Source organism: Sesamum indicum, linkage group LG3 (assembly GCF_026168435.1).
Source record: "Sesamum indicum cultivar Baizhima isolate 11 linkage group LG3, ASM2616843v1, whole genome shotgun sequence".
NCBI lineage: Eukaryota > Viridiplantae > Streptophyta > Magnoliopsida > Lamiales > Pedaliaceae > Sesamum > Sesamum indicum.
Genome location: NC_142659.1, coordinates 3,073,419 through 3,134,366, shown reverse-complemented (window position 1 = coordinate 3,134,366; position 60,948 = coordinate 3,073,419). Strand labels below are relative to the sequence as shown.

At 31.9% G+C, this 60,948-nt stretch overlaps 5 protein-coding genes, 1 long non-coding RNA gene and 5 other non-coding genes across 17 annotated transcripts in view; 3 read left to right on the top strand and 8 right to left on the bottom strand.

Annotated features, from left to right (window-relative positions):
• Window positions 1–655: 655 nt before the first annotated feature.
• On the top strand, window positions 656–5,523 carry LOC105157118 (uncharacterized). Of its 2 annotated transcripts, none has more exons than XM_011073419.3 (2): window positions 656–1,456; window positions 4,654–5,523. In XM_011073419.3, the coding sequence occupies exons 1-2, from the start codon at window positions 867–869 to the stop codon at window positions 5,093–5,095; spliced, it is 1,032 nt and encodes a 343-aa protein (XP_011071721.1). In that variant the 5' UTR covers window positions 656–866; the 3' UTR covers window positions 5,096–5,523. The 2 variants fall into 2 exon arrangements, with proteins under 2 accessions (XP_011071721.1, XP_011071720.1); XM_011073418.3 differs by having other exon boundaries at window positions 660–1,456; window positions 4,651–5,523.
• A 5,739-nt stretch (window positions 5,524–11,262) lies between these two features.
• On the top strand, window positions 11,263–12,822 carry LOC105157117 (thioredoxin-like 1-2, chloroplastic). 2 transcript variants are annotated; one of them, XM_011073417.3, is made up of 4 exons: window positions 11,272–11,803; window positions 11,898–12,080; window positions 12,156–12,320; window positions 12,419–12,822. In XM_011073417.3, exons 1-4 carry the CDS (start codon window positions 11,594–11,596, stop codon window positions 12,602–12,604), a joined length of 744 nt encoding a protein of 247 aa, XP_011071719.1. In that variant the 5' UTR covers window positions 11,272–11,593; the 3' UTR covers window positions 12,605–12,822. The 2 variants fall into 2 exon arrangements, with proteins under 2 accessions (XP_088734411.1, XP_011071719.1); XM_088878285.1 differs by having other exon boundaries at window positions 11,263–11,803; window positions 12,156–12,822.
• Window positions 12,823–18,058: 5,236 nt separating this feature from the next.
• On the bottom strand, window positions 18,059–21,007 carry LOC110011676 (uncharacterized). 3 transcript variants are annotated; one of them, XR_016064446.1, is made up of 2 exons: window positions 18,555–21,007; window positions 18,059–18,442 (listed from the first exon to the last, which is right to left on the bottom strand). It is a non-coding gene; the product is annotated as an uncharacterized LOC110011676 (long non-coding RNA). The 3 variants fall into 3 exon arrangements; XR_016064445.1 differs by having other exon boundaries at window positions 18,963–21,007; XR_002286691.2 differs by having other exon boundaries at window positions 20,725–21,007.
• LOC148788588 (small nucleolar RNA snoR122) lies at window positions 18,971–19,048 on the bottom strand. Its single transcript, XR_016065046.1, has one exon. It is a non-coding gene; the product is annotated as a small nucleolar RNA snoR122 (small nucleolar RNA).
• Window positions 19,786–19,869, bottom strand: LOC148788587 (small nucleolar RNA R44/J54/Z268 family). The gene has a single exon (XR_016065043.1). It is a non-coding gene; the product is annotated as a small nucleolar RNA R44/J54/Z268 family (small nucleolar RNA).
• On the bottom strand, window positions 19,999–20,069 carry LOC148788586 (small nucleolar RNA Z267). Its single transcript, XR_016065030.1, has one exon. It is a non-coding gene; the product is annotated as a small nucleolar RNA Z267 (small nucleolar RNA).
• LOC148788585 (small nucleolar RNA R44/J54/Z268 family) lies at window positions 20,180–20,267 on the bottom strand. The gene has a single exon (XR_016065042.1). It is a non-coding gene; the product is annotated as a small nucleolar RNA R44/J54/Z268 family (small nucleolar RNA).
• LOC148788584 (small nucleolar RNA Z267) lies at window positions 20,362–20,441 on the bottom strand. The gene has a single exon (XR_016065033.1). It is a non-coding gene; the product is annotated as a small nucleolar RNA Z267 (small nucleolar RNA).
• Window positions 21,008–23,520: 2,513 nt separating the features above from the next.
• RIN1 (P-loop containing nucleoside triphosphate hydrolases superfamily protein) lies at window positions 23,521–28,974 on the bottom strand. Of its 3 annotated transcripts, none has more exons than XM_088879202.1 (13): window positions 28,792–28,974; window positions 28,172–28,402; window positions 27,471–27,659; window positions 26,607–26,738; window positions 26,320–26,469; window positions 25,897–26,052; window positions 25,230–25,364; window positions 25,049–25,114; window positions 24,862–24,968; window positions 24,462–24,561; window positions 24,265–24,356; window positions 24,100–24,169; window positions 23,521–24,012 (listed from the first exon to the last, which is right to left on the bottom strand). In XM_088879202.1, the coding sequence occupies exons 2-13, from the start codon at window positions 28,250–28,252 to the stop codon at window positions 23,923–23,925; spliced, it is 1,368 nt and encodes a 455-aa protein (XP_088735328.1). In that variant the 5' UTR covers window positions 28,253–28,402; window positions 28,792–28,974; the 3' UTR covers window positions 23,521–23,922. The 3 variants fall into 3 exon arrangements, with proteins under 3 accessions (XP_088735328.1, XP_088735329.1, XP_088735330.1); XM_088879203.1 differs by having other exon boundaries at window positions 28,172–28,351; XM_088879204.1 differs by having other exon boundaries at window positions 28,172–28,348.
• A 17,755-nt stretch (window positions 28,975–46,729) lies between these two features.
• Window positions 46,730–53,444, top strand: LOC105157115 (plasma membrane ATPase 3). Its single transcript, XM_011073415.3, has 21 exons — window positions 46,730–47,142; window positions 47,263–47,382; window positions 47,743–47,841; window positions 47,929–48,066; window positions 48,179–48,313; window positions 48,392–48,571; window positions 48,668–48,874; window positions 48,957–49,076; window positions 49,167–49,286; window positions 49,377–49,499; window positions 49,578–49,682; window positions 49,772–49,916; window positions 50,018–50,182; window positions 50,314–50,552; window positions 50,698–50,730; window positions 50,834–50,915; window positions 51,268–51,428; window positions 51,881–52,066; window positions 52,148–52,330; window positions 52,431–52,609; window positions 52,984–53,444. Exons 1-21 carry the CDS (start codon window positions 47,089–47,091, stop codon window positions 53,078–53,080), a joined length of 2,871 nt encoding a protein of 956 aa, XP_011071717.2. The 5' UTR covers window positions 46,730–47,088; the 3' UTR covers window positions 53,081–53,444.
• Window positions 53,445–56,995: 3,551 nt separating this feature from the next.
• The window catches only part of LOC105157114 (protein NRT1/ PTR FAMILY 2.11), a 7,155-nt gene continuing 3,202 nt past the window's right edge, over window positions 56,996–60,948 (bottom strand). Inside the window, exon 4 of the mRNA XM_020692332.2 lies at window positions 56,996–58,419. Within this exon, the coding sequence (XP_020547991.2) occupies window positions 57,552–58,419 (868 nt within the window). The 3' untranslated portion in view covers window positions 56,996–57,551. The remainder of the gene's footprint in view (window positions 58,420–60,948) is intronic.

The window sequence follows — 60,948 nt, the reverse complement described above, 5'->3', positions numbered from 1 at the left end:
TTAATATATAGTATATATATAGCTGAATTTATATTTTTAATCATTTTGATAGCTTATAGAATTTTTCTATCAAGAGTATGCTAACATTTAAAATCAATAAAAAATTATTTAAGAAAATATCAATTATGATCCGTTATTTATTTTATTTTTTATATAATTAGTCGCGGTCGTATGCACGTCATTTATGTATATGTATAATAAATAAACTTTTACGTTTTTAAATACATTAAAAACTAATTTAAAAGTATTATCGACGCAACAAAAAAATTAGTATAGTATGTCAAGATTCAGTATTTGTGAGTAAAAGATACATTTTCTTTTTATATTAATTAGTTATCATGACACACTGTCACTGTGCGTATATAATAAATAAGTTTTTATGCTTTAAATGAAAGAATAAAAGAAAATATCATCACGACAACAAAATTGGTATAGTAGAATTATAAATTGTCGTCTGTGAGTGAATAGTGCATTTTATTTTTATATTAATATAGATATAAAGTGAATGAAAATAATAAAATTGTTAAATTTTTTTCAAAAAAATATATGTGGAATAATATACATTTTGTTTCTTCTTTATAGTGTGAAATGACAAGAATGTCCCTACTGAAATCCCAAGGGTTATGGCCCCCACTAAATCCTCCACATTACCCCACTCCCACTCTCCCTGTTCTCACTTCGTCACCTTCCTTTTTTCTCTTCATCGTCGCAAGAGTTGAAACGAAATTCTCTCAAAATTCAACAACATTCAGCAGTACAAGATTCTCCCTTCGTGTCTTCTTCAGCCCATTGCTCGCAGACACATCAAGAATCATACTGTAGAAGGAGAAGAAAAAGGGAGGAAGAAGAAAAGTTAGAGCCCAGATATGGGGGTGGATTACTACAACATCCTGAAAGTGAACCGCAATGCGAGCGATGAAGACTTGAAGAAAGCGTACCGCCGCTTGGCGATGATTTGGCATCCTGACAAGAATGTGAACAAGCAAGAAGCGGAGGCCAAATTCAAGCAGATTTCAGAGGCCTACGATGTTTTGAGCGACCCGCAGAAGCGCCAGATCTACGATCTTTATGGCGAGGAGGGCCTCAAATCGGGTCAAGTCCCCCCTCCTCCACGTAGCTCTCGGACCCATCACCAGGGTTTTTACAATAACAGTCAGCAGCATCCGAACCCTAATTTCCGGTTTAATCCGAGGAATGCGGATGATATTTACGCCGAGATTTTTGGGGAGAATAGCAATGGGAATGCTAGTGGGAGCAGTAATAGCGGTGGGGCTAGGAGAGATGGGTTTTTCAGGAGCACGACGATGAATGGCGGTGGAGGTAGGGAGTATGCGGGTGGTGGAGGATCGAGGAAGGCCGCGCCGGTGGAGAATGTGCTGATGTGTAGCTTGGAGGAATTGTTCACTGGTTCAACCCGGAAGATGAAGATCTCTAGGACTGTGCTTGATTCTCATGGGTATGTGCTTTTCTAATTTTGCTTCTTTTTCTTTTCTTTCTTTTTTTGTGCCATATATGGGATGCTTATTTGCTTTTGCTTACTATTTCTATCTTGTGTTCCTTGGTTTCTGATTTTTGTAAATGTTATTCAGTGTATTATCTGGTTGTTTGTGTCTTTGAATGTTTGGCATGGATTAAGAAGGAAGGCTTTTGGTAGTTTATATATTCACCCGGTTGTTTGCCGTTATTGATTTCACCATGTAAACTGTTGTGCCATTGTGAATTAACTGTTTCTTGAGTGTTTTTGGCTTACTTTTTTGAGCTTTGCATGGTTGTCAAATAATGTGGTCTTATGTTCTTCTTTTCCCTGTTGGACTGAGATTTATTTTGTTAATCAATATGGATGCTGGCACTGAGAACTATGTGAAACAATGCATTCTCATCTCAAAGTTACAGCTTGATAGCGATTCCTCTCTTCCTTTACCTTTGTTGGCTATTTGGGCCATCAAGATATCTTCTCTAGGAACTTTTGCATGACCTAAGTATAACTTCTGTACCTATTGCAAGAACACATGACATCATATTACTCAAAGGATGGCCTCCCATGAATATCCAGCCTGCGCCTGAAAAAGTTTGCCTTTTTGTTACCGGTGAGTGGCAGTTGATTTGCACAGGCACTTAGTTGTCAGGATGAGTTATTAAACTTGCACCAAAGATTTTTCCTTCTTATAAATAAAATAAGTTCAAGCTAAGGCGTACGGTGAAGAGTAATTTGATTCATGATTTACCTAGTTTGACTATTCATATTCTTTCTGATTCTTGCTTAAAGTTGCATATTGTTTTTGGACATCTACTTATGTAGGGCTGGTGAGATTTATTAACTTTTTATTATTATATGATGTAAATGTTGATTATATCTTGTAGTGCGGCTAATGGAAACTTGAGTTTTCACAATAAATGGAACTTGGCTAAGCTTAGGGTTCCTGTAACGGGGAATAGCTCAAATCTCCAGTTCTTGTGTTACATGCATAAGGCCCCCAAGGGCTTGGTTGTCCATCGACATGTCTAGTTGTTTAGTAGTAGCCTTAATTCATTTTCAGGCCTGCTCTTTCATGAGATTGATCATCCGACAATAGTTTGTCCAAGTCTGATTTGTCTGCCTCTATGGATTTGCATAATCTCCTAGGATCCGTCTCATTAGGCTATTACTTGGACTTGTATACCGACTCAATGAGGTTCCTTTAATTCAAATGATTACTGGATCTGTGTCTGCCCTAAAGCTTGAGGAACAAATAGCTTTATGATGTAACATAGTGAAAGTTTCTTCAGGGTCAAAATCAATTTTTTTTTTCAATTAATAAATAAGAGATGTGTGATATTTGGTACGATATTGTTTATTTATTATCCTATAAAATATTTTGTCCTTATAACAAAGAACTAACAGTTCAAACCTGTGGATTTTCTTTTGCTAATATACATAAGTTGTGTATCTTTCTGTGGAACTGGCTGATTTTAACAGGAACTTTTAGTGCCAGTTAATTGGTTGCTTGCTTGAGTCTCATCTTACATGAAATCTGGTGTTTGGTTCAGTACTGATTTTTAACATTATGCTGATGTCTTTTGGGAATGTAGTAGTTGAATTGTATTACACATGCACAAATTCAAAGACACACTTGCATGTAAAAGGGTTACATAGAAGAGCCATTCACACTTGTTGGCCAAAAACCTTTTTATGATTCTGAACTGATGAATTAAATTGCATCATACACGTCCAAGATGATATGGTGTTTGGAAAGAGTTGGGTTCTATTCATGGGCATGACCTTGACCTGGAGTAGAAAAATGTCTCCATGGTATGTGATTTCTGTACATTTATATGGTTTTGAATCTTTTGATTCTCAAACTACAAGAGGATGCGTGCTTGTGTTAGAGAAAATGCCCTAATAAAAGATACCTAAAAGCGTTACGTGATCCTTTACAGCAACACATGTGAGTATTTGACTGCAATGTGTACTAGAGATATGAGAGGGATGCTTAAATTCTGCAGGTTTGATTATGCCTTGGTTGAGTTGAGACAATTCTGATACTCATTATCAATTAGGAAAACTCTAATTGGCAATGTCGATGTCATATTGGATACTTTTTGCAGAGTGTCCGAGTAAAATATACTTAGCACTAAACATTTAGACGCATGCTAGGAGATACAATATCAGAACCTATAGATGCATTTGTAATATTTACGTCTTGTCAAGGGTGTTTTTGTGTGAAGAATTCAATTATAGGATTACTTTGGCCAACCTATGCAACCTTTACAATGTATATGTCTGGTGTAAATGCATAAAAGTTGATTACAGGTTCGAAAATTTGCATTGATAATTTTTTGTCTTTTCACTTTCAATAAATACTTGCTGGAAGTTACTTGGTCTATTTGGGCCTTCTGGTTAAAAGCTGCACTGGGACTTCAACTTTACATGTTTCTTGCTTAAGTAGAATTTTGTTGCCCAGAATACTTTCATACAAGTTGGCAAAAAGTACAAGTCAGAGATTTGCATTTTGATTTTTTGGTTAAGTAATGGAGCTTCAGGTCCTGTTGGATAGTGGCAATGGCTCTAGGCAAGAGTGCGATACTTCAAATAGCATTCAACCTTTTCATGAATTGTGTTTCTTGCATATATAATTTTATCAATCTGCCTTAGTGAGTGTTTATCCCTTTCGGATATTAGTATATTTCAATTTACCATGGTAAATTCTCTCTCAAGAAACAGTTCATATACCAACCATAGCCGTGGCCTCCAGTGTCGATGGCAGTGTGACTGTAGTTTATGTTGTACAAACATATAGTGACTTCCTAACTTGTTTTTGATACTTGTGAAGCTGTGCGTTTGCAGAAGTAACTGAGTAGCTATTTGTATGAAATGTATCCGATAGAAGGAGGGACTTGGACTATATGGTTCTTTCTGTGTCTCAAAGTCTCTTATTTCTGTTATAAATGCTGGAAGAAATGCTGTTTTTATACAGTACATTTTAAAGATAAATGTGTTTCTGATCAAGTTCATTACTCAATATCTAATTACACTTGTGCTTATTGTTTTTCTGCAATATTCATGTATTTGTTAGTATTTTAATATGTTTGATTGGATTCTAATTTTGTTTCCAAAAACTTGAATGTCGATCTAGTTTTAGTTTGTACTGATGTGTACTCTCCATCTTGCAGCAGGTCTCGGGTGTTGGACGAGATCTTAACTATTGACATAAAACCTGGTTGGAAGAAGGGCACAAAAATAACTTTCCCGGAGAAGGGCAATGAAGAACCTGGTGTGATTCCGGCAGATCTCATTTTTGTGGTGGATGAAAGACCTCACTCAGTTTATACGAGGGATGGTAATGATTTGGTACTGAAGCAGGAGATAACACTTCTTGAATCCCTCACTGGAAAGACTTTGGAGCTGACTACATTAGATGGCAGGAATATAACGGTCCCTTTAACAGAGATTATCAAACCTGGACAAGAGGTTAGTGTCCCTAATGAAGGAATGCCAATTTCAAAGGATCCTCGCAGAAAAGGAAACCTGAGGATCCAAATTGATGTCAGGTACCCAAAAAGGCTCACTGAAGCACAAAAATATGAATTAAGGAGGGTTTTAGGCGGAAATTCATGATAATGTCTCGTCAATATTAGAAGAGATAATATTAGTACAGGTAGATAATGCAGCATTCGAGTGTAAATATGAAACAAGCATGCTATTGAAGTGTGTGAATATTAGAAAGAATGTTCTTTGAGAGGATCTCAAGTTTTTGATTCCTTTAGCTCCGCCCCTAGGGATTGGATGGCAAATGCATCTTCACGGAGGAAGTGGATCCTCAAAATTTAGGGAGTACATGTTTTGTGGGATAAGATACATTAGACATTTATGTGGCTTACTCGTTGGGTCCTAGAGGTTTTTGTTTTAGTGGTCAGCATTCGATATACTTGTAGATTAGCTGTGTTCAGCAGCTGTTGATGAGTGTAGATTTGTTGCTGAACAAATTTAAGTTTCTTGGACAGGGAAACATCCAATTAATAAATTCTTGATCCACCTTATTCTTACTCGTGTATTCTTTTAACGGGTTTTCGCTTTATATCTTGTAATTGCACCAGAATGAAATATGTTAAGGATGTCAAAGTTTTTCCTGATTGCTGTGTCGATGAACATGAAAACTGCAGTTATGTCTTTATAGTTGCGTGGTCTGTGTGAAATTTGAGTCAAACTGTGGCGTGCGATTGTTAAAGAGTTGTGCTGTGTTAATCTTGTTTGGAAATGCATGTTTTGGTGTTAGCACTTGGTATGGAGATAAAGACTGTAGTGTTGGCATATTCTCCTTTTTGGTGTTAGAACCGGAGAATTTTCCCTGCATAGAGTCTGCTGTCTCAGTGTCAATGGAGAATCTCACTTTTCTTGTTGGTAGAGCTGTCATGTTGACCTTTAGACGAAGCAACAGATAGCTCAGCAACCCCCAACACATGCCTTCAACATGGGGTTGATCTGTACACGTAGTAACAGATGGTTCAATACACCCCTCAACACACCCCCATATTGAAGGGTCCGAGGGGCGTGCTGATTTCCACATGAAGTAAAAAATTGCTCTACACACATCATATTGAGGGGCATGTCGACGTCTATACATAGCAACAAATTATGCAAAGCACCCTCTATTCGGTTCCACGTTGATTTCTGCCCTCATTATGAGCAAAGAATTCAGACAGAAAAACATCGAAATGCAGGGGAAAGTGAAGTCTGGTAAGCATAGACTTTACATCAAACTATCTCTTCTTTCCATATAGCTCTTAGGTTTTGGTGGGCTAGTTATGGTACTCTGTTGTCTGAAGAGGTAATTGTGTGTGCAACCCCAATATCTGCATGAAGCTTTGCCAAATTGAGGTCAAACTAACTCCTGTGAGTAGCTAAGATTGTTGGTGAACTATGTTTTGTAACTTGTATACTGGTAATATTCAAGTTTTTGGAATTGAGTTGGGTACAGGACAGGAGTAGGTGTTTTATTATAGAGGACATGGTTCCTTGTTTGAACATTTTGATGTTGGAATATGATGGATGATTTGGTGTAATGTAGTTGGTGTTGAAACCTCCAGACATTAGTACCCAAATAATTACATAATTTCTTTTTAGATTTTGAACATATCTATTTTTTATTAAACAAATAATTCATTCTTGAAAAGTTATATCATTTCTTTGCAGTGATATTTTGCATTACAAATTAATGTAAAACATAACTTAGAATGTAATGATTTAAAATTAAGAATTTTTTAAAATAATATAATTATACATATAAGAAGTGTCAGCCTAATAATATATTTATACTATATAAAAAAAATTATTTTCACTCACAAATAGCTGTTATTTACACCACATTACCAATTTTTTGAATTACCAAAAATATCTTTTTATATTTCAATCACCCCTATTCAAATTATTCTTTTAATCTACTATATGATTTATACTATCTATAATATGAAAATTTCACTTACACCATTTTTTTTGTGTCGATAATATTCTTAAATTAATTTTATTTTATTTATTAATTTAATTTTTTAAATATGATGTATTAATTTATATATTTTATTTTTATTTATAATATATTTTAAGATATAAATAATTTTGTATCATATATACAAAATGGTGTGTCAATGACTAATATTTTTTAAAAAATAGTGGATAACATGATATTGAATGGTCATGAAAAAACCTCTAAAGAGATGCATTTTCTGTTTTTTTTTTTTTCATTTACAAAAAGTTAAGTTATTTCATTAATAATAAAAATGGAAAAATCTTATTAATTAAAGCCTTATTTGTTTTTATTTTAAAAAAGTCAATTAATTGAAAAATAATAAAACCGCTGGCCTCGATGTGAGCAGTAGGATTGGAAGATAAAGGCGTGTTTGGGTCCCATAAATCACACTATTTAATCCAAACGCTTCCAACTCTCATGATTGGTACCCCAACTTTTCTCTTTTTATCCACACTTTATCTCCTCCTCCTTTTCCCTTCTCTTTATTTTCTGACGTATTTCCGAATTAAAAATTTTAAATTTATATTAATAAAATTATTGTAATTATTTGATTAATTTATCTTATAATAGGGCAAAATCATTCCGTCCTCCTCGAAGATGGGAGTTCATAATTACTAAATTTGTATCCGAGGTAAACCTTTACATAGTTACCCTATTAAGCCGAAAATTCCCCTTGACAAACAAGTCTGACATAAAAGAAAAGTCCTGAAGCAAATATCCACACGGATCTTCTTAATGATTTGCCCTACTACAAGAGAAGCCCCTCCACGATGCCCTATTAATATTCCAAAGAAGCATGGACGAAGTACCACAACACAAGCCAAAAAAAAAACAGAGAGCATCAAGAAAATCGTTACTCATAACCATCGTCCTCGAATTAATTCATACATAATCAATTGCTTATTTTCAACATTTACAAACACTCTCTTACCCACGCAAAATTTTCATTTCAATAGAATTTAAGGGTGGGGGGACTTAATTTGAATTAAACTTAATCAAACAAAAATCAATTATATATATATATGTGTGTGTGTGAAAAATCGCACGTCGAGGATGTCGTGTGCACCATTTGAATTCTGACCAAATCATACAAATCTTCTTGTGTGGTTCCCTTTTTTTTTTTGGCATTAAAAAATTAGTGGGATCCACAATAATGCACATATTATTTAATATTTATTTGCCAGAATTTCCAGTGAGCAACATCCATATGTATAATATTCATCCATCACATGCCATGCTTCCTCAGCTACCTCTTTATATATATATAGCCCACAGAAATCGGGTTCCAATTTTTACACTTATTGTTGGAATTAATTAATTGTTGAAGCTTCCTCATTGTCATGATGATCAAAGCGTTATATATAAATTACAACAATTTTTCCTGAAATTTGGCATAATTACATATACTCCTTCGTTGTTTGAAAAATTATCAATACCCTTCTTGATTTTAACGGTCGTCTAACAATTAGCACATTCCGTTAGTCCCCGTTAGGTTTTCATTCATTTTAAATGATGAACTGATCAAAATGCCCTTGTGGACTAAAACTTACAAATTTATTTATTTTTTAATTTTTTTATTGACTAAGTGGATAAGTGTTGTATAATTTTTAAAATTTTTCATTCATCCCACTCGATTTTTTTTACAAATTTTTATTTTTTTAGAGAAAAAGAAAAAAAATTCAATAAAGGCATAGTTGAAAATTCCATACATCCATCCAATAATTACATAATTTTATCAAATATTATGGGATATTTATAATTTTTTAAATAATAAAGAGTATTCGTAATTATATCAAATTTAAAAAAAAAGTCGTTGTAATTTACCCTAAAATCTATTTATTTAAGAAAAAATGAGTTGCATGGTGGATCTCCCTTGTTCCTTTTGATTTGGTCCCCTATGAAAAGGAGAATAAGTTCAAATATTTTTTCTTTTTTCTTGGTCCAGCAAAAAAGAGCTACAAAAAGAATTATTGCATCCACCAGTTTATGTTCGACACACGACCACGAAAATCAGACACGAGGTGGCATAATCATCCTAACAACTTATAAGATGTTAGAGAATCGAAAAAGACATCAAACTATCGAAATTTAATTAATTATATAAATACATAATTTTGCTTAGGGGAAAACGTCAAATATATAAAAAATAATAGTGATATACTAACACAAATATAAATGTATTTTTGTTTATTAAATGTTAAGATTAAAGAACTTACGAGATATGTTAAAATTTTATGATGATATTAACTTTTTTCTTTTAAGAGCTTATAAAATCTAAATCTTATTTAAAATTTTTTATAAGCTCTTCTATATATATATATATATATATATTTGAGGATGTGGAGATCATGCCTAATCGGTTCCAACGAATAAGAGGTTAGCTAGGACTAAGGTGTGAGTCGAGTCGAGTTGAGTTGAGTTAGGTTGCGATCGAGCTCAAAGTTTTTGAGTTTGAGTTGAGCTCAATTATTTTTTGTCTGGGAGCTCGCAAGCCAGCTCATGATTTTTGTTTCTTTTTTTTCGACATTTACATATAAACTATTTTATTAAAGTGTTTATATATAAGATTAATTATATTTTGTCATTCGAATTATGATCGTTTTTATATTTTGCCATTGAAACTTTTTTTTTTTTTGTAACAACTTACCATTTCAACTTTGTGAAATTTTCAATTTGCTATATATGACCATCTTTTTTTCGATTTTTTTGCTGGAAGAATATCATATGCTCTGTATATGTGAAAAATATCACATCACATAATCCTTAAATATCACATATGTATTGTATGTTATGTTTTTTCGATAAAAAATTGATTGAAAAATAGTTATAAATGACAAAGTGCAAAGTTGAGATAGTAAGTTAACACACAAAAAAAGAAGGGTATAGATGACAAAGTGTGAAAGAGTCATAGTTCGGATAACAAAATATATAATTTACACTATTTATTATTACATCAACTTTATATTCAAAATTCACCATATATTAGAATTATGAATTGATATATCATATTTTAATTTTATATAATAATAAAATATAGTATTTTTTTTACTTATATTTCCTAATATTTATCTAAAAATACGCTTAATCAATAATTTAATAAGTTTTGATAATTTTTGTGTGTTGTTTATAAACTTATGTGGAAATTTGGTTATTCTCATTAATTAATCAAAGATGATAATAATATTAATAATAATGATAGTGATGATGGTTGAATAATTTTAATTATTATTTTATTATATATAATCAATCGTTGTTTGATTTAAAAAAATTATTTTTATATTTGTAAAATTGAAAAGATATAAAAGTCAAATAATAATATAGATGTTGTGAAATCATATATTCATAACATTAGATTAAAATATTATACCATATATTTCTTAACACATTTTATAATTAATACAATAAAATTTAATATTATAAATTTATAATAATATATCTTTTATTTAAACAAAAAAGTAAAAAACTTCTCTAGCTTGGGTTAGAGCTCGACTCGGATAGAAAATGAGCTCATAAGTTTGACTTGCTCAAGTTCTTTATCTTTATCATAAACTTGTTTATCGAACTCAACTTGTTTACACCTTTAGTGTAAGCTGTTATTTACACATTTTAGCACAATTTTTGGCACTCTACTCATTTTCTCTATATTCTTTTCGCTCGTCTACTAGTTTTAGGTTGCTCATTTGCGATATTACAAAAGGATTGCTTGTATTTTTTTCGTTTATTTAATCTAGTTTTAGTTGATTTCTGATTAAAAAAATTACTAATTTAAGTATCGAAATACTAACGTCTATTTTGCAGAGTTAGTCTTCTAATAAATTTACAACCTGGAGATATTTTACGGTATTATTGAACCCAATAAATCAATTAATAAATCCAAAAGAAGTCGTGATTGATGCACCCGAATGAATAGGATTGTGATGTTCATAAAACCTTGACCAAATGTAATCTTCTCTTACCCGATTCTTGTTCTTGAATAAAGGTGGACAGGGTCAGGCAGGCGGTGGGTGGTTCGTGGAGAGAGCTGAAATACATAATATAAGGATCTTCCTCATCATCCCAAATAAAATCCGGAAATCAAGAACATAATCCGGGTAAAGACAACCCACCAAACACTCACAACCGCTTGTGTTTATGCCCATGTTTGTTAATCGCCGGTTTTTATCCACATGAAATCTTTAAATAAACATGGCAAAGAAAAAGGTAAAAACATTTGGATAAGGGCAGATCTTTGACCCCACCTTCTCTCTTGCTTTTTCTCTTTTTATTCGCCTCATTCTTGCTCCCTTTCCACCTCTCTCTCTCTCTCTCTCTCTCTCAAATCTTCAAGAAGACAAAACCAAAAACCCACTGTTTCAAAACCACCTAATATTTCCAGTCAAGAAAGAACAGCTCTTGTTCTTGTTTATTAGCCCTTTTTCTTGATTATATGTAGCTTTTGTGGGTCTTGCTTGGATATCAGTTTCCTGTGTTTTTTCTCCCTTGTTTTGTTGATTAAGGACAAGAGAAAAAAAGGGTTCTTGAGAGGACATACATACATACATATACATATATTTGTAGGTTGTTGATGCTGTTTGGTTGAAATCTTGAAAGAAATGTCTTGTTCTTTGAAGGCTGTTTATGGGTCCAGTGTTTTGACTGTGGAGAACAGAGCCAAAGGGTCTTTTAGGGTTTGTTCTTCAATTGAGGCTCTTCAATTCAAAGAAGCAATTCCAAAGGAGTTTTTGGCCAAAACCCTTGATGCATCAGATCAGAAACCTGTTGACAGTTTCAGCTTAAAAGCTCCAAAATTGGACCCTTTCAATGTAAACATATATTTTCTATACACCATTTATCTCCACTCACACATTCTTTCCATTTTTGGTCTAATTCTCTTTGCATTTTGTTGCTTGATTTCAGGCCCAACCATCATTGTGCAGGGGCAAATCTCTGAGATGGTGGGAAAAGTCCCTTCACCCCAACATGATAGAGATCCAATCAGCCCAAGAACTTGTTATTTCCTTGTTGAATGCTGGTGATAGATTGGTTGTGCTTGACTTCTATTCCCCTGGCTGTGGAGGTTGCAAAACTCTGCATCCAAAGGTATATTTTTGCACTATTTCAACATCACTCGCCATTTTCTTCTTACTGACAAAATCTCAACCAATGTTTCAACAGATCTGCCAACTTGCTGAAATGAACTCCAATGCCATTTTCCTCAAGGTGAACTATGAACAGCACAAGCCCATGTGCTATGCTCTCCATGTCCATGTCTTGCCCTTCTTCCGATTCTACAAGGGTCAAGACGGCAGGCTCTGCAGCTTCAGCTGTACAAACGCAACGGTGAGTGCTACCATCCCCTTCTTCATTCTCAATCAAGAATTTACTGATTTTGGTGTTGCCCAACACATGATGATTCCTTGTATGCATGGCGCGCGCAGATCAAGAAATTTAAGGATGCATTGGCGAAACACGGCAACCATCGTAGCAGCATGGGGCCAACGAAGGGCCTCCATGAGTCGGAGCTGCTGGCCTTGGCCTCAAATGGTTTGATATCAAGAGATTTAGTGATGAACTCAACTCTGAATCATAATGTAGATGAAGAATTGGTGTTGGCTTTGAGTTAGAGATTCATCCCTCCAATTTTTGTTCTTTGAATATGTATATAGTTCATTTCATCTATGATTTTTATTTTTATTTTTTTGTTTTCTTGTTTTTCCCATAAGCAGAGCAGGGCTGTTGGTTTTTTTTAGATATATGCCTTGTATGTTTGGAGGATCTGATATTCAAAATTTGACATGATGAGATCATATAAAATATGTCAGATTGAATTTTCTGTTTCAAATTCTACTTTATTTTAATTAATATGCATACGCTATGTGCAAAAAGATTATGTTATTTTTTTTAATTTTGATGTAATAACACGTAAACTTTTATTGTTTTCGTTTAATAAATATATTTTTTATTTATAAAAAATTATTAAATTTATTAATATTAATAAAAAAAGTGAATAGAAATTTATATTTATACTTATAAATAAATTTTTTGTGACTAAATTATTTTTACAGCACTGAAAAATACTTCTTCATATGTATTAATGTGTAAGGACGTATAAGGATAATTTAGTTATCAAAGGACTTATTTAATCTGTAATAAATTAGTAATAAGTTAATCGAATGTAAATATGTTTTATCCCCCGTTTTTTTGTTAATATAATCAAATTCGATGAATTTCGATTAATGGAGGGATTTATTTGTTCAATAGAAATAAAAATTATGGTACTAGATGTAATTTTTTAAACTACATGAGTTTCTGTGTAATTACACCAAACTTCATAGGAAGAGAGTGTTGTTATCTATTTTATATTTAGATTGATGGATCTGAATTTGAAAAAAAAAATTCAAATGACTCTACATTTAAAAAGAATTTAAACCAATTTAAAGCATAGTTAAAAATTAAAATTGAAAGATTTAGAATCCTTTTAAATTTAAAAGTATTCAAACAAATTTAATAGAGTACTAAAGACTTAAAATCTACAGTTTCAAATCATGTACAAAGCTTTATTACACTTTGGTAGTAGAGTAAGTTTTAGTTCGGACTCGATTCGGTTAAATTTTAATTAATTATATGAACATACATTTGCTGTACAATTGATGTACAATTTTAAAAAATTGAGCAATTACATGACAAATGTGATACATTTACTCCGTAATTGATTTGATTCTATTATTCGTACAAGATTTTTTGTCATTCATTTAGTAAAAGATAATTCTACCGTTCATTTAATGCAATCTTCGACGTAAATGAGGTTTTATTATGTGACAGATGCATCATTAAAAAAAAGTGATCAATTACATAATAAATATAATAGACTCGATAAATAATTGATTTAATTCAGTTTGTATAAAAAATTTACTCAAATTGAGAAATAAAAAAATTAAAAAAAAAATAGATAGGACAATTTGGAGGGGGGGGGCCCACAATTACAGGGTAATAGCGTGGAGCTGACGAGGATGTCCCATTTATACGCAATAAGTGGGCCCCACGACAGTTAATGTGGATTAAGATTCTATGCTGTCTTTAGCAATATCTTTGACTGCCACTCCACGTTTTCGCATAACACAAAACCAACGGCGCATCCACTTTCGAGGTAAATTAAAATAAGGGATAATTATATTTTTCACCCCTGAAATTTAATATTTTTTTGTGATTTAAAAAATTATATTTAAGATTTGTTCCTGTCTAATAAATAAGTTCATTCTTTAGCCAAGATTTATTAAATTTATTGATATTAATAAAATTAGAAAAAAAAATCTATATTTTTGCGCTCGATTGACTTAAAACTAACTTATTGCAAGTCAAATAATTTTTTTATGACAAAATTATCCTCAAATGTCTTCATGTCTTAATGCATGTAAGGAGGTATACCTTCTTCGTTGTAAGGGTAGTTCGATCATGGAAAAAATATTTGACTGTAATAAGTTAATCGAGGTAAATATCAAATTTTATTTACTTTTTTTTTGTTAATATCAACAAATTCAATTATTTTTTTACTAATAAGGGGAGTTATTTTTCAGACCGAGGCAAAACCTCAAGGGTGCTAGATTAGATTTATCAAACTACATGAGTTCTACGTATAATTACCCAAAACCTCAGGGGCGAAGAATGTAATTATCCCTAAGATAAATTGGAACGAGATTTTTTTAATTTAATATACTTATAAATATTTTTGTCATTTAAAAAGTTATAAATGCTCTCCTCATATTTGATCAAATTATATCATTATCAAATGAAGATTTGGAATTATCAACTTTATTATTGCTATAAAATTTTTTCTTTCTTAAAAAAATTAAAAAAAAAAAAATGTGGATGAATTTTTTTCTTAAATTATAAAAATAATCATTCACTCAGTCCCCCCAAAAAATAAGTGAAAATTTAAAAATATAAATAAAATTATAATCCTTAATCCATAAGGGTATTTTAGTTAATTCACTACATAAAATAGATGAAAATCTAATAGAGACTAACGGATTTGACTGATTGGTATTAATAATTTTCAAATAATAAAAAAATATATAATTACGTTATATATCAGGAGAGCTCATTGTGATATACCCTTCGTTGATTCTACTTTTGTATTTATAAAATGTGGTTGATAAAGATGGATGAGATAAAATAAATGTAAAAGTTCTATCCAAAAAAGTGTTTGTAAATATACAAATATTTCATAATATATTTATATATTATGAAAATATATATGCACAAACAGCCCAATATATATGCATTATATTTTTTTCGGACAAAATCACATTTTGCTATTTAAACTATACCCGTGTTTACACTTTGACATCTAAATTTTTTTTTAATATCAACATACCATCTCAACTTTGCAAAATTTGCACTTTACCATATATGACATTTGTTGCTGATTTTTTGGCCGAAAAAAGATCACATGTTTGCATATGTGAAAAAACATATGACCTTTTTTGCTGATTTTTTGGCCGAAAAAAGATCACATGTTTGCATATATAACAAAACGTCATATCACATAACACTTAAATATCTAATGTGCATTGCATGTGATCTTTTTTTAGACAAAAAAACTTGGTGGAGAAATAGTTATAAATAACAAAGTGCAAAATTTTGTAAAATTTGGACGGTAAATTGACAAAAATAAATAAATAAATAAAATAAACAACAAAATATAAAACGATCATAATTATAACAAAATATAATTAACCCTCCTTTTTTGGTAGATATACACTTAATAGTACACATAAATTTTGAGTGTATGCATTATATATTTTAAATTTTTGTAAGGTGTAATTTACAACCGGTATGCATTTACAATTTTTATATAGGGTGGGAAAATGTAGGAAAATAATGTTGAATTTTAAATTAATAATTAGTAAAATATAATTTGTAATTTCATGTCTCAAATAGGGTACAAAATTACAAAAGTATTAAAGATGCCCAAAAATTATTTCTTTATACTTTTGAGAAAACCTAAAATAAAAAAAGATATTCTTTTCTTCAAATTACACCACAAAAATAAATTTAAAAGTTATTGTAAAATGTAAACTTAAATTTATGAGATATATTGTTATCTTTTGACATTTCTATAAGAATATAAACCCATTAAAAAAAATTAATCTAATTTTGTATCAATTGTTATCATTATTTTAATGAGTCGTATTTATTAATGTTAATTTATATTATCAAAAAGAAATTTTTTTTCTATATTTTTTAAAAAATGTATTAAAATAAAAATCTCTTTATCCAATTTACATTAGAAAATAAATTAAGATAATAATACAAATTATGTCAATATGAATTTCAAGTGAGATATAAATTTTCTTCTAAATTTAAAAATTATTCACTAAAAAGCAGACTTCAAAAATAATTTCGAATACATTAATTCTAAATATATGATTTAATAAGAATTATATTTTCCAATAAATAAATAAGCCAAACTATCTTTGAAGATAAATAAACTGAAAAAAGACATATACATATATATTTATATATATGTAGCACAAATATAACATAAATTATTGTCAATTATATTAAATTATAAATACCAACTTAATCATATGTATATGATTATCACTTCACTCACGAAAATTATTAATTTAAATGATTTCACCATCTAATGGAGTCAATAACATTGGAATAGATAAATGTAATTTTATAATTTAAAGAATTTATAAAATTATTAATTTAAGAATAATATTTTACTTATTATTGATATCAAACACTATATTTTTGCTATAGCACCTCTTAAACAAAATGATAATAAGTATGCAAAACATATGAAAAGAAAATAAAACATAATAAAATAGTCAGAAATCTAATAAAATAAAAAAAAGGATAAAATAATAACTCAAAAGGATATAAAAAAAATAGTTATATTTTTTATTAAAAAAAACTTCTCAAGAAGATATATAAATATTTGACAGGATATTTATTAATTGATATCAGGACAAAAGTTAATTTTAAAATTCATGACATATTTTTATTAAAATTACTTAAAAAATTAAAAAAACTAATTGATGTAAAATTTGAACAAAAATTGTAAAAATTTAAAAATAAAAAGAAACCTATAACAAAAAATAATTAAGAACTTAATATAAATGGATGGACAAGAAAAAGCGAGAAATTAAAGATGAGAAAGAATAAATAATGAAAGTTAATGTAATTAACTATTTATATTTATAAAAATAAGTGTACGTGACAAATTAGATCAAAACTAATTTTATTTTAAATAATATAACATGATTGAAAAAATAAATATATAATTAAAATATAGTAATTATGACTGTTCAAGAATTATAATGTGCTTTCTGAATTTTTCTATTAGACATTATGCCTTGTATAGATAATATTATTAGTGCAACTTATAGATTAAAGTGATTAAGATTGTCTTAAAATATTGAGTTATGAGAACTTATAAGATATAGTAAATTTTTCTCAGAAAACTAAAAATAAAATGTTTAAACCCTTATAATACATTTTATTTATTTCACATAATTTCTTGCTGATTTGTGCGTCGAAATGCTGACGCTTTTGGGGGTTAGGCAAAGGATATTATTCACAATACTACATTTTTGGTAGGCATAAATAGTTTTGATATCTTATAAGGGGCAGTTCACTTCTATACTTGAAATAAATAGTTGATAGAGTCCTGTTTGATAAAATAATTAAATAGAATGAAATAATAATTTTGAGACTAATTTTAGAATGCAAAAAATGCATAATTGGAGTTGGTATTTACATTGTATTATAAATATTGGGTTAAAAGTATAAAATTCTCAAACTTCCATTTTCGTAATATTTTTAAATTTAAGGTGTTTAAATTGTCAGCAAATGATGATATTTGTGCATCTAAATCTCCTCTCATATTTATTATTTGTTGTACTCTTTTATTTGAATCACAAATTCGATAAATTATACCCTTTTTGTCAAATTTAATGTTCTTTATGTTTAAAAGATTTAATAACTTTCTTCCTTTCATACTATATTCTATTTTTTAAAAAAAATAAAAAAATTAAATTAAATATAAGTCTAAATTAAAACTTAAATAATGAAAATACATTCAATTATTTATTATAATTGGATAAATCAAAAATTCAATTCCACCATTTTTCCCAAGAGTAGCCCCACTAGCCAGCACCTTGGCCTTGCACCATAAAACGAATTGTGGTGGTGAAGAGTGGAGAAGTTACTCACAGGATGAAAGGGACACCCAATACTTGGTGGAATATTAAAAGTGACACCTAATTAGAAAGGAATGAACAATTTCTGGAAAATCCCATTGGATTCTTTCTCCCAAGTCCCATCTCCCAGTATTTGTGCTTTTGTGTGCTACCCAATATTTTCAAAATCCGGCGGGGGATTGAATAGGTCAAGCTACTGGGTCACTAATCCAACCGATCGAAATAGTCCCTGCTCATCTATATTGTGTCCTGCACCACTCAAATTAAAAATTACATCATCGAACCATCCAACATGAACATAAGCACAACGGAACTTGGAGGGGGGGAACGATGGGACTTGTAAAAGAAAAATAAAACATACAATTAAAGAAAAAAAAATGGCTGCCTTCATTTACACTGCACAAGTTTATCACATTGGTGCTATTTGGAGCCCATGAAAAGATAGGCTTCAACAAACACCACCGTTCAAATCTCCGTTCTTTATGGAGCAATCATCAGGCATCCGGCAACCCCACATCAACAACACAACATTTTAATGGCTCACACACGCTCAAAATAAAACATTGACCGATAGAATGATTTTGCATCTATGAGAAATAAGGGGAAAAAGAGTGGCGGAAGAATTGGAAAACAACAATGAATCGTATTACGGATTTCCTGATAAAAGCCAAATGAAAAGTTAAAAGTAGTCTCATTGCTTGTCATGCAATATCCAAGTGAAAAATGAGTTGAATACCATACCGAGAAACAGGTACAGAAGAAGATTTACCCTTGAGATGCCTCAGAGGTAGCAATGATGACATATCATCATCTCTTTCTCTGATAATACGTGCAATGGTGGACACATAAAAGGCAGCTCAAGAGGTTCCAATACAGATGTAGGTTTAGAATTCAGTAGTTGTATACAATCAAAACATTAAGTACTATATCATAAATGATTTGCCTCAGAGGTAGTGACAATATGCATATCATCATCTTTAGTTTCTGATAATAAATGCAATAGAATGCGTCATCGGCAAAAGGATTTCAGTAGTCCAAAAAAAATTCCAAGAAAAAATGGTGCTATGTACGCAACAAAGATACTAATGCAGACACCGCATAAGTGTGATGAAACAAAATACAAATGCTGGAGATAATAACACAAACGGTTCACCAACAGACAATGAGTCCACAGATCCTTTGTCCGGCTTAAGCCCAATACTATGAAGGCATAATTCTCGCAGTAGGGTGGTTCAATTACCAGTCTTATGACCCTAGATTAAGTTTTCTTGGAGATAAAAGAATGAGGGGAATCTTAGAGCTTCACAAAAGTATAAACTGGGTGGCCAACCATTAATACACCAAGGAGTTGAAAACAAGGATCTAGGACTACCATGTCTATTGGCTTGACTAGAGCTAGCTTTCATCCAACTCTGAGAAAATAACTGAAAATAAATAAATATGGTGATAAAAACTGTTTGTGATATGAACTAAAACTATGAAATACAATCAATTATAAAAGTCTCGTGCATCTGAATTGAGGTCAAGACATTAGAAGAGTTCAGAAACACAAGGGAAATAGTAAAAAATCATAATTTCTAGAGGTTCAAGTTTATGCATCAGAGAGATTCCCATCGACAAATCATCATACTCTAATAGAGTGCTGATGTCCCTGTCTGTTTATAGTCATATGCATAAACCAACCCAGTGCAAATTGCAAGGAAAACAACAAAAAGCATCAAGAAGAAATAAGCAGCAATCACAAACAAAAACCACTTGCATCCTATAACCTGATATTTCCACAAATACTCAAGAAAGTTGGAATTTTTGTGCCTCAGATTTCAATATTTTCATTGTATAGAACTCAAAGTATATTTAACACCATCACCGGCACCATCTACTGAACATGAAACATATACACAAAAGTACAATGCATTACAAAGATACATTCAACTAGAAAATATCAAAGGAGAGTTCTATGAAGATTACAACATTCATGTAACTCATATAGCATCAGAGAGATTCCCATTAGACCAAGTCATCTTTCTCCCAAAGGATATCTGATGTCCCTGTCTATTTTGTCATCACTTGCAAAAATCAAAACTTTGTGGAGTAATTATATCAACAAAACAATCACAACTAAATTGTACCCAAACAGATCACAGCGTCCTAATAAAAAAGAAACAAATCAAATGCCTCGTAGCCTCAGCTTAATATGCTTTTCATAGTTCATCACTCAAAGTATATTTAACGCCATCATAGGCACCCGGGCATTCTAAGAAAAGCTGCAACTTCAACTACGTTCAAATTGAACCAACAATCCCTCCCCCCAAAAATTAAAATAAATAAGTAAATCTTTGATAAAATAGCGTTTTAGCAGCACAAATATGCATCCGAGATTCTGATTTCCCAATAAAATATATCATCTTTCTCCGGTAGGAATATGACAAATTTTCTGTATAATCATTTGCATACAATTCAACAAACAAGAACCAATTGTAAACAAACCCCACAATGATTTGACAAGAAAGTAAAAATCAACGCCTTCAAACCTCAAAAGGGTCCGGAGAAAACCAGCGGCACTGAAGAAGAAGAAGAAGAAGAAGAAGAAGACCATACACGAAAAATATTAAGATTGCAATTGGTCGAAAATTGAGCTTTTGTTACCAACAAACCGATAGAGAGCGGCAACAAGAAGAATGCTCTAATTAGGGATTGGAGTGTTTGGAGGATTAGGGTTTATAACAAGGTGTTGCTGCAGCCTCTTGGGAGGAGTATAGATAGGGGATTGTGTCTAAATTCTTGAAGGTTCAATGCTGGGCCGCTAGGGTTTAAGAATTGGAAATGTGAAATTTAAAGACTTCACCGTAGATCAATGTAACTACAAATAGCATTATTGGGCCGGACCCGGTGACTCAAAAACCACACTGATTTCAGTTCAGTGAGACCCGAACCCGAATCATTAGTCCGTCCACCCAACATTTGAAACCCGACCCAACATTTGATAGCAACAAGTTTGTTAATAGTTTCATCCAGTTTTTTTTTATTAACAGCAACAAATTCGGTGAAATTTAACTGACAAAAAAAGTTATTTATTAAATAGAAAAGTAAATTTTAGAAATACTATTAAAATATTAAATATTTCCTGATCAATATTTAGAGGGGGTATTTGTAAAAACTTATACTAAGTATAATTTCTTTTCATATATGTATAAATTGGGGGGTCACAATATGGGTGGAAATTCATGGTTCTAACCCAATCCACGGTAGTTTTCGACTGGGTTGGGTTGATTTAATTTTTTTTAATATGGGTTCGAAATGGTTTTGTTTAAATAAATTTAAATTGATTACAGATCCTATATGGGTTGTAATGGGTTCTATGAATTTTTCATGTTTAATTGATAAAATAATTTTAGTATTATAATAAAATTAATAAAATATATTAGTATAAATTATAATCATGAGTTCATTATGGGTTTTATATGGGTTGGTGATCGGTTGTAACTGGGTTAATAATAGATTCTATATGGGTTGGTGATGAATTTTAAGTGGATTGGTGATTTATATGGGTTGGTGATGGATCTGAAGCTCGTTAGAATTTATTTAATTATACTATAGTATTACTAACTATTTTTACATTTCTAACTTTTCATATTTTTATGAGAAATAAATTTTCAAATAAAAATTAGTAAATTATTATTCTTTAAATAAATGAAAAACAAATTAAAGGGAAAGTGAAGAGTTTTAGAAAATAGTCAAAATTTGCAATTCATATGTGACCATTTAATTTTTTTTTTTTAATAAACTGATAGTATACAATTATATTATAAATTTTAATGAACATAAACAATTATATTATAAATTTATAATGAACTAACATGTACTATTATTATTGCAACTGAAAATTCGCAATTCAGTTTTAGAAAGAATGATGAAGAAATTGACTGCACAACTATTTATCTCATGATTTGTTTCAGAAAACGACGTATTTTTTTAATACTTTACAAGTTTTTCATTTTATATTTAACAAATGAATTTTTAACGTTACCTGCTTACTTTCCATAAATAGTGAATAATATAAATTTAACTATATTAAATTATATTACAAGTTGTATTAAAAATATTGTCATTTTATTATTATTATATGAAATTTTAGATTTTGTAAATATTAAAGATAAAAAAATGGGTATCGTCGACCCAATCCGACCCATTTACAACCTAATCATTTTCAACCTGTTAATTGAAACCCATTTTAAACCCAACTCATACCATTTGGACCCTACCCAGACCCGACCATTTGCCACCTCTAGTGCAAATATATTTAATATTGGTATATATAAAAAAAAATATAAAAGAACTAAAATGATCGGGTTCATATTCAGATCAAATCACTAAGATTTGAAACCCTTTTCGAGACCCAATTAAGGTTTCAAAATTGACCCTAAATAAGACAGATCCGAACCTCGATCAAAATTTAAACCAGACCCCGTTGTCCTCCCTATTCATAACTTCCCACCTCGACACTGAGGCGAAATAATAAACCCAACTCACTCCAAAATGATAAGCGACTAAAAGTATTAACAAAAACATTTTGGTCTTATTAGACACAACATCTTACTAAAATAAGTAAAAGACTGGATAAAATATTTCATTTCAATTATCAATTTAAAAAGTCAATATTGGATCTAATATATGCTTACAACTTACAAGAATTCCAATACCATGGAGTCCAGGGACCAAATTGGCGATCCCTAGAAAATGGAAGGACTAACTTACAAAAAAGAAAATATTTTTAGTACTTTAATGCTAAAGTCAATAAAAATTTCGAACGAAATTCAAGTAATATAATAAGTCAATTTAGTAATATATTTTTGTAATATCATTATAGAAACACATAAGAGTTGCTTCATTTGTTTTATTTAATTTATTAATTTTAATTTTTCATAATATTTATTTAATTAAATAGAAAAATAAAGCTAAAATAAATAATTAATTAGAACGGTTTAAAGGAATCAACCTCAAATATGCATGAATACATATTTATTGATGAAAAGATAATTTTAAAAGGTCGAGGATGATCGAAAAATAAGTATACTTGAAGATATTTTAATTCACGTATATATGGCCAGGAGATTTATTTTTTTTATATTTATCTAACTTCCCAATCCCCACTATCTTTAAATAGTTATTTTATATTTGTATTCTCATGAATTTTTTCTTTTGCACCCACTTTTTTATAAAACTTATAACATTTCGTTTATTTTTATTGAATATTTTAAATAGTATGAAAGAATTATGCACACCCCTTTTGTGCCTGTTATGTAAATAAAACCAAACAAAGGCCAGGAGACATCAACTGTGCTGTGGCTTCAAAAATTACAGTGAAGAGTGAATCAGTATGATACTATGATCCTGAAAGCATAACACTACAGAAGCAGATGATATAAACCTAAACCAAGGATGCATCCTTCCACCAACAGAGTGCTAATTCCTTAGAAACTGGAACATCCCAGGGTTTAAGGGAACTTGCATAATTAAGAATTCACATCTTAATCAATGTGCCAATGCAAGAAAACCAGAAAAAGACACCAACGAATGCCTCTGATCTGATCTGGGTGACTTAAATGCACAGATAGGTAGGGGATCTTAACGACGATACTGCTTTGCACACAATTCTTACAATAGTGAAGGATCTCAGAACTAACAGTAAGCTGAAGGAATTGATGGAAGCATTGGCGCTGTCAAGGTTGTCATGATATGTATCTATCCTGCTGTTCTTGGAGAAGCTTTGCCGAAGATTTTGCATCCAGATAAAGAGAATTCACTTCTTCAAGATCGGCCTGCGGAAGGTACAAGTTAAGCAATTTCTTCTCCTCATAATCATTGATAGAATTCTTGCCCAAGTTATAACCAACTTTTCGCCATACCTTGCAAATACTATCACGACCATTCATTTTAGCAACTATGCTGGCAGGAGATAACAGCTGGACCGCATGCCTGAGGGAAACAGCATGAATTGGAGTAACATTTAGCATAATGTAGCTAGGAAGAGAGTTAGCAGCCATAAAAGACGCAGAAGAGTAAAGAACAACCTCAAAGATGCTTGTTGTCCAATCTCTCCGAGATAAGCCAGACTTTCCTCGTCTATTTGCAGCTCTTCAACCTGAGCTCGAATAGCTAATATCTGACGTAAATCAACATAGCATTGTTCAAGGAAAAACAGCTAAATAAGAATATTGGAGGTCTCAAAACTTCGCAAGCAAATAACTCCTGTAAAATAAGATCTAACCTGTATCATTTCAGCAGGACCATAGGTCTCTGTTCTTATAATAACCAATCTGTCCAACAAGTCAACTGGTATACCATGAGGACTAGACATGTCTGTCCCTCTGCAAAGCAATGTTATCAACTCAGCCTTTTTTATATGGTTTAGCTGTCAAGGAAGTGGGAAATGCCCCAGGAGATGACAGGACTATATTCACCTTACAAAATAGCAATTTTCTAAGGAAACTGATTAAATGTGTTAGAAAGTTAAAAAATCTAATTAAAGTTGTACCAAAAATGATTCATCTGACAAAGCAACCTAAATTACAAGGAGGTTTGGTGCAGCACTTAGGTGATCCCTCGGCTGAAAATTTTCCAAATAAATGAAGGAAATGAATGACAGAAGGCACCAGCATAACACATACCTGACACTGCAAATTCCTCGATTTGTTGCGAATATCACTATGGGAGATAGTGAACTTTCTAAAGCACGGTTTAAATAAGAAAAGCACTCCATATCCAACATATGAACCTGAGTTATTCTTAAAAGATCAGGGAAGACCCAAGCATACAGCTAATGATAAAATTTAAAGGCATGTTCGTGGATAGAACCTCATCAATAAATAAGACACCAGGAACTAGTTCTGCCACACCTTCATCTATATACCGGTTAACAACCTGCAATTAGTTACCCATAAAATGGTAAACTCTTTTAAGCATTTCCGAAGTCAAAAATTGGTCCATGAAACAAATAGGATACCTGCAACAGTGCTTTCATGAAGTAACAACATACCTTATTTATTTCCTGCCGTAGTTTGTCGGTGATTTCAGTTTTCCTGGGCTTCATCATTTGACCCATCAGGGACAATATATCTTGTCCTCCTTGAGGCCGTGCATTTGCAGCATCAAGATCATGCAATGTCACATCCTAAATGAGGCAGCAATATTCACATTAAAAGGCCAGTAACAAGTTAGGCTATTTTTTTTGTTTAGACAACAAAACCCAAGTTCAGAATGTTCATGATGAGAACTGCACATATCATCTAAAACATCATGACTAGAAAAAAAACTGGAGATGTTCAGATTAACCTCTGAAGAATGCTATAAATAACTAGGCAGAATTAAACTCAAGAAAGAGAGCATAGGAGCAGAAGACAAGATAGCAATTGAAGAAAAATGAAATATATGTGTGGAATCTCAATAAAGTAAGGAACACAACAAACTCTCAAACATAGGCTTCATATTTTCAATGTCAAAAGTTCTAAGAATCAAGTTAGGGACTAAATGCAACTTTTCATCCAAACAACATGAGAACACAGGCCAAAGGTGTATTAAAGGCCATGCTCAAAACTCCTGATGACAACAATTAGTGTGTTGCTTCCAATATCCATAAGTAATGTAGTGGAACTCGTAGTAATCAACAGAACAATCTTGCATGGCATGGGGAGTCGGGGACACACCTGGACTATCTCCTTCTTTTTGTGAACCTCTCCTTTAGGAAGTGGAACATATTCTTCTGCTTCTAGATCAAATTCAGTAGCAAAAGCATCACTTCTTCCCACCCTTTTAACAGCTCCACTATTTGCTTCAATGTATATAACATCGCCAACAGCAACCTGCAGTTTGTACCGTTAATTTTGTAGCTACAAGATACAGGAAATAAGAGACATAAAATGCATAAAGGAACATGGCAAAATAGTTTTGTTAAGGTTCATGCAGCATCCTTTAAAATGAGTTTACAGAAAGTAGACTCATGCTGGTGAGTATATAGATAGGAATGCCATTCTAGAAGTTCCATATAGCAGTGTGGAGCACAAGCACACGGCACACGACACAAAGTAATTGTACAAGATTTAGCCCAAAAGGGTTTATTGGGAACTAACCTTTTCCTTGATCAAAGCATCATATATTGTTGGATCCAATTTCAATTGTTTGGTTCCTTTTACAGTTTTCAACCCAATAATCACATGGCTTATACTTTTGCCATATCCACCTGTCACGCTCTCTGTCTCTTCTGGTGATAGTTCAGTTACCTATCATGGAAGCAGCAGAGGTATAAGAAAAAATTAACAAAAAATAACGTAATCTACCTACATATTCTATAAATCCCACAAATAGCCTGAGGAATGGCTTGTAATTTTAATTATTTTTTACGAAGGGATTAAATTACCTCTCCCTCATAAACCTCCTTGTTTTCCTTAATACGGAGACCTATAGCTCGTCGAAAGTTCTCCATTAGAACCTCAGTCTTCTTCACTTCTGATGAATACACTTCTGATCCAACCATTGGGCAAAATGGAACCTGCATGTTACCAGGCACAAAGAGAATCAATATGCCACATTAAGAACACAAGAGATAACATTTAAACTACTTACAAAAATCTTAGCATGTATTTTTGTTCCAATTGTGAAAAAACTAAATTCCCCTTCTTTATTATGTACAAATTGGTTGTTAAACCAAAATAAAAATAAGACGAGCAAGTTTGTTTGGATTATGTTTCCAGCTTTCTGCCAGAGTGGGAGTCCAATAGAGTTAGCACTCAGAAACAGCCATAATGGGCTGCACTCTTTCAAAGAAGCATCTAACCCGTCCTCCTAAGAAAAGGTTCCCATTAAAGAAAGATGGCAGGTAGCGAAGTTCTTAAGTCTGAATGGCACTGATTACACAGAGGTAGTAGGGAAAAAATAGTTCAAGGAAGCTATTGAACCAGGGCCTGATAGGCAAGCTTCTCAATAAGACACTTGGACCATTGTGGAAAAGAGCAACTTTATCAACATAGAAAATTCTCTTCAGCATTTGAAGGCCTTATCGAAGACCTTCAACCTTGAGGGTGACTAACTGAAGATCCAAACTTCTACTCTCTACCTCTCCACCACTTTGCAGACATATGGTATAAAAAATTAAACAAATTAACAGCATTGCCATTAACTTTCTCAAATTATAACACCATAATAAATGAAAAAAATAAGACATATTCAGTAACACCAATAACAAGCTCCATCGAACATAAGAAATAGTGCCGCCAATATATACCTTGCTACCAAGTTCTTGGGAGATTCCTAGGGCAAGAGCTGTTTTTCCAGTACCAGGAGGCCCAGCAAGTAATAGGGCACGCCCAGCCATCTTCTTTTGCCGAATCATATCAACCACAAGGCCAGCAGCTTCCCTTGCAGATGCCTGGCCCACAAATCCAGCAGCCAAAGGCATTGCCTTTCCATTGGGCTAACAACGCAATCAACAAGAAGCACAATTAAATCAGTTAATAGAAAGAACATTGTTAATGATCACTTTGAACATGAAGGGGAATCACAAAGATATGGAGAACAAAGAAAATTTTGATTGTCTCCATGAACTCTACCATTACAAATAACCAAATAATAAAAAAGCAATATTTAATTCAAACAGGCGTTCCTTACTTTCCCTCCTGTTTTACTACTTCAATAATGGTGTTCTCCACAACAAATCAAATACTCTGACCACGCCTCTCTTTAACTTCTCACTTTCAAGATTCCAATAGAATTCATAAAATATGGAAAAGCCAAAAACACAATCTTTATCATAAGTAACAAACAGAAAAACCCCAAACCCATAATTACAAAACAGCCCACTAAACCACAACTGGAGGTGACTAAAAGCTCTGTAATGCAGAGCAGCAGAACAACTAACCAAAGACACGGGAAAGAAAGTCTAAGGAGAAACAACACAGAGCAGAAAAAGAAATTACTGAAAGTTACCTCAAGCCCCAGGCCTTTAATATGAGTGTGAGTGGCTATTCTCTGCTTTTTCGTCGTGGATTGTACTTCTTCTATCTTCATCTTGCCCTTCTTCCTTCTCTTGTACTCTGATAAATTCCCTTTTCTAAATTTCCTTTTCTGGCAACGTCTCTCTGTAGGTTTGTAGAAGCTTCTCTTCTTCTAATGGAGGGGAAGTGTGAGTTTTTGCTTTTGGGAGGAAATTAGTGTAAGCTTCAAAACAAACGATAAAGAAGAAGTTGAGGAAATACCCATTAAAAGTAGTGACAATTTGCATATTATCATCTTTAATTTCTGATGATAAATTGCAATAGAATGCGTCACCGGCAAGATGATTTCAGTAATCCAACAAAAATTTTCCATGAAAAAAATGTGCTATGTACGCAATAAAGATACTAATGCAGACACCATACAAGTGTAATGAAACAAAATACAAATGCTGGAGAAAAATGTTAACAAGTATAAAAAGACTAGAACAACAAAATTAAAACAAAATGAGAAACCAATTTCCACTTTCCCTTTATTCTAAAGAACCATCTTCTCCCCATATCGCCGCCCATACACAACCCAACGGTGAGACCAAATGAGATGTAATGGCAAACCTGTTCGAGCTTCTTGCTTGGCAGGCACAACAGCAATCACCTTCCTCGTTACAGAGGACGCTGGCAGATGGATTGGGGCTTGCAATCGTTGGTTGGGGGCTAGGGTTTTAGGGTTTAGAATTGGAAATTGGGGGAGAAAGAAAAAAGAACAAAGAGTGGGAAAGAAACGAGAAAGAAATTGGGCTGGTGATGGGCTACTAATTTATTGTTATAAATATAAATTATTAATTAATTTAACAATAATATAATTAATAAAAATATAGAAAATTATATACATTAAATTATCAAAATATTTATATATAATTTTCTATAGTTATTAATATTAATAAAAAAATAGATATAAATTATTTTTTAAAAGTTGTTGATCTTTATTATATACAAAAAAAACAAAATAAGACACGAATTTTTTAAATCAAAATACAAAATAATAATTGATCTCATTATATATATAATAGAATAAAAGTAAAAATAATTAAATTTATTCAACCATCGTCGCCATCATCATCATCATTATTATTATTATTATTATTACAATCTTTAAATAAATTCACGGGAATCATCAAATTTTGACATAAATTTATAAGCAATAAAATGGATTACATACTATGTATCTTTATATAAATATAAAACTCACAAAATAATTAATTGTTAGTACTTGTCAATTTAAAAAAGTGTAAGAGATTATAAATAAATATTGATATATTACATAAAATTTATATGCATCATATTAAATAATTATTTTTAAAATATTAAAACTTACTAAATTAATGATTAAGCTTGTTTTTGTATAAAAATTAAATATATAAATAAAAGTACCATCATTTGTTATTTTCTAAAATTAAAATATATGTTATTGATTTTAATTTTAAGTTGATAAAGTATCAAATATAAAATTAAATAAATAAAAATTTTAAAAGTAAAAAATGAGGAATAGAACATAAGACAAATTTGCAAAAAGAATCCTCTTCTTCCTCTCATTTTATGTAGCTCTTCCTAGCTCGAATAGAAAAATCATCAATCTTAATTTTTAATCGTATCAGTTTGATATAATTACAAACACTTTCTCGTTATTTGAAAACTCCCTGATAATAACGTTCGTCCAATAATTGACTCATTTCGTTAGCTTCCGTTATGGTTTAATCAAAATTCTATATTAAATTTTTCAAAATGCCCATTTTTTGAACCTAAATTATAATTTTATATATTGTTTAAAAAAAATTATAATAACATCCGTCCAAGATCGAATTTTTATATTTTTTTTTCCCTGATAATAACACCATCCAAATATTTTTTTAAAAAAATAAAATTTTAGCAAGGGTAAAGTTAAAATTTTCACCACACCAACTAAAAGTGACATAATTATATCAATATCAAAATTACGAATAATTTTTCAAAAAATAGTTTGGCATCCGTAGTCGTATCAAATTTTATAGGAGCTCGATGTAATTTAACATAAAATTAATTCTTTTTACAATACTGAAAAATAAAAACAAGTTGAGCAGCGGGTTTGTTTGTTTGTGTTTTCATTTTCAGTGAAAAATATTTGTTCTCAATTTTGTATAGGTTTTGTATGAAATGAGAATATGTTTGAATTAGTTAATTATGCTGTGTTTTTATATTGAATTAGTTAATTAGTTAATTGTGAAATAAATATATAATAAATTCAATCATACAAAAACTTATTACTAGAAAAAATAATTATTAAGACTATATAGTGAACATAAACAATAATTTGACTCACGAGCTTACCATAATAACCTTAGATGATAATAAATTCTAAAATGACTTAAAATAAATTTTAAGAAAAAAAAAAGCAAAGTATTAATGAATTAAATTAGTATTAAAAACTTAGAAGTATAACAAGAAAGCTATTTTTTTTTTGATGTTTCAATAGTATAAATTAACTATTAAAATAATCAACTTAAAAAAATAAAATTAAATTAAAAGCCACATATTTTATTAAAAGGGGGGGGGGGGCTAGCTGGCCCAATTCAGCTGGGACTTCGACGATTAGATTGGGCTGGTCCCACATATCAATATTTGTGACCGTCCCGATCCGAAGCGAGCTTGGACCAAACAAGTCTATTTTTAATTGTTTCAATCAGATCTTGGGCCGAGTTGGATTTTCTTTTTAGGTGAAATGTAAGTTTTCATTCATCCAATAATATTTACAGTGTACTCCGGGCCGAGTTGGATTTTGATATCAAGCTATGGTGTCAAATCAACATATTTTTCAATGAGAATACATACGCACAAACACAAACAAACAAGCTATAACATTGTTTTGTTTTTCTTGTTTTGTAGAGCATCTAACTTTTTAAATTCAAACTGCAATTAGAAAACAATCTTTTAAACTATAATATCACCAAAAAAAGGAAAATTAGTTATAACATCTAATTTGGCCTCTATGCCCACACTACTAAGGTTACAAGAATGGGTTTAAAAAATGTCTAAACAAGTTAAGAATTTACGTCTATTTAACGATTTGATCGACTTGAATTCTTTATAAAATTCTTCTAAAAATTGATATTTGAGTAAATTAATAAACCTACTTTATAATTTTTTTTTATAAATTATCATTGTTTCTGTAAGTGTAGCCAAAACATTAGTCATAGCTGTGCCTAAAAATCATGGAGAATATTGATTAATCATGGTAAATAATTAAGTTTTTGCTTCTGGTTTTATTTAATAGTGATTAGTAGTATCAAGTTACCATATTTTTTAAGCAGTGATCATTCATAGTTTAACGAAAACTTAAATTTTTTTTAGGAAAAAGTATTATTTTAGTCCGCTAAGTATGCCTAATTTTAATTTTAGTCCGATTACTATGTCCATTTTTTTAGGTATAGTAACTTACGAAATTGCTTACTTTTAGTCCTTTGGCAGATTTTCGGACAATTTTACCCCTATGAGACTAAACTGCCTTTCAAAAGTTGCGTAGGGGTAAAAATGCCCGAAAATATGCCAGAGGACTAAAAGTAAGCAATTTCATAAGTTACTGGACCTAAACAAAAATGGATCTAGTTATCGGACTAAAATTAAAATTAGGCATACTTAGCAGACTAAAATAATATTTTTTCTTTTTTTTTATAATGCAGCATTATATGAAGGTTCATCAATCTCAAGCCACACAACGGTTGTTCGCCGTTGTTTTTGCAAGTATATAGTTAAAATATTTATCATATTGGCTATAGCTCGTATCCATGGTAAAAAAAGCTTTCATAGAATTGAAATTTTTGTGTCGAGTCTTGTTTAACCATATTTAAAATAATTTCTTCACCACGATTTTTTGTTTAATATAGAATAAAATTTATTTTTATTTTTGTAGAAAAATAAAATAATCCATTTATGTGGGGATGATTCCATATAGGACATGCCAACGTGCTCACCATACATTAAATAAATAAATAATAAAAAAAAAGAACAAAATGCAAACAACTCCCTTATGATATTGTAAATGAGCAAATTATCCCATTGAAAAGAAAAAATAGCAATTTGCCTTCAGTGTTTTCTAAAATACAACAATTTACATCCATATATATTTTAAAATGAAGCAATTTACCTCTTTAGATAGGGGGGTAAATTGCTTGATCTTAAAAAGCACAAGGGGATAAACTGCTATTTTTATGTTTATAAGGGAGTAATTTGTTCATTTACAAGATCATAGGAGGTAAATTGCTATTCACCCAATAAAAAAAAGTCTCTCTATTGATCATATCATATCATATCAATATCAACGGCAAATTCAATTCAAATAATTAATTCAAATTCATATGAAAATGCAAGCACTTACTTTGAAAAATAATAAAAATTAGAGAAAATTATATTTACACTATCTGAGATTAGACCAAAATACATAAATACCTCTTACTTTTTATAAAATTACAGCTACACCTCTTGAGGTTGTAATTGTAATCACAACTATACCCCTATTCAAATGCAAAACTTACACAAACACCCTCTCAAAAATATTATACTAACACCCTTCAAGAAGTGTGGCTATAATTTAATAAAATACTGGGGGTGTTTGTATAATTTAACTTAAAATAAGGGAGTTCAATATAATTTACCTTAAAAATTACGAGCCAAACAAGCATAATCATCATAATAGTATTAGTAAATTGGAAAATTTTGCTTTCAATCACTTTCCGGCACACTTTGGCCCGACGGCTAAATAAACAAATATAAATAATGAATTGTGAGATAATTAATTTTAAAAAAATGATTATGATATTTAAATTTATAATTTTTTAATTGAGTATTAAAATATAGATGGTAATTAAATTTTAAAATTGACACTTCAAGAAATAGAATATTTAATCGTAATTAATTGTTATAGTTTAAAAATTAATAGTCGTAGTAAAAAGTTATTGACCATGGTCGCGCAACTATTGCTGGCCGTAGTTTTTGCAATTCCGGCTAATACCACTAGGAAAAAATTACTATTAGCTACAATATTAATGACTCCGGCCAAAAATCATGGTAAATGACTATTATTAATTATAATTAAATAAATCCGCCATGAAAAACTTATTTGCCATGACAAATGTTCTAGCCACATCCACAACAATCACAGCCAACAACCATTGCGTGGCCGTGGTCATAACTATCTGTTACGGTTATTTGTTATTAACTATGGCAATTAAACCGTAGTTAAATGTTATAATTTTTATAGTGTTTATTTGTAATGGTAAAAGCCAGGCAAAATACTTGTCATGGTTCATAACATGGCAAAAATAGTTTTTATAGTGAATAAATTAAGTTTTTAATTTTTGTTTTTGTTAACCATAATTAATAATAGTTATTTACCACGACTTTGATTTATAGTCAAGAACACCGTAGGTAATAGTAATTTTTTTCTAATATAATATCAATTTTATGGTTAATATTAAAGAAAAAATAATTATTTTATGTGAATAATGGATAAATAGATCAAAAATAATTACAGTAGGATGAAAAATCATGAGAAAATACTGATTAACTATGGTGAAAATTTAAGTTTTGTATTGATTTTATTTAATCATACTTAGTAATATTAATTTATCTTAATATTTAAAATCATAGTCATTTATAGGGATAATTACACTCCCCTCTCCTGAGGTTTGTTTTCATCTAATAAATAAGTCCATTCGTTAGTTAAAATTCAACGAAGTTGCTGATATCGACAAAAAGATCAGAAAAAATATCTATGTTTAACCCTGATTGCCTTATTATTGATTTATTGCAGGTCATGTGGGATCGTACATTTTCACCGTTGTAAGGGTAGTTTAGTCCAAAAAAATTCTCTGACCTGTAATAATTCAGTAATAAGTCAATTGAGAGTAAATATAAAGTTCCATTAAGGATTTTTTGTCAATATCAGTAACTTCAGTGAATTTTGGCCAACAAATGAATTTATTTATAAGATGAAAATAAATATTAGAGGTATCAGATGTAATTTTTCAAATCATAACGATGATATGATTAAAAGTGGGCAATGATCTAAAAATGGAGACTCAGTTGGGAAGCTGCTTTTCCTTTGTATCCGAAAGTTAGTCGATTGCAACTTTCTTTGAGCTGCTCTCCTTTCAACTATTATTTGGCTTTTCAGATTCCATTTCGTACGTTACCTAATCTACAGCTTTTTCTAAGCCAACTTTCAAAAAGTCTATTGGGCATAATTAAAGGTTAGTAAAAGTTAAAAGGTGGTTGAGCTACACATATGTCTAAGTTTTTCTATTTTATAATTTTAAGGGTAAATTACAGATACGTTCTTTGAGGTCTGATATAATTATGAATATTTTTTTATTATTTAAAAAATTACAAATATCCCCCTCAAATGAAAAATAATTATGCAGTTCTTATATGATGATGATGTGGAAATTACTATTTTTACCCTTATTAAGTTTTTCTTTTTTTTTTTAAAAGAATAAAAGAATCTGAGGATGGGTAAAAATAAATTATTGATTGGGCACATTATCTGTAAAAATATTTTTTAAAAATTTAAAAATTAAATAAAATTAAAATTTATAATTCAGAGGCATTTTGATCAATTTACTAAAAAGTTTGGATGAAAACGTAATAGAGGCTCATGGAATGGACTTCTTGTTAGACGGACGTTAAAATTAAGGGGATATTTGGAATTTTTAAATAATGATGAGATATTTGTAATTATGTCACACCTCAGAGCAGGTACTTGTAATTTACCTTAGTTTTAGTAAGGAATAATTACAGCGTTCATCCCTAAGATTTTGTATAATTACACATAAATTTCTTGTAGTTTGACAAGTTACATCTGGTACCGTGACGTTTGTTTCCATCTAACAAATAGATCCTTATGTTAGCCAAGATTCACAAAATTTGCTAATATTAGTAAAAAATAAAAAAGAAAATAAATAAAAAATTGGTTAAATCCATTTTGACTCCCTGTTATATATCAAAATATAAAAAATCCCCCTATGAAATTTTTAATATAAAAAACCACCCCTATGTTACGAATAAATAATCACACCGCCCCCTAATCAATTTGAGTCTATTTTTTAGAAATAATGACTAAAATACCCCTTTCAATTAACCGGTCAAACTAGACTTATTAATTTATAATTATTTTAATTTATAACTATCAAAATATATATATAATAGATATAATTATAATTTATAAAAAAATTCAAAATAACAATTACCCCCTCCCCCTCCCCCCACGCCACCTTCTTCCCCACCCCCACCTGCTTTGCCCACACCCCTCTCGCCTCCAACCCCCCTTCTCTCCCCCCCACTACCCACTTGGGCGATGCCGGTTGCCCAAATGAGGGCGATGGCCGTGGCCCAGGGGTGAGGAGGGTGCCACTACCTCCTCTTCTTCGCTGCCGCTGTAGCCTTTTATATATATATAATTAATTTTTAATTGATTTAATTAAAATAATATTTTATTATATAAATAATTAAGTAATTATTATATAAAATAATATTTTATTATTAATAAGAATATGTAATATTTTAATATTAATACATTTATATAATATTATATATATTAAATTTGAGAGAAGGGCAAAAATGTCAAAAAAAGGTACTCTCGTATGAAAATTGCAGTCAAAGCCTGTGTGGCTCAATCTTTATACGGAGGGGTTTTTTTTAACTTTATTTTATATCATAAGGGGTAGTTATACTTTAATTTTCATAGGAATTTTTTTGAACATTTCTATTATCACAGGGAGGTCTCTAAATTTTTTCCAATAAAAATTACTATCACATGGATGTATTTATTGAATCAAAAGTTATTATAATTTATTATTAATTATTCTTAATATAGTAATATATTGATTGAATTGATATAATACTATAATTTATTATTAATCATTCTTAATATATTAATGTATAGTAATATATACCTACGAATTTTAACATGAAAATGCATCATTTTAGTTAAATTACAATGGTTTTAAGTTCTTGGAACTATAGTTCGAGTGAAATTGAATTCCTATTAATTAATTTAGAGGAATTATTTTAAAAAAATTAAAGGAATTGTTTTAAAAAATAAATTAAAGGAATTGTTAATATTTCATAACAAATAGTTTTGCAAGAGGGCTTAGCCCACTGAGTTAATGGATAATGTTTACAATTACTTAATAAATTGTAGTTGTACGGAATGCACTTTGATTTGTACCTCATGTAATAATCATCTACCAAAAAGCTTTTTCTACAAGTGACTTCTTCCTCTTTGCAAATTCCTTTTTATTTTATTTTTATACTAGTCGTTATGGCACGTTGTTTTTACGTGTAATAATAAATAATTTTTTATATTTTAAAATAAATTATAAATAAGAGTTAAATTGAACGACGGTGTAGTTATAGTAAATTCATAAAGCACTACGTCATGAATCTACCATAACTCAAACGTAAAGCCTTAAATTGTGCAGTTTCCGTTGCCCTTATAGAGCCAATATGCTATAAATCTGTCGAAAATTAAAATCCTACATGGATGCCGCATACATCGTTATAATAGATTCATAGAGACAATATCCATAAGTCTGTCAAACATGACAACCCTATAACAGACAAATAAATAAATTACACCACAGAACGGCTAAAAAATCAAAATTCTGACCCTGTGCCTTTTTAATATATATGACAAACTCGATGAAGTAATCCATCACAAATTTAGGACCTTAACTCATCGAGAGATAAACACATATCAGAACGTACGTTTACCTTCCGGACCATATTATTGGTGGTGGTTTTCAATCTATGTTGCTTTTCTTCTTGCATTTCTTACAAAACAACCAAACCTTACTTTAAACAAAACTAAAGACAAAAGTAGTGCATTATTGTCCAATCCAGCATGTGCACTAACACATACTTCAATCCCTCTAATTTAAATATTACAAACTTTATTTTTTAATATGAGATTTAAATAATATTTTTCAAACAAACTAATATAGAATATTAACTCTGAGTCAGAAAACATATAAAATACTTTTTATTATTCTGTGGTATACTATTTCTTTTTTTACAGATTCTCAACAATAATAAAATAAATAATGTGGATTATACAAATAAATGTAATAATTATGCATACATTTTACAGGGTATCGCAACGTGCTAAGCATAATAATTTATGTTCGTTGAATTTTTAAAATTTGATTGTTTCGAAGTTTATTTTGTCCTTTTTCTCTATTTTATCAGTATCTTGTAAATAAAAATTTGACGCCAACTCACTTGAATCAATATTTATGCAAAATTTATTTTAAATTTTACGCCAGTAATATCTGTCTTACCTCCTAAATAAACAACAAATGGAATATTATTATATTTATTATTTTAGTAAGTTTGTGTTGCGGAAAAACTAATAATTATTTTACAAAATAAGTTACACATAATTCAAATTTACTGCATAGTTTACTTAATAATATTCCATAAGTAGTTTTGTTTCTGCAGTAATATTTGTCAAACCACGCAACAAATAGTAGAAAGGTAAAATTATAATTTTGGTCCTGTAACTTTAAGTTATTAGCACTTTTGATCTATAACTAACTCTATTTAGACTTTTAGTCATTTTTTTCTACGAATTTTAGTCATGAATATCTGAAATTTAGTTCTTTTTTTTTTTTTTGCTAATATAGTTCTGTATTGACAATTTTGATCCTAACGTCTCATAGTTATGGGGCAAAAAATGAGATCTATTATAATGTGAAGGGGACCAAAATTGTTCATACAGGATTAAATTTGCTAAAAAAGGCCTAAATGTGATATGCTCAGGAGTAAATTCGTCAAAAGGACTAAATGAATAAGTATAGGACCAAAAGTACTACCGACATAAAGTTATAGGACAAAAAATATAATTTTGCCTAGTAAAAATAACGTTTAATTAATTAGAAATCTTGTTTTTATAAATTTACCAGCATTTTGCACGCAACGAAAATTAACCCAATAATGAATATATTTTTCTGATAATAATTAGGATTAATTACACTTAAACTCTCTTTGACAATGCGACATTACACTTACACCCCTTCAAAAACTTTTCGTTTACATTTAATCTTCTTTGAAGTACTATGCATAAAGGGATCTCTTCCGAAAATGCTAACATCAGCAAAAAAAAAAATTACATAAATTTTTAATTTTATCCCTCATTTAATATTTCACTTTTATATTTTTGTACTTATAAAGGGATAATGTACTATATATAGAGTGAGTGTACATCATAACATTTTTTTTCCTTATAAGTACAAAATTATTATATGAGAATGTCAAATAAGGGGTAAAATTAAAAATTTAAGTAATTTTTTTCTAGCATCAGCATTTTTCGTCAGACCCCAAAGAAAGTAAATTAAGTGTAAACAATGAATTTTTGGAGAGATTGTAAGTATAATTTTTAAACTTTTTTGGAAGAAAGTGTAATTTAACATTTTTAAAGGGATCTAAATGTAATTAACCCTAATAATGAATTAATTGATTAATTAAGCTTGTAATCTAAATATATGGACCAGTTTTCGATTTATTTGAGGTGGTTTTTTTTTTTTTTTTCAATAATGTATTCTTCAAACCTAAGTTTAAACTCATTTTTTTCTCTTTCTTTTTTTCCTCCCCTTTTTATACTTTACTTCACTTTCTCTATAATTCTTATAATGACTTTGAAATCAATCTAGGGATGTCTTTTTTCTTCTCTACTTCATAAAATATCAAAATAATGGAGTCATTTTCGTGTGTTCGATATAAAAAGCTGCTTTAATAGATATTTTATAAAGATCGCTTTAAACAATTTATGATTTACGAACTGTATCGGAACGTGTGACAGTGATAGGACGAAGAGGGTGTTTGCAATAGCTTAAAATAAGCGCTTACAAGCTTGTTGTTGAAAATAAATACAAAATAATGTTTTTGTTTTAGAACTTCCGTTTTGAACTACTTAAATTAAGTTAATTTAAGCAAAAGCTATAAGCGGATCCTATCAGCTTCTGCAACTTATTTGTAAAATTGTAATTATTAAGTCGTGTTTTCAAATACTTCGACTTTATTTTTTTTTCATTTTTAATTTTTGTTTTCAGACGCTCTAAGTTATGAGTATTGTTTATCTTACAACTTAATTGTGTTACAAAAGTAAATGTTATTGCAAACACCACATCCCGAAAGTAATCGAAACTTATTTTATTATTAATAATAATTAATAAATAAATTATACTTTTCCATGCAATTTTCATAATTGTTTGGTCTAAGAAATTAAACCATCAATAATTTTGTAAAAAGCAACAAAACCATTCATTATTAATTATTCTTTTTACTAATTTTATTTTCAAAATCTAAAGCGACATTAATTAAGTTTATTTTTTAATAGAACGATTTAGATTCGCGGGAAAGATATAAAAAAAAGAATTTGAAATGACTTCACATTAAAATAATTTAAAATTCGTTGATACTTTACAAAACATATATAGTTCAAACCGAGAACCGAATAATTTGAGATTCTTTTTAATGTAAAATTATGCAACAAATCCAGCGAAATTGATTATTAGGGATCTGAAATCTATACATTTAAATTCATCAATACGGACATGGTACAAAAGACAAAGAATTTTCTGTTTAAAAAAAGAGGGTAAACTGGACGTACACCTTTTAAAGTTAAATTAATTACACAAACCCTCCTTGCACTTTGCAGAATTACAAATACACCTCCTGACGAAGTGTCGATGTAATTTATCTCGTAAAACAATTGTGCAAGTTCTTGTCCAGAATAAAGTGTTGGCGTAGATTATAATTACAACTTCAAATAATATATTTGTATATTCATAACGATCGTAGAGTATTTATATAATTAGACATAATTTCAACGGATATCGACACAATTTTTTTTAAAAGAAAAAGGGGGTTGTGAGGGGACAATGCATGTGGTGCAAATATCTACCCTAATTAATTAATAGACACAATAAATTATGTGCCATTACACACACACATACTTCCAAAAATAAATTGTCCCTTTTTTATGAAGAAAGTACATCCGTACTAGACCGTAACACCTCATACTTTCCTCATAATGTTCTATCTTTTTATTGCAAAAATTAAATAAATAATTCAATTATTTGGCATTTTGCTTCATGATTTTTCATATGAGAACCCAACTCACCCACCATCATTTCAATTATTGTTTCTTTTCTTTTCTTTCTTGATTATTACTCCCACTACCCAAAAATAAAAAATAAAAAAATTAGCCGAACACCCTTTTAGTCGGAACTTCACTAGAGCAAAAACTAATGACGCATCAACAAACTGATCGAAAAATTAAAAATCTCCAAATTAAAGGGGTCATGTGCCCCCAAGCATGCGATTTTTCGGCGACATTTGAATTAAATATATAGATTGTTCTTAATTGTAATCCTCAATTACAAATTAATTTGGCTAAGTTTTTTTAAAACATTTTATAAGCTCCTACATTTTATAAGATGTTTTAGAAGCTTATAAGATATTGGATCTTATTTTAAAAATAAGCTTCTGAGGTGTTTGAATTTAATAAGACGTGAAAACATCTTATAAGATGTTAGAGTGCTTGGCATAATAAGGTCTTTTATTGGTAAAATAACTAAAATGAACGTGATACCATCAGAATCAAATAAATTGCTAATTCTTGACTTTATTTTGCTTTAAAAATGTTTAAAACGATTTAAAATAGTACACATTAGTTTAATTTTAAAAAATAAATAATAGAAAATCTTTTTATAATAACAAATAAAAAATGATGAATTATTATCTAAACTTTTGAATGAAAATAATATATATGTACATTCATGCTTGTCAAATATTAATATAGATATATAATTGATATTTCTTTCTTAATACAATGATGATTTGTAATCGTATAATTTATAATATTTTAAATTTATATTATTTTTATTTAATTATAATAATTTATTATTAAATAGTGAAGTATTTTTTGTTTTCCGAATGTTAGAAAAATTAAATAGTAAAATAAGTTTTTTAAATCCTAGAGCAGAGAGTGTGTGTGTGTGTGAGTGTATGAGCGGATACTTTTGTCTTATGACATTAAAAAAAAAGTTAGACAAATTAATTTTTTTATAAAGAGTTTATAAAATTCAAAATATTTTATTTTGAGATCTTAAAAGCTCTTTACAGAAAATATTGCCAAATAAATATCTAGAGCTTATAAGCTCTCAAACATCTTATAAGATGTTTTAAAGAGCTTATAAGTTTAGCCAAACACCCTCTACATGTGACGCCCCCTGAAATTATAGGACCAAAATTGTATTTTTTTTCTTTCCCGTTTGTTCCTCATGCCACATTATTAGAGATTGCCCAGAAACCAAAATAAAAAACTCAAACAATTAACGTGGTTAGGTGCAAAACCCGTGATAATTTTTAACTAATTTAGCTTTTTACCGATGAGATTTGAACTAGCAATTACAGTCCTGAATCGCAATTTTCAAATCCGACGGAATTTGATAGTACCACCACCCTATGATTAGTGGACTAAACTTGTAACTTTTTTTCTTAATTTATGTATATAGTATTATCTACGTATAAATATTTTTTTACCCTAACATGAACGTTTCTAGTATAACATAAATAATTTAATTCAATCATTTTTGAACGACGAATATAATTACATCTTACATGTTTCAATAAATATCTCGACTAAAATTCAAGATCCAAATAAAATAATAATAACAATAACAATAATAATAATAATATCTATATATTGGAATAGTTGGTTTTCACATTCCTAGTTGCTTCATATATCATATATATATATATATACATTAATTATGTGGACCATTGTATGCTATGGTTGGAATGCAAGTGGAGTTTGTAGATATTACTAATTTCATTTTCCTTTTTTTTTTAATAAATTTTGTGGCTACTCAAATTGCTCTCCATAATTTATTATTAAAAATTGCACCAATATCTACTTCTCTTGGTAGTTGGAACCATATACCTACATATATATATATAGGTGGGATTTAATTATTATGTGCATTAAATGTGCTATATTTATTGCACTATACAAACATGGATATAAATCATTTTTTTCCTTTATTCCAAAATTATTACTACATTTTGGATTAAAATTTTATTTATAAATACAATGTGTATAGCAACGAAACCTAGATCAGTTGGCGAAATTGAGGCTTCATGATCTTAGATCAGTTGGCGAAGTTGAGGCTTCATGATCTTAGAGGTCATGGGTTCCAACACCGCCATAGTAGGTGTTGGTTAAATCTAGTTTCTTCGATATTATTTGATCAAGGTATGATTGTTGTAATGGTCTTTGTTAGATATTGATATTTGATAGGAATAATTGTAATCGGTTTATTTCAATAAATAATAATACATCGCTCTTGCTTCAAAAAAAAAAAAAAAAAGAAAAATAGAATGTGTATAATTTTTTGCTTCCAAATATACAAGTATTGTAGATTTTTTTGGGTAAATATAAGTTTTATTAATAAAACAAGATCATACAGTACAACAGTGCTCAACTGGTGGTTTCTCTCTCGACAGACCAAGGGATACGCCATAATCTATATAACGCATATGAACTAACAGAACGAGATAAATTAACACTGATAATACTTACCCTGTGTGCGTGAATTTCCTATGAGTCATGTTATTACAAAAATAATTTATAATTTCTTTTTAAAAATGGTCATGGCTTATATACCATAGCAAATCAAATATCACAAAAATATATATGTGAAAAAATTTAAGTACGATTAATCAATATTTTATCATGATTTTATTTATAATCAAAATATTTATCGTAGTTTCAAACTATGGTTAATATTTTTGTCTCACTAATTGAAACAACGGCTAATAACTATTGTGAACTTGCGAGTAATTATTATTCGGCATAAATTTTCACTTTTAACTGTAATAAAAAATCGTATCTCTTCTAATGCATATATATACATGTACGTATATATATATAATGATATTTTTATTTATGTTGTAAAATTTTCAAGTGGAAGGGTATAGTGGATTGTTGACATGTATGGGGACCAGTGGGCTTCAGAAAATCACAACCATTAATATATGAAGCGGATATGAGAAATATATGTTATTAATGATTCTGATATTTTTGAACAAGAAAAAGGCGTTGGTGGCCTAAAGAGGCAAAGTCGTAGCAGCCGTTGATAGATTTCTTATGCCCATACACCACCTACTCATACTTTACCTGATTCATATCATTCACTACTAAAACTTAGGCCATTCGTTTCAGTCTACCTATAGCGGATGCTCAAATATATATATATATATCTCGAAATTTATACCTTTGTAGTTAATTTATACACGCAAGTAGGACTTGGTCCTGTATAGGACTTAGTTCCCGACTATGATGCTATTTGTCATGCCCGGGCTCACGAGCCTGATGGACTTGAGGATTGCCTCCGAAACTGCTGGGGAGCATTGTGAAATTTAATTATTAACGACTCGTTGAAAATCATTCGATGGATGCATTTGAGTTCTTTACCTAATGCTTATATATTGTGTATAGTTCTAATCCATGTGGGACGGACTATCATACATAATAATATAAACTCTGTATACAATATTATTGCAATAGAAGTGGAAATTTTGCGGTAATTAATTTTCAATACCATGGTTATAAATATTATGTAGCAATGTTTTTCCACCAAAATTCTGTAGCAGTGACGTCATTATAGAAATAGAAGTTCTGTAACTATGTTCATTACCATAGTGACGGAATATTTATAGTCATTTTTATTTCCATCGCAAATGAGACTTCATGGCAAATTCTGTTTCCAGAATGACGATAATTTCATAGTTCACTTTGTAAATAAGATATTCTATAATTTTTTTTAAAAGAATTTATTTCCCAAGCAAAACTTTGTAGCTAAGTCGTTGCACTAGCAATGGGGATCGATAACAGAAGTGCTAGCAATAAAAAATCAACTAATGTACACTTTATTGTGATATTTTTAGCCATTTCGTTGCCTATGTACCTAATTACAATATTTATAGCCATTTTGTTGCTACATACCTTCTTTTTTTTTTTTTTTTGGATAATTTTAATAGATAATTTGCTACGAAATATTCATTGTTAAATCATCTCATTAGCTATGGAATTAATTTCGTTGCAATGTGCATTGTTTTCTTGTATAATAGTTTATTTTGTGACATATTTATGAATTATAGATTTTAAATTTATAATAATAAATTCATTGTCAATATTTAAATAATTTTATCATATAATAGTTTTTTTTTAAAGTTTTAAACTTCTATTTTGAGCTATTCTTAGTGGACTTTAGATGTGGAACTATTTGAAATTCTTATAGGGGGTTTTGCAATACTTTCACAATTTGTGGTAAAATAAAGTTGTAAGTTAAATAATGGGATAATTATACTCTCTTTTGCTGAGGTTTGATATAATTATACGTAAATTTTTTGTGGTTTGAGAAATTACATCTAGCACCCATGAAGTTTGCTTGTGTCTAACAAATAAACCCCTATGTTAGTCAAAATTCGCTGAATGTGCTGATATTAACAAAAAAACAAAATAAAAATTGATATTTACCATCGATTGGCTTATTACTTACTTATACAGGTCAAACAATTTTTTCTGACTAAACTATAAAGGTATATCTTCTTGCATGCATTAAAACGTGAAGATGTATGAGGGTAATTTGATCATAAAAAGATTTATTTGATCTGTAATAAATCAATAATAAGTCAACTAGGCATAAATATAGTTTTTATTTTTATTTTTTTGTTTATATAAGCAAATTCGGTGAATTTTAACTTACAAATGGACTTATTTGTTAGATAGAAGTAAATCTCAAGGGTGCTAAATATAATTTTTCAAATTACAGAGAATTTATATATAATTACACTAACTATCAGGGAAAAGAGTGCAATTATTCCTTCAATTGTAGAAATGGTTGAGAATGTTTGCAAATAGAAGTTAAAAGTGAAAACTAAAAATTTAAATGTCTTGTTTCGTTTGTTTTCATTTCTAGTTTTTAGTTTTTGAAACAATAACTAAAGGGAAAAATATGTTTGTTTATATGTATTCTCGTTGAAATATATGGATTTGATACCATAATTTTATTAACTAATCCCAACACATTCTTATTTTACAAGAAAACTCATACAAAATTGAAAACATATATTTCCTGTTAAATACTGAGAATGAAAATTGAAAATGAAGAAATATTTCCCCCCCTCCAATTACAAACTGAGATCCTGACCTATTTTCTAAGATCTACACAGATTTTACCATACACATTACATAGTTGATATATTGACTTCTCTTAGTCACTATTTTGTGTATGCGGATTTGAAGAATATTGTTTAACATCCAATATATTTTAAGAATGCTTCAAAAAAACGTTACAAAAATTGAAAATCTAGTAACGTATCCTGCAAAAAAGGAATACGTAAGAACAACACCTAAAAGACCTTGGTATAGGCATGCCGATGGATGACTAGTACTTAGGAGTATTCTTGAACTGCACAATTTTAACGTAAATTAGTAATATAAAGATAATCATGTAATTATCATGAGTCCGGGTTTCAGTTGGGTCAGGGTCGGGTCGGTGCCACCCGAGTAAGAGAGATGTGGATCTTTGGGCATTTTTGATGTTATTAAGAAATTGCTTTCATAATTTCTAATTTCATTATGTAGCCCCCAACATCACTCTACTTATTATTTTTAATCCATTTCAACTATTTATGTCTAGAATATTAGATTAATATCTTTTGAGATCCATAGGAGCTAATATTCATTTGAATTAAATAAGCTAAATCCTAATTGCGGTGCCTAACCAAGAAAGATGTGGCACCTAAACCCCCCACCCCCTACCCCATCCCCACCAAAAAAAGATAAAAAAAAAAAAAAGATTATTTAGATTTGAAGTCTAAGGATTGAAGAAATCCTAAAATAATGAAGAGAAAACATTATTCAGTAATCATCATGATATAAATATAATAAGCGGGTAATTTGCAGTTTAGTCAAAGATTTGGGAATGCGGAGTGCAAGATTAAGAAAACACACATCAGCAAGAAGACTGCTTTTCTTCTGCTGTGGGAAACTCAAATTCAGATGGTTCTATGTTGAAAATGAAAATAAAGAAATATATATATATATATATATATATAAATAATACTAAAGAAAAGAAGATGGGCAGCATGTATATCTATCTGGTAAAGGAAATTAAGGAGTAGGGCTTAGCCCATGTGCAGTTTTTATGGTTCTTGGCCTTGCTGCTGCTTTTTATCCATCTACCAACATCAAAAGGGTTCAAGAAAGATTCAGTCTTTGAAGTCCAAAACTATCCCTTTTACCAGAAAAGTAAATAAAAGAATAATATCACATTCAAATTTATCTTTATTTACTGCAAAACAAATGACTTTTTATGTATTGAAAGGTACAAATGTTAATGCGTGATGGTTCAAGTACCTAAAAGCTATAAAAAAAAAGATAGAGTAGTGTGTGTGAGAGTTTGCAGCCTCTGTCTACATCATTTTCTTGCCAAAGAAAAGAAAAAAAATCAGTTCTTTATATAAATGATGGGAAATGCTAAGAGCTGTGCTCTACTGTAACTGTTACCACTCTTTTTAAGCCGTTTCACTCTTTGTAGATTTGGTGTTGGTGGGTAAGACTCATTTGTTTGCTTCAAATCCAATTGCACAAAAAGCCAATCTTTTTCTTGACCTGGGCTCCCTTTGATTTCCTCAGAACTGCTCAATTTTGTGCTGAACCAACATCCTTTGTTCCATGGTGGTTCTTGAATAAGCTTTGATCTGAAGAAAAACTTGTTCTTTGGGGAGAAGGAGTTGGCAGAGACTGTGAAGATGGGGGAGGAGCCTGAAGTTCTGGATGCTGTGTTGAAGGAAACTGTGGATTTGGTGATGGATCTGATGATTAGAATTAAAGATTTTTTCTTGTTTTGGGTGTGTTTGTTTTGTTGGCTTTAAGTTGTTTGCTGATGCTTCTTCTGCTTTATTGTGGTGTGTTTGTGGTTACAGGAGAACATTCCCATTGAGGAAGTGTTTGAGAATCTGAGATGCACTAGAGAGGGTCTTACAACTGAGGCTGCTCAGGAGAGATTAGCCATTTTTGGACACAACAAACTTGAGGAGAAGAAGGTTTTGATTGTTTAATCAAAATTTTGTTTCTTTGTTTCTCATTCTTTTAGCCCTTTCTGAGTTATAATTCTGATGTCATATGTATGATTCTTCCATTTTTCTGTGTACTTTATGTATTTAATGCTTTTAAAGTAATGTTGTCCTGATGCAGATACTATATCTTTTTTTGGGTCTCAACAAATCTTTTCCCTCTTTCTTTTACCCTTTCTGGGTTGTTTGTGTTTGAGATCCTTTTAGCTCCAACTGAGTTACTATTTTGAACAATTTGATGCTTTTCAAGGGTAAATCTTGACTGCTGATGATTCTTAATGATAAAGCTTGTGTCATTATATGAAATTTGTCACTTTTGGCTTGTCTCAGGAGAGCAAATTCCTCAAGTTTTTGGGGTTTATGTGGAACCCTCTATCATGGGTTATGGAAGCTGCTGCAATCATGGCAATTGCTCTTGCTAATGGAGGAGTAAGTACATAGTTTCACAACTAGATTATTGTAAGCGTGCTTTTTCTGGAGAAGAAATATTGATCCTAAATTTAAATTCTTTTGCAGGGAAAGCCTCCGGATTGGCAGGACTTTGTGGGTATCATCACTTTGCTTGTGATAAACTCAACAATTAGCTTTATCGAGGAGAACAATGCTGGCAATGCAGCAGCTGCTCTCATGGCCCGTCTTGCTCCAAAAGCAAAAGTTTGTTATTGTCCTATGTTGGAGTTCCTGACACACACACACACACACGCACTCATGCATATATGTATATATATTTGTGGTTATTATCTGATCAATGGTGGTTGTATGAAAGGTTCTTAGAGATGGAAGGTGGAGTGAGGAAGAGGCATCCATATTAGTGCCTGGTGATATAATCAGTGTAAAACTAGGAGATATAATTCCTGCTGATGCTCGTTTGCTTGAGGGTGATCCGCTGAAAATTGATCAGGTGCGTACCCCTGTCATTGCTGGCCTTCAGGGTAAGTTCGAATTAGTTTGTTTATTGAAACCATGTTTTGAATTGCAGTCTGCTTTGACGGGCGAGTCGCTTCCTGTGACGAAGGGACCAGGGGATGGTGTCTACTCTGGTTCCACCTGCAAACAGGGAGAGATTGAGGCCATTGTTATTGCCACCGGGGTTCACACTTTCTTTGGGAAGGCCGCACATCTTGTTGATTCAACTAATCAAGTGGGGCACTTCCAAAAGGCAAGTTCTCTAAGTAATTGATATTTTTTCTCAACCCGCTGTATACCTTTCAGAAATATCAAGTTGTTAATTTGATTTTGTTATTGTACTGATTAGGTTTTGACTGCGATCGGAAACTTTTGCATTTGCTCCATTGCTGTGGGGATGATTATCGAGATTATCGTGATGTACCCTATTCAACATAGGGAATATCGTCCTGGGATCGACAATCTTCTTGTGCTTCTCATTGGAGGAATTCCAATTGCCATGCCAACAGTCCTTTCAGTTACAATGGCCATTGGTTCTCATCGATTGGCTCAACAGGTTTGTTTTTTTGTTGTGGTTATGTTGATTAATTGTCTCTTTGGCAATTGCTGTCTGTAATCGGATATTTGTCTATGTATAGGGAGCCATTACAAAGAGAATGACTGCTATAGAGGAGATGGCTGGCATGGATGTGCTTTGCAGTGATAAGACAGGGACTTTGACCCTGAACAAGCTTACTGTTGACAAGAATCTTATTGAGGTCAGTGATGCTCTTATCTGATGATTCTGGTTGCATTACCATACTAAACAGATCGTAACTTTTGTCTTCTATGTCAATTCTTGTGCACAGGTTTTTGCCAAAGGTGTTGATGCAGATACTGTTGTTCTGATGGCAGCTCGAGCCTCTCGAACAGAAAATCAAGATGCCATAGATGCTGCAATAGTCGGGATGTTGGCTGATCCAAAAGAGGTAATATTCACTGATTTTATTTTTTAATATCTAATTATCCAGAATACTTGTCTGAATATTGCAATTTTACTCCCATAATACCACGAACAGGCACGTGCTGGCATTCGAGAAGTACACTTCCTTCCTTTTAACCCTACTGACAAGAGAACTGCGCTGACTTATATAGATGGTGAAGGAAAAATGCACAGGGTCAGCAAAGGTGCACCAGAGCAGGTACAGTCCATCCTTGTTTATATGGTTTTATTGTTTCTTCAACGGTAAAGCTAAATATTGGCTGCAATGTGCCTCTAGATTCTAAACCTTGCACGCAATAAGTCAGAGATAGAGCGAAGGGTTCATGCCGTGATTGACAAGTTTGCCGAACGAGGTTTAAGATCACTTGCAGTGGCATACCAGGTATATTAATTAGCATTATACTTCGCATATCAATCTTCTTATCTTGAATAGGTATATGGACGGGTCCAACCCCTGCTTTTTCCTTGCAGGAAGTTCCAGAGGGAACGAAAGAGAGTGCTGGAGGACCATGGCAGTTTATTGGTCTCATGCCCCTCTTTGATCCACCCAGGCATGACAGTGCAGAAACTATAAGAAGGGCATTAAATCTTGGAGTGAATGTCAAAATGATAACTGGTAATACACATACATGCAACTTTCAAGCAATGACAACATGTTAACTATAAGTTTCCTTGATTATTATGACAATTTTATGCTGAAATCGGCGGTTTCAACAGGGGATCAACTCGCAATAGGAAAGGAAACAGGACGAAGATTAGGAATGGGAACTAACATGTATCCTTCCTCAGCTTTGCTGGGACAGAACAAGGATGAATCAATTGCTGCTCTACCAGTAGATGAGCTGATAGAGAAAGCTGATGGCTTTGCCGGCGTCTTCCCTGGTACCTTTTCATGTCTTCCTGAAGTTGAAGCTTATTGTCCAACTTTGTTTTTGATATCTTACTTGTTCTGACTTAAAAAAACATTCTTCAAATTTAAATTTTATTTATACGTCATCTTGGTTATTGTTCAGAGCACAAATATGAAATAGTAAAGCGTCTGCAAGCTAGGAAACATATATGTGGAATGACTGGTGATGGAGTAAACGATGCGCCTGCTCTGAAGAAGGCTGATATTGGAATTGCTGTTGCTGATGCCACTGATGCAGCTCGCAGTGCTTCTGATATTGTCCTTACAGAACCTGGCCTCAGCGTCATAATTAGCGCTGTCTTAACCAGTCGGGCAATCTTCCAAAGGATGAAAAATTACACGGTACTGTCAATTTTATATGTCCTAATATATTCATTTGAGGCCAAAGTTATCACTTCAGTAGTAAACTAACAGCACCACTCATGGGCACTACTCATTGCCCTGCATATAAGATGCAAGAACTCATCAATGTCCCCAACTTTTGCAGATTTATGCTGTTTCCATTACAATTCGTATTGTGGTGAGTTGCTTTTTCCTCTTCTGTTGGTTTTAATTCCTTACATTTAGTTTGTAAATCTTAAGACTGTAGCTTGATGTGTTCCACTTTTTTCCCCATGTATCAGCTTGGCTTCATGTTGTTAGCCCTGATATGGAAGTTTGACTTTCCACCTTTTATGGTGCTTATCATTGCAATTCTCAATGATGGTTAGCTCTCTCTCTCTCTCTCTCTCTCTCTCTCCCCCTCTCTCTCTCTTCCCAATCCCACTGCAGAAAAGAGGTCTATTTGGAGCAAGAAATATCTTTATATGCATTTCTCGTTCTGAGGCATACTTAAAAGTTTTGTACTAAGTTAACCATAAGCACGAAAGAGTTGGCTTTTTCTGAAGATTATATAAACCTTTGCATCAGTATGTCCAGTGTGGGGGTTTCTGGTCCTGTTTGCACCTCCAAATGACTATCTGAATTTCCTTGGTGCATTCAACTAATCATGCAATAGTTCTGTGTTGCTACATGTATTGTTTCTCTTCATAATTTTCTTGCCACTCTTACAATAAAGGTACCATCATGACCATATCGAAAGATAGAGTGAAACCATCTCCCCTGCCGGATAGCTGGAAGCTTGCTGAGATTTTTGCAACTGGAGTCATTCTTGGTGGTTACTTGGCAATGATGACAGTCATATTCTTCTGGGCAGCATATAAGACAGATTTCTTTCCGGTAAGCTAATCTTGCCAGTCTAGGTGTTTCTAATACTCTTGACGATAAATGTCTCTCGATTTGAGTTTCATCCATTCCTTTTGCTACTGGACTATGCAATGATGCCAAGCTGCAAATTTTTGTGAAGCCAAATGGAGCAGAGTCTTTGTTTTTACTTAAACTCAGACCTGTATCTCAACGTTGCAGTATTTTTGCCCTGAAGGATAATCGAGCTAATAGCCTAATAATAGATCTCAACTTGACTCATATGGGTATAGTGTTTTCGGATTTCTCCTTAATTCATACAAAAACCTTTGACTTGAGATTGTTTGTTTTGTCTGTTCCTGTCAACGCCTCCCCATCACAACCTTCACACTGCACCCTTCCAACACACACACACACACAAATACACACGAAACAGAAATTTTTGATTGTTACTAATTTATACAACCTTTTGCTTCTAAAACTGCCAGCGAGTATTTGGGGTGGCAACCCTTGAGAAGACTGCCCATGATGACTTTAGAAAGCTTGCTTCAGCAATATATCTTCAAGTGAGCACAATCAGTCAGGCTCTAATATTCGTCACAAGATCCCGAAGCTGGTCGTATGTTGAGCGTCCTGGTTTGTTGCTAGTAGCAGCATTTTTCGTTGCCCAACTGGTTAGCCCAAAACTTGCCCACCACTGTAACTGGATTTTCCATTTTAAGTAAATTTTGATCTCTGATACTTTGTCGAAACAGGTTGCTACTTTGATTGCGGTATATGCAAATTGGAGCTTTGCAGCAATAGAAGGAATTGGTTGGGGCTGGGCTGGGGTGATTTGGCTTTACAATATCATTTTCTACATTCCGCTCGATATAATTAAATTCTTGATCCGCTATGCTCTTAGTGGAAGGGCTTGGGATCTTGTTCTTGAGCAAAGGGTAAGTAAAATGCGATCCATGTATGAATTTCTCTTCAGCTCTTTATTCTTGATTTCATTTCTCCCTTTTTTCCCCCTTCAATGGAGTTCGTTTTGTGCAGATTGCTTTCACCAGGAAAAAGGATTTTGGAAAAGAGCAGCGCGAGCTCAAATGGGCACACGCACAAAGGACACTTCATGGGCTGCAAGTACCTGATACCAAATTGTTTAACGAGACTAACAATTTCTCCGAACTCAATCAGTTGGCTGAGGAAGCAAAACGGAGAGCTGAAATTGCTCGGTAAAGATGGTTTTTCTCTCCTTTTACTTTGAAGTTCTACCAGCATGAGTGGGGGTTGAGTACTTGAAACCATGGTCGCGCATGAATCTAGAAGCTTTTATACTTGCCGCAATATGCTATATTGTTCATTTTGGGACAATTACACTAACAGTCCTTGAAATTTACGCTAAGAAAAGGAGTTTCTACATTTTGAATAAAATCACATTCCATATGCAGTTATATTTTACATTACCAATTCTCTCTTGAAAACAAGATGGTCATGAGAGAATATGTTGTGTAAAGCATGACTGCATTGGGTGTCGGTATAATTTTCAATTCTCAACATTCTGACGTTTCTGATGCCTTGTGTGAAATGGCCTTGCTGTTATACGCAGGTTAAGGGAGCTGCATACGCTGAAAGGACACGTCGAATCGGTGGTGAGGCTGAAGGGTCTTGATATAGATACAATTCAGCAAGCATACACTGTATGAGACTATAACCTACAACTGATGCGTGCGTATTTAACTAGAGCTGGGACTTGAGGTATGATCGCCGTTTAGTTGCGTTTGGACTAGACAAAGCAGCTCAGATCGACTATGCACTTGCATCTGTTGAAGCGTAATTTTATACTTATCATGCCTTCTTTGCCTATCAAGGTTTTTCTTTGTAACTTCCAGTCTACATTTGGGATATATCGGTTATTATGTTAGAAATCGATGTTTATATAGAACATGAAAGACCTTTTTCATGTTGCGCATATCTGTTCTGTTCTCTGAACCTGTTTGAGGCAGTGATATAACAGTGATTGCTGCCATTTTGTGTACATGGAATAACAAAGTAGGAGATGTTCCTTCATTCCATCCTTTAATTTTCTCTCAATTCTTCCATTTTTCCTTCCCCGTCCTGAGTACGACTGTAGATGAATCTAGTCGAGTCGAACACATTGTCTAAACTTGTTAACTTCTATCAAGTGTCAAAGAATATGTTTGAGCTTGGTTTGATTATAAAGCAAATCAACTCGAACGAGCTTTAATCGTACTGAGCACTGAGACGATCCCTATAGTCGAGTTTCCACACTTACCGAGCGAAAAATTCTGTCAAGCTCGATTTGTTAAGTTTAACAAACTAAGCTGAAACAAGCTAAAACGTCTTCCATGAAACAAGTGTGGAATCCAGGAAGATGCAGAAACTTGAATCTGAGTGACGTGAATTAGGCAGGAGGCCCAGGAGACGTTAGCAAAAACAGAGGGCTGAAGGCTGTTGTGATATGGGAAGGTGAGCCTTTTAAGTAGCGAAGGATGTGCATAGCAGCATCCCAATGTGAGGTCCGAGGACGCTGGAGGAACAGGCTTAGTTGCTGGACCGTGAAAGAGACATCCGGCCGAGTGAAACCTAAGTAGAATAGGTGCCCAACCAAGCGCCTATAAACTCCAGGATCAACCAAGAGAGCACCGGAATTAGAAGATAATTTCATACCCGGGGGAAAAGGGAGTAGAGGTCTCCCTAGCATCGAGCATGTGGACGTGTTGAAGAATATCAAGAAGATACTTCTGTTGAGTCACCAAGAAACCATGATCAGAGCGAGCCGACTCTAAATCCAGAAAATACTTGGCATGGCCCAAGTCTTTTATAATAAACAGAGCATCTACATGAGACTTGACAGCCTCGAGTTCAGCCTTTGAGTCCCCAGTCAACAAAATATGATCGACGTAAACCAAAAAGGCAATGAAACTAGGGTGGCAGACGAAGCTCGCGAGCCAGCTTGATTTTGAGCTTGACTCGAGCGAGCTAGAGCTCATCGTTGTTCACTAGCTTGCTGGCTTTATTTTTAAAATTTTTATATAATTAATTTCATATTCAATACTTTATTAATTTATACTTAAAAATTTGACCATATATTATAATTATTAATCAATATTATACATTTTATTTTGAATAATAATAAATTATGCTATTTTTATTTTATACATTTAATTTTTATACACAAACAAACTTAATCAACAACTTAGTAAATTATAATAATTTTTATAAAATAATTATTTAGTATGACACACATAAATTTTATTTATATTTTAATATATATTTGCATTGTCTTATACTTTTTCAAATTGACAAGTATTCACTTATGATTTTTTATATTTATTTCTGAATTTTATATTTATATCAAGATACATAGTATGCATTATGCAATCTACTTTATTACTTATAAATATATATCAAAATTTAGTGATTTCTATGAATTAATCTAAAGATAATCCAAGAGAAGTAAACAGGGTGTGAAAAGAGTTGTTTACGAACTCTATTCCATAATCAGTCCTGATTTTTCTGACTCTGGAACTAAACTATGTGTTGATCAACGTAAAGAAAGTTTCTAAAATATGACATACTTGAGTTTTATATTTGAGTAAAAATGTCCAGGTAGCTCGAGTATAATCATCTATAATCGTAATGAAGTAATTACACTTACTAAGAGTAGGAGTTTTGTATGGTCCCCAAAGATTCAGATGTATGAATTCAAAGGCACATGTAAATATTGCTAGGAGTGCAAGACATGAGTGTTTGCTTCGCCAAAGGACGAACCATACACTCATCAATAGCATTAGAACAATGCAATACAAGAATGTGTTTAAGAACCGACAAAGAAGGATGCCCAAGTCGCTTATGCCATAAAAGGCATTCTTACAAGAAGATGAAAGAAGACATGTATTTAAAGGCTTTGAGCTATATGTAGCAATGGTAGTCAGATGGAAGGAAGACTGGTCCAACTCATAGAGATTCTTGTGTAGCTTGCCTACTGATATTATCTTCTCAGTCCCCAGGTCCTGAAAGAGAAAATATGTGAGATGAAACAACAAGCTTAGACACACCTAAAAGGTTGAACTTGAAACTTGGCACATATAGGACATCTGTAAGTGTAAGGGTATCATACAGAGGTAATTTTCCTATATGGGTGACAGACTGTGTATTTCCATCAGGAAGGTGAACTTGGGTGGTTTGTGAGGAAGGGGATAAATGTTTGAGATAATGACGGGAAGCACACATATGGTTAGTAGCACCTGTGTCGACTATCGAAGAGCTCAGAAAATTATCAGTTAAACTTGCAAGAGCACAGTGTTTACCTGCAAAATTGTCTGACTGTGCAAAGTTCACTTGAAGAGGTTCCTCCTCTACATACGTATGTTGACCATCAGCTTGTTCAACTATTGCATTAACATTTCCTTAGTATTTGCCTTATGATTTTGATCCTTTTTGCCCTCTGTTTTGACATTATATCCTCTCACAATGCCTCATTCCCTCTTCTTTTTCTCTATCAATTCCTTATACCATTCAGGAGCCCCATGAAGTTTGAAGCACATTTCTCTTGTGTGACCTGATTTATCACAATTATCACAGTGTTGTCCTCTCTTGTCTATGTATCCCTTGTGTTGGCTGCCTCCTTTTGACGTGTAGTCTCTCTTTCCCCTGCGTGAACGCTGCAGTGCAACGTGCAACATTATCGACACATTCTGTTCCCTCCATGTTAACTTCCCTCTGTTTCTCAACTCTCAACATCATAGAATACGCCGTGTTAGCTGTAGGGATTGGGTCCATCACTAGTAATTGATCTCGCATATGACCAAAGCTCTGACTTAAACCTATAAGAAACATTATTAACCTGGTAAAAACAGCTTGGTTTGCGATGGCTTCAGAGACTACACAAGTACAGCCTCCACAAGTACATTGTGGTGTAGGAGATAATACATCTAATTCATCCCATACTGTGCGCAATCGCGAGAAATATTCCACCACCGACATGTTTTCTTGCGCAAGCGAGGCGATTTCTTGTTGTAATTGATACAACATTGGGCCATTACACTCTCCGTATCATTCTTCCAAATATAACCACAAAGTCCTAGCTGACTTCGCATGCATGAATCCACTAACTATCTCATTCGATATACAATTTAAAATCCACGTTGTGACCATACTATCAACGCGGATCCATTGTTTCAATATGCATCAGTTGCATTTGGTTTCAAGGTTACGCCGTTGATAAATCCTAATTTCATCTTGGCACGCAGCGCTTGTTTAATAACATAGCTCCAACTAAGGTAGTTGTGCTTCGTTAGGAGTGTACTTACGAGAATCATACCAGGGTGATCTGAACTGTGCAACTGCAAGGCTTCTGGCATCTGTTGTCTATTTTTATTGCTTTCCTCTGTCCTCATCGGCATCGACCTGCGACTACTTTCTGCTACATCCGCCATTATAGCTGCTATCTAGATTTACGGATACACTGTTTGTAGTGTATCTCCTTAACGGCCCCGGTATGCAGAGAGCTTCAAATGAAGGCTCTGATACCACACAGAAACTTAGCTTCCTGCTGAAAGTCTGCTGAATTCATTAGAGAGAGGAGGCTGGGAGAATTCATAAACTCTGATTTTGTATTGAAAATCAAGTGAGTAAAAATGTACAGAGGACGAGTTTATAGCTCACCTAAAACATAAACGCCTTCTAACTAATTCAACTATTTGCCAACAAGACAAAACGTAAAACTAGTTAAAGTGTGCAACTTCTACATAAATATTTACAAAGCTGTTAAACGGTCATCGTATGCGCCGTTCTTCTACAAGTATCGACTACTTTAAATCGTTTTTCAGCCTATATAGCTTATGCTTTTTCAGGGAAATGTATCAGCCATTACCAAAACTCCAAAATGTTCTTCAGCTAACAACAAAGATTGAGTACGGCATTACCAAAGATCAATACAAATACACTTCTCTCTTCATAAATCTAAAACTAGTTACGTGCCTCCTCTCTCCTGTTTCTTGATTGTTAAAGTAAAACCACTTGAAATAACAAATTCTTGCCTTCAGACATCTAATGAACTCCCACTAATCTTGCTTCTGTTGGAAGACAACTTCCTTCATGTTTGTTGATTGTCTGAAACTACCATAAGGCCCTATTCATTGACATGCCTAGTCAAGCAGTGTGTTCGTCGAGTTTCTTCGCCTCCATTTCCATTCCAGTGCTGGTCTCTCCAGTTCCTTTGTACCTATACCAACTAGCACACAGAAGGAAATACCCAAAATTTAAGGCACACAGTGCTGCAACCAGGTAATAGAAGTTATCCAACCTCCCTTTGTTTAGATCCTCCGGCAGCCAGTCCCCTGTTGAGCTACCCTCCGTCATCCGATGCACCACTGAGATCAAGAAACTGTACGCGTAATTCGAAACAGCACTGCCACAGAAGAAAAACGCCCCGGCAATGCTCCTCATGTTCTCCGGGAACTGCTTATAGTAAAACTCGATTTGGCCAATGGCGTTGAACGCCTCCGCCAGGCCTCCGAGCGCCAGCTGAGGAACCAGCCACATTGCTGACATGGGAGAAACTGCGCTGCCCCGTCTGAGGGCAGACATTCTTCTCCGTTCTTCCACAAACGCCCCAACGAGCGACTCTACGATCGTTATGAACAGGCCTATCCCGATCCTTTGCAAAACTGTGATGCCCTCACCTTTCTTGATTCTTCTCATGAATGGGACGACGAGCCTGTCGTATACCGGCACCCAGAGGGTGAGGCTGAGCATGGCAAAGATGACGTAGGAGGCGGCCGGAATCTGGAATCCGGTGTTCCCGAGACGCCTGTCAGACTGAAGTGCCTGGAAAACTACGTACTGTTGTTGTGCTCCAATGTGGTAGAGAATGGCTGTGAGTGAAACTGGAATGACTCGGATTACACACTTTGCTTCTTCCACTTGCTGCATGCTGCAGAGATTCCAGGGGTTAGCTGCATATCCATCTGCTTTGATCTCGTCTTCTGGAGTTATGATTGCTGCTTTGTCAAGAAAGCTGTGGACAGACAAGACAAGATCAATTCATTGCATGAAATCATACCTTAGTTTTAGTCTAAATCTCCCGTCAGGATATCCCCTTAGTTGCAAATACTTCCTTACTATTTGAATAATTACAAATATCCTTCTAAAATTAACGATCGTCTAACAAATATTTCCTACAATCGATTGTCACCAGGGATATTTGTGAGACGACCGTTAATTCTACTAAAGAATTTGTAAGTTTTTAAACAAATTTAGTATACTAAATTCATCGTTATATAATTTTAAATTCTTTTAATTTCGAATACATCAATCCAAACACAACAAATAATGATCGCTAATTTCCTCATCAAAATCTACCACCCATCCATGAATCTTGGATGCACACATACATAACGATGATGTCATAACATAGTATTGGATCGAGGATGACATCCTAGTATTAATTAGACATCATGATGATCTACTATATATTTATTTATTAATGGTTGGTGGTTTAATAGGTGTAAGCAATATGAATTAATGGTGGGCTCCTATCAATACAAGAGTGTGCATGTTTTTTCTTTTGTTAAGTGAAAGCAAATAAAATATTATTATTTTAAATAAATTAATTACGATCATCAATATTAAATACCAAAATTTACTAACAACCGACAACTATATCAATCATATATCAATAAATCTAATTATCAATATTCGATAACTATGTTTAATCAACACCTATTATTAAAGTAAGCTAACATTTCCTAAGTTTGATGGGCTCCAAACTTATGACCTTACGATTATGGGGTTTCAACTTTGTTAATGAAATTAGGGATCATCGACCCATCATCACTTAAAATTTAGGTAAAATTGCATTTTTGATCCTATAACTCTAGATTGTTAGCACTTTTGGTCCCCCAACTTGCTTCATTTACACAATTAGTCCTTTTTTAAGGAATTTAATTCTGAGCATTTCACGTTTGGTCCTTTTTTTTTTCTTCTTCTTAATTTAGTCCTGTATTGACAATTTTGATCCCCTTCACACTGTAATAGATTTTATTGTTGGTCTTGTAACTATGAGTTGTTAGGATCAAAATTGTCAATACAGGACTAAATTTGTAAAAAAATGACCAAATATGAAATATTCAGGACTAAATTCGTCAAAAAAAAATTAAATGTATAAATAAAATAAATTATATGACCAAAAATACTAATAATCTAAAGTTACAAGACCAAAAATATAATTTTACCTAAAATTTAAGAACACCCTCATGTCGTATATATCTTTGTAATTAAGAGAAAGGTTATTAAGTGAAATGAATAGATATATATTTTAATTCGAAAAATAATAATTATCTTGTATTTACATTTCAAAGTCAACAATAATAATGCATAAATATATTGTATTTTAACGATGGAAAAACCCTACTCTTTGATGATGGAGCTTTTTTTTTTCCCCAAACACCACCTAATAAAATAATTTAATTAGAGAATAGAAAAGGGTGATTGTATGTACGAATAGTCCACACTCTCAAAAGATAGTATGGCTGGCTGTGTTATAAATAGGGAACTGTTTGGCCCATTTTTGAACATTACAACCGTCTAAGTTTCTAACATTCCCATATATATGCTTGGTGAATTTAATAATTATTTTTTGGGTTAATTAAATTTTAACACTCGAATTACGATTTTTTTTACACTTTAGTATTTATATATATATATATATTGTCAACTTACCATCTCAATTTTACAAAATTTGCACTTTGCTATTTATAATTATTTTCTACCAAATTTTTTTATTGAAAAAACATTATATGCAGTGTATATGTGATATTTAAGGATTATGTAATATGATATATATTTTTACATATGCACAACATATGATACTTTTTTGGTAGAAAAATCAACAAAAATAGGTATATATGGCAAAATGCAAATTTCACAAAGTTAAAATGATAAGTTGACACAAAAAAATATTTAAATACCTAAGTATAAAAATGAACATAATTCAAATGGCAAAATATAACTTACCCTTATTTTTTTGACATGATATTAATATTAAATGATTGTCCTCTCTAATCATTTAAACTTATAGATAAAATGATCGTTTAATATGGTATTAGAGTCAGACCAAATAAAAGTTCTGGGTTCTATTCATATTGCTATTAATTTATAATAAAAAGATTTTATGTGCAGGGTTTGAATGTGAGGTCGGGGGAGGGGCGTTAACTTCTTGTTCGATTTGCACATGTGGTGGTGTATTAAATTATTAACAATTTAAGCTATTAGATGGGATGAGCGTATTAAAATATTAATATTAAATATTTTTTTAATTCAAAATTTAATTTTTTAAAAATTAAAAAAATATTTAATTAGTTTTGGATCAAAGTTGAATTCGAGCAAGAATTTTACGAGGAACTAACCGTGTTAACACGATTATATCATCCGTCAATTTCATGTCAACTTAGCATCAAGAGTCTTACACTATAAAAGTAAGTATTGAAATAAAAAGCGTGCTTTCGTTGTCAAAGGTTGTCTTGTTCATAGCGGTAGACACAGTCTG

Coding starts and splice junctions, on each gene's coding strand:
- LOC105157118 (XM_011073418.3), top strand. CDS start 867: ATGGGGGTGGATTACTACAACATCCTGAAAGTGAACCGCAATGCGAGC. Junction 1,457..4,650: donor ACTGTGCTTGATTCTCATGG/GTATGTGCTTTT, acceptor TCCATCTTGCAG/CAGGTCTCGGGTGTTGGACG.
- LOC105157117 (XM_088878285.1), top strand. CDS start 11,594: ATGTCTTGTTCTTTGAAGGCTGTTTATGGGTCCAGTGTTTTGACTGTG. Junction 11,804..11,897: donor CAAAATTGGACCCTTTCAAT/GTAAACATATAT, acceptor GCTTGATTTCAG/GCCCAACCATCATTGTGCAG. Junction 12,081..12,155: donor GCAAAACTCTGCATCCAAAG/GTATATTTTTGC, acceptor ATGTTTCAACAG/ATCTGCCAACTTGCTGAAAT.
- RIN1 (XM_088879202.1), bottom strand. CDS start 28,252: ATGAAGATAGAAGAAGTACAATCCACGACGAAAAAGCAGAGAATAGCC. Junction 26,739..27,470: donor CCCAAGAACTTGGTAGCAAG/GTATATATTGGC, acceptor GGTAACATGCAG/GTTCCATTTTGCCCAATGGT. Junction 25,365..25,896: donor AAAAGAAGGAGATAGTCCAG/GTGTGTCCCCGA, acceptor TGCCTCATTTAG/GATGTGACATTGCATGATCT.
- LOC105157115 (XM_011073415.3), top strand. CDS start 47,089: ATGGGGGAGGAGCCTGAAGTTCTGGATGCTGTGTTGAAGGAAACTGTG. Junction 49,683..49,771: donor CACTTGCAGTGGCATACCAG/GTATATTAATTA, acceptor TTTTCCTTGCAG/GAAGTTCCAGAGGGAACGAA. Junction 50,731..50,833: donor CCATTACAATTCGTATTGTG/GTGAGTTGCTTT, acceptor CCCATGTATCAG/CTTGGCTTCATGTTGTTAGC.